The 52,594-nt window shown below is 37.8% G+C and overlaps 2 protein-coding genes across 2 annotated transcripts; both read right to left on the bottom strand.

Annotated features, from left to right (window-relative positions):
- Positions 1 to 26,758: 26,758 nt before the first annotated feature.
- LOC128048034 (olfactory receptor 5AC1-like) lies at positions 26,759 to 27,682 on the bottom strand. The gene has a single exon (XM_052640492.1). The coding sequence runs from the start codon at positions 27,680 to 27,682 to the stop codon at positions 26,759 to 26,761; it is 924 nt and encodes a 307-aa protein (XP_052496452.1).
- A 12,766-nt stretch (positions 27,683 to 40,448) lies between these two features.
- Positions 40,449 to 41,369, bottom strand: LOC128048063 (olfactory receptor 5AC1-like). Its single transcript, XM_052640526.1, has one exon. The coding sequence runs from the start codon at positions 41,367 to 41,369 to the stop codon at positions 40,449 to 40,451; it is 921 nt and encodes a 306-aa protein (XP_052496486.1).
- Between the last annotated feature and the right edge of the window lie 11,225 nt (positions 41,370 to 52,594).

The following is a 52,594-nucleotide window of genomic DNA, read 5'->3' as shown; positions in this document are numbered from 1 at the left end:
AACTATAAGCAAGGTGAAAAGACAACCCTCAGAATGGGAGAAAATAATAGCAAATGAAGCAACTGACAAAGGACTAATTTCCAAAATATACAAGCAGCTCATACAACTCAATACCAGAAAAACAAACAACCCAATCAAAAAGTGGGGAAAAGACCTAAACAGACATTTCTCCAAAGAAGATATAAAGATAACTAACAAACACATGAAAAGATGCTCAACATTATGCATTATTAGAGAAATGCAAATCAAAACTACAATGAGATATCACCTCACTCCAATCAGAATGACCATCATCAAAAAGTGTATAAACAATAAATGCTGGAGAGGGTGTAGAGAAAGGGGAATGCTCATGCACTGTTGGTGGGAATGTAAATTGATACAGTCACTATGGAAGATGGTATGGAGATTCCTTAAAAAAATTAGGAATAAAACTACCTATAACCCAGCAATCCCACTCCTAGGCATATAACCTGAGGAAACCAAAATTGAAAAAGACACATGTACCCCATTGTTTATTGCAGCACTATATACAATAGCTGGAGAAGGCAATGGCACCCCACTCCAGTACTCTTGCCTGGAAAATCCCATGGATGGAGGAACCTGGTAGGCTGCAGTCCACTGGGGTCGCTAAGAGTCAGACACGACTGAGCGACTTCCCTTTCTTTTTCACTTTCATGCATTGGAGAAGGAAATGGCAACCCACTCCAGTGTTCTTGCCTGGAGAATCCCGGGGATGGGGGAGCCTTGTGGGCTTCCATCTATGGGGTCGCACAGAGTCGAACATGACTGAAGCGACTTAGCCGCAGCAGCAGCAGCAGCATATACAATAGCTAGAACATGGAAGCAACCTAGATGTCCATCAACAGATGAATGGATAAAGAAGTTGTAGTACGTATACACAATGGAATATTACTCAGCCATAAAAAGGAACGGCTTTGAGTCAGTTCTAATGAGGTGGATGAACCTAGAACCTATTATACAGAGTGAAGTAAGTCAGAAAGAGAAAGATAAATATGGTATTTTAACACAAATATATGGAAGCTAGAAAAATGGTACTGAAGAATTTATTTACAGGGTAGCAATGGAGAAACAGACATAGAGAATAGACTTATGGGCATGGGGAGGGGGAAGAGAGGGTGAAATGTATGGAAAAAGTAACATGGAAACTTACATTACTGTGTGTAAAATAGATAGCCAATGGGAATTTGCTGTATGGCTCAGGAAACCCAAATAAGGGCTCTGTATCAACCTAGAGGGGTGGGATGGGGAGGGAGATGGGAGGATGGTTCAAAAGGGAGGGGATAATGTATACCAATGGCTGATTCATGTTGAGGTTTGATAGAAACTGGCAAAATTCTGTAAAGTAATTATACTTCAATAAAAAATAAATTACTTGTAGACTTTTGGATCACAGCCATTCTGACTGGTGTGAAATGGTACCTCATTGTGGTTTTGATTTGCATTTCTCTGGTAATGAGTGATGTTGAGCATCTTTTCATGTGTTTGTTAGCCATCTGTATGTCTTCTTTGGAGAAATGTCTATTTAGTTCTTTGGCCCATTTTTTGATTGGGTCGTTTATTTTTCTGGAATTGAGCTGCATATGTTGCTTGTATATTTTTGAGATTAGTTGTTTGACAGTTGCTTCATTTGCTATTATTTTCTCCCATTCAGAAGGCTGTCTTTTCACCTTGCTTGTAGTTTCCTTTGTTGTGCAGAAGCTTTTAAGTTTAATTAGATCCCATTTGTTTATTTTTGCTTTGATTTCCAGTATTCTGGGAGGTGGATCATAGAGGATCCTGCTGTGATTTATGTCGGAGAGTGTTTTGCCTATGTTCTCCTCTAGGAGTTTTATAGTTTCTGGTCTCACCTTTAGATCTTTAATCCATTTTATTTTTGTGTATGGTGTTAGAAAGTGTTCTAGTTTCATTATTTTACAAGTGGTTGATCAGTTTTCCCAGCACCACTTGTTAAAGAGATTGTCTTTTCTCCATTGTATATTCTTGCCTCCTTTGTCAAAGATAAGGTGTCCATAGGTGCCTGGATTTATCTCTGGGCTTTCTATTTTGTTCCATTGATCTATATTTCTGTCTTTGTGCCAGTACCATACTGTCTTGATGACTGTGGCTTTGTAGTAGAGCCTGAAGTCGGGCAAGTTGATTCCTCCAGTTCCATTCTTCTTTCTCAAGATTGCTTTGGCTATTCGAGGTTTTTTGTATTTCCATACAAATTGTGAAATTATTTGTTCTAACTCTGTGAAAAATACCATTGTAGCTTGATAGGGATTCCTTTGGGTAGTATACTCATTTTCACCATATTGATTCTTCCAATCCAGGAACATGGTATATTTCTCCATCTATTAGTGTCCTCTTTGATTTCTTTCACCAGTGTTTTATAGTTTTCTATATATAGGTCTTTACTTTCTTTAGGTAGATATATTCCTAAGTATTTTATTCTTTTCGTTGCAATGGTGAATGGAATTGTTTCCTTAATTTCTCTTTCTATTTTCTCATTATTAGTGTATAGGAATGCAAGGGATTTCTGTGTGTTGATTTTATATCCTGCAACTTTACTATATTCATTGATGAGCTCTAGTAATTTTCTGGTGGAGTCTTTAGGGTTTTCCATGTAGAGGATCATGTCATCTGCAAACAATGAGAATTTTACTTCTTCTTTTCCAATTTGGATTCCTTTTATTTCTTTTTCTGCTCTGATTGCTGTGGCCAAAACTTCCAGAACTATGTTGAATAGTAGCAGTGAAAGTGGGCACCCTTGTCTTGTTCCTGACTTTAGGGGAAATGCTTTCAATTTTTCACCGTTGAGGATAATGTTTACTGTGTGTTTGTCATATATAGCTTTTATTATGTTGAGGTATGTTCCTTCTATTCCTGCTTTCTGGAGGGTTTTTATCATAAATGGATGTTGAATTTTGTCAAAGGCTTTCTCTGCATCTATTGAGATAATCATATGGCTTTTATTAGCAATAAATGCTGGAGAGGGTGTGGAGAAAAGGGACTTCTCTTACACTGTTGGTGGGAATGCAAACTAGTACAGCCATTATGGAGAACGGTGTGGAGATTCCTTAAAAAACTGGAAATAGAACTGCCTTATGACCCAGCAATCCCACTGCTGGGCATACACACCGAGGAAAGCAGAATTGAAAGAGACACATGTACCCCAGTGTTCATCACAGCACTGTTTATAATAGCCAGGACATGGAAGCAACCTAGATGTCCATCAGCAGATGAATGGATAAGAAAGCTGTGGTACATATACACAATGGAATATTACTCAGCCATTAAAAAGAATACATTTGAATCAGTTCTAATGAGGTGGATGAAACTGGAGCCTATTATACAGAGTGAAGCAAGCCAGAAGGAAAAACACCAATACAGTATACTAACACAAATATATGGAATTTAGAAAGATGGTAACGATAACCCTGTATGCGAGACAGCAAAAGAGACACAGATGTATAGAACAGTCTTTTGGACTCTGTGGGAGAGGGTGAGGGTGGGATGATTTGGGAGAATGGCATTGAAACATGTATAATATCATATATGAAATGAATCACCAGTCCAGGTTCAATGCATGATACTGAATGCTTGGGGCTTGTGCACTGAGATGACCCAGAGGTATGGTACAAGGAGGGAGGAGGGGCGGGGGTTCAGGATGGGGAACACATGTATACCTGTGGCAGATTCATGTTGATGTATGGCAAAACCAATACAATACTGTAAAATAATTAACCTCCAATTAAAATAAATAAATTTATATTTTAAAAATAAATTAATTAATTTAAAATTTTTTTGTTTATAATAAATATAAATAAATATGAGTATGGACAAATGTGGAATAATAACCAAGTTGTTAACAGTGGTTTTCTGGTGCAGAAGTAGATGTAATGGTAGGAATAGCCAAAGCAGAGAAGAGATACTTCACTCCCCCACATACAGACAAAAAAGTTATGATTAAAAACATATATACCCTTTAATACACAATTTTCTCATATATGTATGCATGTATGTCTATGTTTATGCCTCTGTATCTGTCTGTATGCATGTATATGCCTAGAAAGATATAGAAAAGGATGGTCCATGGTATATTAATAGAAATAGAAAAAACAAAATGTTGTTACTATTAATAAGAAATATGTGACACTGAAAACTTTAACAAAAGTTGGGAATAAATAATCTGTAAATTTTTCTATGAATATATCTAGTAACAGTTTAATTATTAAAGATACTTTCCATTTAAATATTCAATAATAGACTACTGAGAGCAGGCATTAGTCTTTAAAATAATCAAAAGGCATTTGGAAATTATTTAAGATGGTGTCCAAGTATAGTAGTCACTTTCATAATTTTCTTCATATAATTTCAGTATTTTTCTTATTTATTCCTAAGTGGGTTATAGGTTTTACTGCTATTATGACTATAATATCAGATATTTAATGAAGTAATAAGATTGACTGGAGAAGGCAATGGCACCCCACTCCAGTACTCTTGCCTGGAAAATCCTAAGGATGAAGGAGATTGGTAGGCTGCAGTCCATGGGGTCGCTCAGAGTCATACATGACTGAGTGACTTCACTTTCACTTTTCACTTTCATGCATTGGAGAAGGAAATGACAACCCACTCCAGTGTTCTTGCCTGGAGAATCCCAGGGACAGGGGAGCCTGGTGGGCTGCCGTCTATGGGGTCACACAGAGTCAGACACGACTGAAGTGACTTAGCAGCAGCAATTAGATTGATTATCTTCTATACTTATACCCAAAAGAAATCTAGAATAGAATCTCCCAAATATTTTGCAGTGAGTGTAACCTCCTATGCTCTCTGAAAGGGAAACAAATAAACGTTTACCACAATAATAGCAGTTAAATGAAAATAGCATTTAAAAAATAAGTTTCATAATTTTATAGCAATACCTCTTGATGTTTATAATACATAAAGACATTGAATGAAAATGCATTTTTTTAAAAACTGTTTAACCAGTGGTGAAAACAAGTTATTATTCTCCATCTTTACTGAGCCAAAAAGAAACAAAAAAATAAAGATTCACATTGCTAAACACATAGCCACAGGGGTCCCTATTATAATATATACACCTAATAAGATTCACTGGAGTATATTTGCTGAAAATGGATTATGTGAATGTTAAGAAAATGTCATTTTCTTTCCAAAGTGGAGATTTTGTCCTAAATAAACTGACTGCTTTCTTTGTAATCCAAATCACCAAATAGTAGACATTTCTAATTTCACGTCATGAATTCCACATAATTAAGCCAAGAAGTAGAAATTTTTTTATTTGGGAATTTTTTAATTCAAAACTAATAGGAAAGAAGCACCTCCAGACTAAAGGAGACAGTTCTAGCTATATATTTTATATTTTATATTATGTGTGTGTTAGTCACTCAGTCTTGTCCGTCTCTTTGCGACCCCGCAGACTGTAGCCCACCAGGCTCCTCGGTCGATGGGATTCTCCAGGCAAGAATACTGGAATGGATTCCCATTCCCTTCTCCAGAGCATCTTTCTGACCCAAGGATGGTACCCTGGTTTCCTGCACTGCCGGCAGATTCTTTAGTCTTTGAGCTACAGGGAAGTCCTATTTTACAGTATAAAAGGCTGTATTACTTAGGCCCTTATTCTTATGATTCCATGAAACTTAAAAAGCTGTATATTATAGACAGCCACCAAATTTAAAGACTAGTGTTATCTTCATTCTGCAAAATTAAAAATAAGGTATATACAAGCTTCATGGCTGTTTTAGTTCAAGAAATTCTCTATATCATATTACAGTTAGTTTATTTTTTTTACTTACTTCATTCCTCTATTAAGGCTTATTAATTTCATGTCAAATATGTCTCCTTTACAGTGAGCCATGCTCTCCAATCCAGATTTTGATGACTGAGAAAAATCTCAGTGTCACACTGGAATTTTAATTTCTTACATAAATATCTTACATAGATATTTTGTTATCTTAAGACAAACTGCAAAACTCTTAAGTAATGGAAAATGTAGAAATCACTGAACTCTCACCTATTGCCTACAAAACATTAGAAAATTGGAAAATATGATAGTTTCCAAGGTAAAAAATGAAGAAATGAGACAGTGATTACCGGCACAGTGATTTTCATCAGTAACTTAAAAATGAATGGCAATAATATTTATTACCTCTATTTCCAAATTTGTTCTCTAAAAAACAAAGGAAAAAATATGAATATATTCCCTCAACACTTCCAAAGGATTCCCTGTAAGATGAAGTCAAATTCATTCACCACAGCAACTAGCTGTTATAATTAAAAACTGTATTTATAATCTGATCCCCTGGAGTGGGGAATGGCAACCCACTCCAATGTTCTTGCCTGGAAAATTCCATTTACAGAAGAGTCTGGTGGGCCACAGTCCATGGGGTTGCACAGAAACAGACATGGCTGAGTGACTGAGCACACACGTACAAACATACATTTATAATCCACAGGGATTACTGTGGATCATCTACACAGATCATCAGTGAACAAGTTTTAGGAAATATTTGTTTTCTTTTCTCTTTTGATGATGTCATCATCCAAAACCCTACTTGACATGTTCCTTTGAAAGTCTCAAAGGTACCTTAGAGTCATCAAGTCCAAATTTGAAATTAGGGTCTTCTGTAATTCCCACCTCCAGGTATAGTTACCCTCCAATGTTCTCTGTCTTGAAGAGTAACACCACTAAACAATCAGTTATGCAAACCATATAGCAGAAATCCTTGACACTGCACTCTCCCTCTGATTCTGTGCATCACCCATTGTTAAGTTGTACATTTCATCTCCTAAAGTCTCCCATATCCATCCACTCCTCACATTCTCTATAGACACAATTCAAATTTTGCATGAGTTACTAAAATAACCTCCTAAGGAATCCATCTTCATGCACTAATATTATCATCCAATTCATTCTCCACACTGCCCCAAGAACAATCTTATCAAATGTAAAGTTTGTAATGTCACTACCCATACTCATTCCTACCACTATCTTGTTCCTTAATTCTGCCTCTAAAAAAAATCATAAATAAAAATCCTCACCTTCAATACCTCAGAATATGACTCTGTTTAGAGACAGAGCTTGTTGAGAAGTAGTTAAGTTAAAATAAAGTCTTTGGGGTGAGTCCAAGACCAATCTGACTGGTGTCTTTATAAGAAGAGAAAATTTGGAGATACATAGAGATATCAGCTATGCCTGACTTTAGGAGAGAGACCATATGAGGACATAGAGATGGCAGCCACTGACAAGCCAAGGAGACGTGCCTCAGCAGGAACTAATCTCTCTTGACACCTTGATCTTGAACTTCCAGCCTCTAGAACTGTGAAAAGATAAATTACTGTTTTTTAAGCCATCTTGTCTGTGATATTACAGCAGTCATAGTAAACTAATACATCCATTCATTGCCATTTCCACTTAAAACTTGTAAATTTTTTCCGCCGCATTTAGGCCAAAGACCAAATATTTTAAGCCTAGTTGTCCTATATCCCATATCATAAAACAGACCCAATGTTTAATGACATACACTGTTCTTTTTATTTTCATTTGCATTGAGTAGATATATTTTTTGTAACAACCCTAACTGCTTTAAGAAATGGACATCAATATCAGTGAGTTAATACAATAATTACTACCTCAAATAAAAAACAAGTTTCTTAGTTGGTTCTGTTCTGATTGAATCCTCCCGTTTTGTCTGCCACTTGAACACATGACTTCTGTGTTTGCTATGCTTGTCTGGATCAATGATATTTAAAATATTGACTTGCTGAAGAGAATGGTCCAGAATGTCCTACAGTCTGGATTTGCCTTATTTTTCTTCATAATTGGTAAAATTGTATTTACATACTGAACTATATTTAGTAATGTACTTCCAAATATTCTGTATCAAATAGTGATCCAAAGAACAAGACAGATATGATTTCTTAAGTGTATAATGTTAGTATGTCTGTAGAGTTGTATAACCATCAACATAATCTAATTTTAGAGCATTTCCATCATCCTATGGGGCCTATTTACAGTCAAGCCCTATATCTTCCTCCCTCAGTCATGGAATACTACTAACAAATTTTTAATTTCATTAGATTAGCCTATTCTGTTGTTCTGATTATCATGGTTTTGAAATTTAGTCTGATGTCAGGGAGAATTACTCTTACTTTGTTTTTTTCTTTTTTTTCTCAAGATTGTTTTGGTTATTTGGAGTCTTTGTGGCTCTATGAAAAGGTTCATTTTTGAAACTTTAGAGGAAGTAATATTGGTGCTTCAAAAGACCAAGAAAGTTTCTGAAGTCAATAATAAGTGTTCAATAGCATGTGCATCAGAGAAGGCAATGGCACCCCACTCCCGTCCTCTTGCCTGGAAAATCCCATGGACGGAGGAGCCTGGAAGGCTGCAGTCCATGGGGTAGCTGAGGGTCGGACACGACTGAGCTACTTCGCTTTCACTTTTCACTTTCATGCATTGGGGAAGGAAATGGCAACCCACTCCAGTGTTCTTGCCTGGAGAATCCCAGGGACGGGGAGCCTGGTGGGCTGCCGTCTATGAGGTCACAGAGTCGGACATGACTGAAGTGACTTAGCAGCAGCAGCAGCATGTGCATATTAAAAATTGAGAACAGCTTGTTTCGAAGTATTTTTTGGGAATAAGTCAGCTATTGCTACCAATTCATATTATTAGTGAAGCTTAAAGAGCCAGGGATCCTGGCTTTTATGGGGCTTGCAAAGGAAGAAGCAATGAGAATCCCTAGCTGACAAGGCAGTGATTTGAATCAGATTTAATAATGGATGAATTAATTAATTAGTACCCTATATAATTTGAATCTTAAAGTCTCTCATTATTAACCTAGCACTCCTTTAGAGGAGATGTTTTAGGCACTGATGGAAACATCTACTCATAATGCCCATTTCTCCTCATAGGAGAATTAAAAAGTTACTTAGTGAAACTGTCATGTAATTTCCTGTCAACAAACCAAACTTTTGCTAATTTCCCTTGGGCAGTTTCTCATTATCTCAAATAATTACCATTCTCATGACACCTTGTTAGGTTTTTGTTTTGTTTTCCCGCATAAGAGCAAAGATGATCACTCCCAAGTCAAGTGTAACACAGGACTTGATACAGGGCATATTTCAGTCATCGTAGTTGGCTTGATCCTTGCTTTCTAAAAGCCCTAAATGAGTTTACATTGAAAGGAAAGCTCCCTTGTGTCACATCTCCTCAGTTAAGCGTGAAGAGACTTTTCCCTGGACCAGTCTCTTCTCACTTAATTACCCACCTTGGATATTGATCTAAAACTGCCTCTTAAGAGGAGAGCTCTGCTGTGTTGTGCTTAGTTGCTCAGTCATGTCCCACTCTTTGCGACCCCATGGAGTGTAGCCTGCCAGGCTCCTCTGTCCATCGAGATTCTCCAGGCAATAATACTGGAGTGGGTTGCCATTCCCTCCTCCAGGGGGCCTTCCAGCTATCCCCAAAGACTTGCTCCAGAATTCTCTGAGTCATTTAAAAATAAGCTTAAAACTCCACATGTATAACCCATTAAACTAGGAGACAGAAAGTTTTTATCTTCTTTATCCCCAATTTTTTTTTAATTTTTATTTTTACTTTATTTTACTTTACAATACTGTATTGGTTTTGACATACATTGACATGAATCCACCACGGGTGTACATGCGTTCCCCAATTTATTTCAATTTTCTTTATCAGAAACATGATAATTTACAGTCTTCAGTACTTCAAGAATTCATCAACAAAAATAAGGTCACATACAACTAAACTGGTAACTGTAAGGCATCTGGTCCCATCATTTCATGTGATATAGATGGAGAAACAGTGGAAACAGTGTCAGACTTTATTTTGGGGGGCTCCAAAATCACTGCAGATGGTGACTGCAGACATGAAATTAAAAGACGCTTACTCCTTGGAAGAAAAGTTATGACCAACCTAGATAGCATATTCAAAAGCAGAGACATTACTTTGCCCACTAAGGTCCATCTAGTCAAGGCTATGGTTTTTCCTGTGGTCAAGTATGGATATGAGAGTTGGACTGTGAAGAAGGCTGAGCGCTGAAGAATTGATGCTTTTGAACTGTGGTGTTGGAGAAGACTCTTGAGAGTCCCTTGGACTGCAAGGAGATCCAATCAGTCCATTCTGAAGGAGATCAGCCCTGGGATTTCTTTGGAAGGAATGATGCCAAAGCTGAAACTCCAGTACTTTGGTCACCTCATGCGAAGAGTTGACTCATTGGAAAAGACTCTGATGCTGGGAGGGATTAGGGGCAGAAGGAGAAGGGGACAACAGAGGACGAGATGGATGGATGGCATCACTGACTCGATGAACGTGAGTCTGAGTGAACTCCGGGAGTTGGTGACGGACAGGGAGGCCTGGCGTGCTGCAATTCATGGGGTCGCAAAGAGTGGGACACGACTGAGCGACTGAACTGAACTGAACTGAACTGATAGATGACATGGATCAACCTTGCTGTAGAATCCAAGTATTATACTGTTTGAAATTTCAATATTTATGGGTATAGAGATTAGCATGCTTGAGTTCTTTGGCCTTAGCTTGGACTTTAATGTCATACTGACACCAAGTTCTATCTACTATTATCCACTTTAATAAGAGGATAATTGCCATGTTGATTTAGTTCTATGATTCTTGGTTAACAGTGTCTGAGATATTTTACACGACATTGCATAAACATTATTATTACTGTGGATTTTTAAGCTAGATTCAGAAATAGTTGACAAGTGTTCAAAATTTTCTCATATAGCAACATAATTTCAACATCTCCTTAATCAAGCTTCAATTGATAAGAGGAACATTCTATAAAGGGTAAAGTAAATCCTGGCCATGGCCTTTGTGAATGGAATATCATAGTTGACACAGACATGAGAAATAATAAACCCAGGGCTTAACATAATTTCTGTTCAGATAATCAAGCATGCAAAGAAGTCCTTAAATTGCTGTGAAGAATATATATTAAACTATGGAGATCTGCAAAGGTCAAAATGTCCTAACCATCTTTCTCTTTCAGAAGAATATAGTGGTTTCTATCCTGATATCTTAAAGCGGATCTGACTCACTTCCATACTATCCTACTTATCTAGAGAATCTTGAAACATAGCAGAGACTATGAAGCATTGAGAGGAAGGGACCTGGAAGTATGCAGAGTAAAATAAGTAGTCTCAGTGAAAGCATCACCTCTGTGGAAGGAGGGACATGGAAAAAAAAAGGAACTCTTAGCAAGCTTAGTTGTAAAAAGAAAGGAAAGGCATTAAAGAGAAGGAAATTAGGGTCTTACAGAAGCAAAAGAGTGACTTCCCCAGTGGACCAGTGGCTAAGACTCTGTGTTCCTAGTGCAGGGGGCCTGGGTTTGAGCCCTCTTCAGGGAGCTGTTAAGAGATCCCACGTGCTGCAACTAAAAGATCCCACCTGCTAAGACCTGGCACAGCCAAATAGATAAAAATAAGTAAGTAAATAGTGAGAAAAAAAAGAGAGAGAGAGAAAGAAACAAAAGAGAATCACAAAATCAGAAGACACTTCAAATACTCCTCCAAGGAAGGTCCTAGAAATTTGAAACTTTCATTGCACTATAGACTAACAGAAGAAGGACATAGTGAACATACATATATATATATATATATATATATATATGTAAATTATTCATACTCCTCCTACTTGTCTTTGTATAACTGTAATTCATGGTCCTGGAAATTTTTAAATTTCAAATGACCAGAAAACGATTGCAAATATCCATAGTAAGCTATTATAAGAATAAAACAAAATGAAAACCAATGCATTTCTACATTTTCCCCCTAAAAACATTCAGAGAACAGGATATCATTGTAACATAGTATCATAGGGCACCAACTCAAATTTTTAAACAAGCACATATATTTATAAATTTTTAAAGTCTGAGACAAAAAGAACAGATATGGACTAAAATTAAAGTATGAGATAAGAGTTGACCAAACTCAGGAAAGAATCAAAGAAGACAAAATATTCTTTGAAAGAGATTTAACTATTAATATTTGGGGCTTCCTTGATGGGTCAGTGGTAAAGAATCCCCCTGCAATGCAGGAGACGCGAGTTCAATCCCTGGGTCAGGAAGATCCCCTGGAAGAGGAAGTGGCAACCTGTTCCAGTACTCTTTTTTGGAAAATGGCATGGACAGAGGAACCTGGTCAGCTACAACCCACAGGGCCACAGAGAGTCAGACACAACTGAGCAACTGAACACCCACATAGTAGATTTACAATATTGCGTGTGTTTCATGTGTACAGCAAAGTGACAGTGAAATAGTCTTTTTTTTTTAATTCTTTTCCATTGTGTTGTTGTTCAGTCACTAAGTTCTGTCCAGCTCTTCAACCCAGTGGACTGTAGCACACCAGACTCCTTTGTCCTCCATCATCTCCCAGAGTTCGCTCAAATTCACATCCATTGAATCAGTGATATTTGTCCATTATACTTTATTACAAAATATTGAATATATTTCCCTAGAACTAAAGAGCCTCTTGATGAGGGTGAAGGAGAGTGAAAAAGCCAGCTTAAGATGATTAAAAAAACTAAGATCATGGCATCCAACCCGGTTATGCAAGGCAAATAGAAGGGGAAAGGTGGAAGTAGTGACAGATTTCCTCTTCTTGGGCTCCAAAATCACGGCAGGCTGTGACTACAGCCATGAAATAAGACAACTGTTTCTTGGCAGGAAAGCGATGACAAACCTAGACAGTGTGTTGAAAAACAGAGACATTACTCTGCCAACAAAGGTCCATATGGTGAAGGCTGTGGTCTTCCCAGTGATCACATACAGTTGTGAGAGCTGGGCCATAGAGAAGGCAGAATGCCAATGAGTTGATGCCTTCAAACTGGGTGCTGGAGAAGATTCCTGAAAGTCCCTTGGGTAGCAAGGAGATCAAACCAGTCAATCTTAGGAGATCAACTCTGAATATTCACTGGAAGGACTAATGCTGAGGCTGAAGTTCCAGTATTTTGGTCATCTGATGTACACAGATGACTCATTGGAAAAGTCCCTGATGCTGGGAAATATTGAAGGCAGAAGGAGAAGAAGGCATCACCCATACAATGAACATGAACCTGGGCAAAATCTGGGAGATGATAAAGGACAGGGAGTCCTGGCATGCTGCAGTCCATGGGGTCACAAAGTGTGGGACACAACTGGGCAACTGAACAAAAACAACAACATTCTATACAGTAAAGTCTTCCTGCGTGGTGCTAGTGTTAAAGAACCCACCTGCCAATGCAGGAGACATAAAGAATTCAGTTCAGTTCAGTCGCTCAGTTGTGTCCGACTCTTTGTGACTCCATGAACCGCGGCATGCCAGGCCTCCCTGTCCATCACCAACAGCTGGGGTCAACCCAAACCCATGTCCATTGTGTTGGTGATGCTATCCAACCATCTCATCCTCTGTCGTCCCCTTCTCCTCCTGCCCTCAATCTTTATCAGCATCAGGGTCTTTTCAAATGAGTCAGCTATTTGCATCAGGTGGCCAAAGTATTGGAGTTTCAGCTTCAACATCAGTCCTTCCAATGAACACCCAGGACTGATATCCTTGAGCTTGGCTGGTTGGAACTCCTTGCAGTTCAAGGGACTCACAAGAGTCTTCTCCAAAGCCACACTTCAAAACCATCAATTCTTTGGTGCTCCACTTTCTTTATGGTCCAACTCTCACATCCATACATGACTACTGAAAAAATAATTGCCTTGATGAGATGGACCTTTGTTGGAAAAGTAATGTCTCTGTTTTTTAATATACTGTCTAGGTTGGTCATAACTTTCCTTCCAAGGAGTAAGTGTCTTTTAATTTCATGGCTACAATCACCATCCGCAGTGATTTTGGAGCTCAGAAAAATAAAGTCAGCCACTGTTTCCACTGTTTCCCCATCTATTTCCCATGAAGTGATGGGATCAGACGCCATGATCTTCGTTTTCTGAATGTTGAGCTTTAAGCTAACTTTTTCACTCTCCTCTTTCACTTTCATCGAAAGGCTTTTTAGTTCCTCTTCACTTTCTGCCATAAGGGTGGTGTCATCTGCATATCTGAGGTTTCTGATATTTCTCCCGGCAATCTTGACTCCAGCTTTCTCCCGGCAATCTTGACTCCAGCTTGTGCTTCTTCCAGCCCAGCGTTTCTCATGATGTACTCTGCATAGAAGTTAAATAAGCAGGGTACAATATACAGCCTTGATGTACTCCTTTTCCTATTTGGAACCAGTCTGTTGTTCCATGTCCAGTTTTAACTGTTGCTTCCTGACCTGCATACAGGTTTCTCAAGAGGCAGATCAGGTGGTCTGGTATTCCCATCTCTGTCAGAATTTTCCACAGTTTACTGTGATCCACACAGTCAAAGGCTTTGGCATAGTCAATAAAGCACAAATACATATTTTTCTGGAACTCTCTTGCTTTTTGGATGATCCAGCAGATATTGGCAACTTGATTTCTGGTTCCTCTGCCTTTCCTAAAACCAGCTTGAACATCAGGAATTTCACGGTTCACATATTGCTGAAGCCTGGCTTGGAGAATTTTGAGCATTACTTTACTAGCGTGTGAGATGAGTGCAATTGTGCAGTAGTTTGAGCATTCTTTGGCATTGCCTTTCTTTGGGATTGGAATGAAAACTGACTTTTTCCAGTCCTGTGACCACTGCTGAGTTTTCCAAATTTGCTGGCATATTGAGTGCAGCACTTTCACAGCATCATCTTTCAGGATTTGAAATAGCTCCACTGGAATTCCATTACCTCCACTAGCTTTGCTCATAGTGATGCTTCCTAAGGCCCACTTGACTTCACATTCCAGGATGTCTGGCTCTAGATGAGTGTGAGTGATCACACCATTGTGATTATCTGGGTCGTGAAGATCTTTTTTGTACAGTTCTTCTGTGTATTCTTGCCACCTCTTCTTAATATCCTCTGCTTCTGTTAGGTCCATATCATTTTTGTCCTTTATTGAGCCTATGTTTGCATGAAATGTTCCCTTGGTGTCTCTAATTTTCTTGAAGAGATATCTAGTCTTTCCCATTCTATTGTTTTCCTCTATTTCTTTCTATTGATTGCTGACAAAGGCTTTCTTATCTCTTTTTGCCATTCTTTGGACCTCTGCATTCAAATGGGTATATCTTTCCTTTTCTCCTTTGCTTTTCACTTCTCTTCTTTTCACAGCTATTTGTAAGCCTCCTCAGACAGCCATTTTGCTTTTTTACATTTCTTTATCTTGGGGATGGTCTTGATTCCTGTCTCCAGTACAGTGTCACGAACCTCTGTCCATAGTTCACCAGGCACTCAATGAAACTAAGCCATGTCGTGTGGGGCCACCCAGGACAGACGGCTCATGGTGGAGAGGTCTGACAGAATGTGGTCCACTAGAGAAAGGAATGGCAAATCACTTCAGTATTCGTGCCTTGAGAACCCCATGAACTGTATGAAAAGGCAAAAAGATAGAACACTGAAAGATGAACTCCTCAAGTCAGTAGGTGCCCAATATGCTACTGGAGATCAGTGGAGAAACAACTCCAGAAAGAATGAAGGGATGGAGCCAAAGCAAAAACAACACCCCATTGTGGATGGGACAGGTGATAGAAACAAGGTTCAATGCTGTAAAGAGCAATATTGCATAGGAACCTGGAATGTCAGGTCCATGAACCAAGGCAAATTAGAAGTGGTCAAACAGGAGATGGCAAGAGTGAACATCAATGTTCTAGGAATCAGGGAACTAAGATGGATTGGAATGGGTGAATTTAACTCAGATGACCATTGTATCTACTATTGTGGGCAGGAATCCCTTAGAAGAAATGGAGTAGCCATCATAGTCAACAAAAGAGTCCAAAATACAGTACTTGGATGCAATCTCAAAAACGACAGAATGATCTCTGTTCATTTCCATGGCAAACCATTCAATATCACAGTAATTCAAGTCTATGCCCCAACCAGTAACACTGAAGAAACTGAAGTTGAATGGTTCTATGAAGACCTACAAGACCTTTAAAACTAACACCCAAAAAAGATGTCCTTTTCATTTTAGGGGACTGGAATGAAAAAGTAGGTAGTCAAGAAACACCTGGAGTAACAGGCATATTTGGCCTTGGAGTACAGAATGAAGCAGGCCAAAGGCTAAGAGAGTTCTGCCAAGAGAATGCACTGGTCATAGCAAACACCCTCTTCCAAAAACACAAGAGAAGACTACACATGGACATCACCAGATGGTCGACACTGAAATCAGATTGATTATATTCTTTGCAGCCAAAGATGGAGAAGCTCTATATAGTCAGCAAAAACAAGACCAAGAGCTGACTGTGGCTCAAATCATGAACTCCTTATTGCCAAATTCAAACTGAAAGTGAAGAAAGTGGGGAAAACCACTAGACCATTCAAGTATGACCTAAATCAAATCCCTCATGACTATACAGTGGAAGTGAGAAATAGATTTAAGGGACTAGATCTGATAGAGTGCTTGATGAATTATGGGTGAAGGTTCATGACATTGTACAGTAGACAGGAATCAAGACCATCCCCAAGAAAAAGACATAAGAGATGTGGGTTCAATTCCTGGGTCAAGAAGATCTCCTGGAGGAGGAAATGGCAACCCACTCGTATCTGCCTGGTGGATCCCACGGACAGATGAGCCTGGCAGGCTACAGTCCATGGGGTCACAAAGAGTCGAACACGATTGAAGTGACTTAGCACTATGATACAGTAAATCTTTGTTGGTTATCTATTTTATAACCATTTTATTTGTTGGCTAGCATTTTTATAACCATTTTATTTTATTGAAGTATAGTTGATTTACACTATTTTGTTAATTTCTGCTATACAGCAAAGTGGTTCAGTTATACATACATTTATATTCTTTTTCATGTTCTTTTCCATTACGGTTTATCACAGGATATAGACTGTAATTCTCTGTGCTATATAATAGGACCTTGATGTTTATCCATCCTATTTATACAAGTTTGCATATGCTAATCCCAAAGTCCCAGTCCTTCCCACCACCAACCCCCTCCCCCTTGGCAATCACAAGTCTGTTCTCTATGTCTGTTAATCTATTTCACAGATATGTTCATTTGTATTACATTTTAGATTCCACATATAAGGTATATATTCTACTATTTGTCTTCTCTTTCTGGTTTACTTTGCTTTGCATGATAATCTCTAAGTCCATGCATGTTGCTACAAATGGCACTATTTTATTCTTTTTTAATGGCTGAGTATCCCATTGTGTACATATACCACATCTTATTTTTCCTTTCATCTGTTGATGGGCATTCAGGTTGTTTCCTTGTCTTGACTATTGTAAATAGTGCAGCTGTGAACATAGGTGAAGGGCAGGGAAGCCTGGGATGCTGAGTTCATGGGGTTGCAAAGAGTTGGACATGACCGAGCGACTGAACAACATGAACATAGGGGTGCATGTATCTTTTTGAATTATAGTTTCATCTGGACATATACCAAGGAGGGGGATTGCTGACCCATATGATAACTGACTCTAGTTTTAGTTTTTTGAGGAAACTCCACACTGTTTTCCATAGCAGCTGTGCCAATTTACATTCTTACCAACAATGTAAGAGGGCTCCCTTTTCGTTCCCTTTTCTCCATACCCCCTCTAACATTTATTATTTGTGGACTCTTTAATGATGTCCATTCTGACTAGGGTGAGGTAGTACCTCATTGTATTTTTGATTTGCATTTCTCTAATAATTAGCTTAATGGGCATCTTTTTCTGTGTTCATTGGCCATCTGTTTGCCTTCTTTAGAGAAATGTCTATTTAGATCTTCTCTCCATTCTTCAATTGGGTTATTTGATTTTTTTTGTCATTGAGTTGTATGAACTGTTTGTATATTTGAAAGTTAAGCTCCTGCTGGCTGCATAATATGCAATTTTCTCCAAGTCCATATGCTGTCTTTTCATTTTGTTTATGGTTTCCTTTGCTATGCAAAAATGTATATTCCTTTCATGGATCACAGCCTTGTTGTGACAAAAGGGCTTGCATAACTCAGTGAAGCTATGAGCCATGCCATGCAGGGCCACCCGAGACGGATGGATCGTAGTGAAGAGTTCTGACAAAATGTGGTCCACTGAAGGAGAGAATGGCAAATCACTCCAGTATTCTTGCTGTGAGAACCCTATGAACAGTATGAAAAGGCAAAAAGATATGACACTGGAAGATGAGCCCCCAGGTCAGAAAGTGTCCAGTATGCTACTGGGGAAGAGCAGAGGGCAAATACTAATAGCTCCAGAAAGAATGAAGCAGCTGGGCCAAAGTGGAAATGACACTCAGTTATGGATATCTCTGGTGATGAAAATAAAATCCAATGCTGTAAAGAACAGTATTGCGTAGGAACCTGGAATGTTAGGTCCATAAGTCAAGGCAAATTAGGTGTGGTCAAGCAGGAGATGGCAAGAGTGACCATCAACATCTTAGGAGTCAGTGAACTAAGGTGAACTGAAATGGGTGAATTTAATTCAGATGACCATTATATCTACTACTGTGGGCAAGAATCCCCTCGAAAAAATGGAGTAGCCCTTGTAATCAATAAAGGAGTCAGAAATGCAGTACTTGGGTACAATCTAAAAAAATAACAGAATGATCTAGGTTGTTTCCACAGCAAACCATTCAACATCACATTAATCCAAGTCTATTCCCCAAGCACTAATGCTGAAGAAGCTGAAGTTGAACAGTTCTATGAAGATCTACAAGAACTTCTAGAAATAACACCCCCCCAAAAATTTAAAAAGATATGCTTTTCACCATAGGGGATTGGAATGCAAAAGTAGGAAGTAAAGCAATACCTGGAGTAACAGGCAAGTTTGGCCTTGGAGTACAAAATGAAGCAGGGCAGTGAGAGCACATTGGTCATAGTAAACACCTTTTTCCAAACAACCCAAGACACAATTCTACACATGGACATCACCAGATGGTCAATACAGAAATCAGATTGACTATATTCTTTGCAGCTGAAGATGGAGAAGCTCTATACAGTCAGCAAAAATAAGACCTGGACCTGACTATGGCTCAGAAGCGAAGTGTGTGTGTGTGTGCTTAGATGTTCAGTCAGGTGCAACTCTTTGTGACCCCATGAACTGTAGCCCACCAGGCACCCATATCCATGGAATTCTCCAGGCAGGAATACTGGGATGGGTAGATGTTTCCTTATCCAGGGATCTACCCAATCCAGGGATCGAACCTGGGTCTCCTGCATTGCAGGTGGATTCTTTACCATCTGAGCCACCAGGGAAGCCCTATATGTCGGTTGTGCATGCATGCTAAGCTGCTTCAGTTGGGTCTGATTCTTTGCAACACTATGGACTATAGCCTGCCAGGCTGCTCTGGCCATGGGTCGCTCCAGACAAGAATACTGAAGTTGGTTGCCATGCCCTCCTCCAGGGGATCGTCCCAACCCAGGGATCAAGCCCACATCTCCTGTGTCTCCTGCATTGCAGGTGGATTCTTTACCACTTAGCCACCAAGGAAGCCTATATGTAAGTTGTTGTTGGTGGTGTAGGTGGTAGTCGCTCAGTCATGTCCGACTCATTGAGATCCCATGGAATTATATCTCAATTAAAAAGAAGATAGGCCTCAAGTTGCTTTTTTTTAAGTACAGAAATCTCCACTCCCTCACTACCATCTCTGTATCTGAAAATTGTGGTAGAGGTATCCCCACTTTACTAAACTTCTTATTCAGATGGAAATATTTATAGTGTCAAGCCAGCTAATCCTCTATACCATTATTACTGTTTATTTTTAATATCAGGTGTTTAAATAGTCTATTCCAGTTCTTAATTAAACCACTGCTTTCTGGATGATAAGTAATGTAAGTCCGTGGTGTTAAGCTTCCTAGCCAAAGTTGTTAACATTAGCTTCAGCTTGTGATCAAAGTTTTGATATATGTTGTTGTCACTGTTGTTCAGTCACCTGGTTGTGTCTAACTGTTTGCAACCCAATGGATTATAGCACACTAGGTCTCACTGTCCCTCACCATCTCCTGAAGTTTGCCCAAGTTCATTTCCATTGCATCAGTGATGCCATCCAGCCATCTCATCCTCTGATGCCCTCTTCTTCTGCCCTCAATCTTTCCCAGCATCAGGGACTTTTCCAATGAGTTGGCTATTTTCATCAGATGACCAAAATACTGGAGATTCAGCTTCAGCATCAGTCCTTCCAACAAGTATTCAGGGTTGATTTCCCTTAAGATTGACTGTTTTGATCTCCTTACTGTCCAAGTGGATATATGACCATTGATTTACTCCTCTATGACCTCAGCCACAGGGTAAACGAAGCCCAAAGTACAACACATAATTATTACTGTCAAAACTCATTTCAAGCCACCCAATAAGACTGGTGAGGATCCTGTATACTATCCTTTTCCTGCCATTGTGTATATTTACTCTTGCCTCCTTCAGTTAAGACTTTATCTGCAAGGTAAATGGCTACAGATTTCCAAAAGGCATCTTGTCTCAGTTCTGGACCTTCTGTTAATGAATCAGGTAGTTTGCTTTGCTTTATCAGGGGAAGAATCAAAATGTTCAGACTATTCTCCTAGCTCACTAAGAGCTAGGAGATGGTAGCTCCTTGGTGTGTCCTATATTCAGTCTCAGTGACAGAGTTATAGTTTGGTCATGAATACGAAAATAGGAGATACTTCCTGCAGAGCCACCACCAGTGGATATTACTGTATATATTCTTTTCATTTAGTCAATGACCTCTGCTGTGTTATCTATTTTACTGGAACATTTTTCTGGCATTCTTTACATGCACCAGTTATCTCAAGGTTTAAAATTATCTGCTTTTTCCCTGAGGGAAATTATTTCTACCAGAGCCTAATAACAGACCTGCATTTGGCTTTCCAAAAGGTTCTTCTTTGCTGCACACCAAGTAATTTACAAGCCTAAAATCCTCAATGAATGCCATTGTGTGATAGTGTTAATGTTTGCCAAAGACTGCAATCTTTCTGCAACTGTACAGCAGACACATTTGAAGTCATTTTTGACTTGGAATGATACAGTTCCAAAGAGACTGAGTTCAGTTTATGTTTCTAGAATTATTTTTCTTAACCCCGTTAAAATACAGATTTCTTTTGGGTAACAGTATAAGGTTTAATAAAATGCTCAAGTGCAGTAAACACACCCATTAATATGTAAATAGCCCTCTTCTTCTCTAAAGAGTCTACAAAGATAGCAATTCATTCCATACTATTTGTAGAGTGTCTGCTGGGGTTCAGTCCAAGTTATTTCTGCAACTTTTATGTATCAGGAAAGGCACTATATTTTAGCTGAATGAATTAGCCATTTTGTATTAGTCATATATGTCACCACAGTTCCTAATTCCTAGGTGTCTTCCTTCTCTAAAAGATAAAGTATCATAGTATTCTCAGTGTATCAATAATAAGCCCATGTCCTCTTTATAGGGATCAAATCTCTTAATCTAATGAAGATGTATGGCTACACAGGAGCAATTAACTATTCAAACATGTATTAGAGCCTTCATCAAATAAAATTGTTTGAACTTTCTTCTGAAATTAGAATAAAAATGTAATTCCTTGGCCAAATCTATATTAGTATACCAGCCACCATTAGTTCACTCTACTTCTTAAACTGTTTTCACCATACCTAGCACAGAGCAGGTGATCAGTAGAATCAGTTCACACAATTCTAAATCTTCTCATCTATATGTCAAAGTAGAAATGAGTGGAAGCTAATTAGACTAATACCTGATAGATACTAGCAAGCAATGGCAAAGCCCTCCATTCTCACAACATATCAAATCCAGTAAAACATTCAGATAGAGGTGACATTTCTACGGGCTGTCCTTACTTTCTTATATTCCAATTTGTAATTTAATATAATATTAGTACTTACTAACTGATGTTGAAGCTGAAACTCCAATACTTTGGCCACCTGATGCAAATAGCTGACTCATTTGAAAAGACCCTGATGCTGGGAAAGATTGAGGGCAGGAGGAGAAGGGGACGACAGAGGATGAGATGGTTGGATGGCATCACCAGCTCAATGGACATGGGTTTGGGTGGACTCCGGGAGTTAGTGATGGACAGGGAGGCCTGGCGTGCTGTGGTTCATGGGGTCACAAAGGGTCGGACACGACTGAGTGACTGAACTGAACTGAACTGAACTGAACTTACTAACACCATATCACATTACCTTCAAAGTATTATCTTTTAGTCCTTTAATGTTGCCCTCTTTGTCTCTAACTCATATCACTGTGTATTATGTTTCCATTTCTGGTAATCCCAGAAAACTCTGTTCACTACCCCAAAGCCATTTAACTTAGACCAGTCACACATGTTTGGGTTTTCCTGTTGAAACTTTGAAAGCAGATCTCAACCATCTTTTTATTCTTTTTCCTTAACAAAAGGAGTATCCCTTGTTACTCCAAAGGAATACCCTTTGACAAACCCCAAATAGGAGTAAATAGAACAAATTTGTTGAGACTATTTTGGCAAGGCAAATACAGTTGCCCTAACTACCAGTTTTCTACCTCCCAGCCGGTAATAGTTCACCACCAAATTTTATGTTGCACCCTCAGTAATTCATTTCTCTTGCTGATATCACCATCTTCTGCTCTACATACTTTATTTTACATGTTTGTTGCATCACTCAGTCTATTTCTTTTTTAATATTTAGTTAGTACTTATTTGACTATGCTGGGTCTTAATTGCAGCTGGCAGGCTCTTTCAGTTGCAGCATGTGAACCCTTAGTTGTGGCATATGGGTTCTAGTTACCTGATCAGGGATTGAACCTAGGCCCCCTGCTCAGAGTCTTAGCCAATGGACCACCAGAGAAGTCCCTCATTCAGTCTGCCTCTTTGTGTTCTGATATAATTTCCATTTTGTCAATGCTTTTAAAAAATAAACAAGCCATATTTCTAGATATATTCCCTTTTTTGCCCTTATTAACACATTCTGCTAAATCACAGAAATTTGAAGCTATATCATCTAAATTCCATTGATAAGATATGTCTCCCATGTATGCATTCATGTTAAGTTTCTTCAGTTGTGTCCAAGTCTAGGTGACGGACTGTAGCCCACCAGGCTCCTCTGTCCAGTGGGATTCTCCAGGCAGGAATACTGGAGTGAGTTGCCATGCCCTTCTCCCATGTCTCCCATAACTTGCCTCAAAAAACTTCCACTGTCTCAAACCAAAGATTAGTTTTCAGTTACCTTAGCACCAAAACCCCAAAAGACCCTCCTGACCCATCCTTCTGCACAAGGGTCATTTAATAAGACCACTGTAGATTTCAAATGTAGAATGATAACCAAATTCTTAAGATGGAATAGGCTTACCCATTGTTTATTTACTCAAATTATTACCCAAGTTCACCTAAATTTAAGCAAAAAATACCAAACAAGTGAAGTATCAGCACACATAACAGCAACATGACAGAGGTCTTAGATACCCAGATACAGCTTCCAAAGTCATTCTCTGAATGCAAATTGTTGCTGTGTGGCTTTTCCCTAGTTGCGGGGAGTGGAGGCTACTCTCTTTTGCAGTGTACAGGCTTCTCATTGTGATGGCTTTTCTTGTTGCAGAGCAGGGGCCCTAGCGTACCTGAGCTTCAGTAGTTGTGGTTCCTGGGCTCTAGAGCACAGGCTCAATAGTAGTGGCACACGAGCTTAGTTGGCAAGTGGGATCTTCCTGGACCAGGAATCGAACCCATGTCTCCTGCATAGTCCAGTGGATTATTTACCACTGAGCCACCCAGGGAAACCCTCACATCCACTTTTTAGTGCATCTGCATTCTACAAAACACAGACTGTACAATAAACAATTTTAAGATACTTGACATACAATATATTTAGGAACATTTCAGAGCAGCAATCAATTTGTTCCCACCCTGCTTAGAATTTAATTTATCCCAAGTTGATGCATCTCTTGAGTTGACATGACAAGGCTGTATAAATGTCAGTCCCTCAGGGGACCATCAAACTGGAGGAAAATGCTGCAGTTTAACTTAGCCTTTATTTCCAAGGTAATGTGTGGATTTTGTTGAAAACAATCCTGATAAAACCATGTATTACTTGTGCAATTGTGAAGATATTAAAAGATATTATAACATATACGGTAGTTCCCCCTTATCACAGTTTTGCTTTCTGCAGTTTCCATTACCCAAAGACAATGATGGTCTCAAGATATTAAATGGTTGCAGAAATAAATAATTCAGAAGTTTTAAATTGTACACAGTCTAAGTAGCATAATGAAATTTCACACCATCCTACTCCATCCTTCTGGGATGTGAACCATTCCATTTGCCTAGCATGCTGCTAAGTCACTTCAGTCGTGTCCGACTCTGTGAGACCCCATAGACGGCAGCCCACAAGGCTCCCCCATCCCTGGGTCTCCAGGCAAGAACACTGGAGTGGGTTGCCATTTCCTTCTCCAATGCATGAAAGTAAAAAGTGAAAGTGAAGTCGCTCAGTCCAACCCTCAGCGACCCCATGGACTGCAGCCTTTCAGGCTCCTCCCTCCATGGGATTTTCCAGACAAGAATACTGGAGTGGGGTGCCATTGCCTTCATAGACACTATCATACATGCTGTATACGTATACACTTCCCATCCCTAGTCACTTAATAGCTGTCTGGATTATCAGATTGGCTGTTGCAGTGCTTATGTTCAAGTAACCCTCATTTGACTTAATGTTGGCCCTTAAACACAAGAGTAGTGACATTGGCAATTTGGCAACGAAAAGCCATAAAGTGCTTCCTTTAAGTGAAAATATGAAAGTTCTCAATTTAATAGGAAAAAATCATATGCTGAGGTTGTTAAATTGTATGGTAAGAACATTCATGAAAGTGTAAAGAAAGAAAAAGAAACTCTTGTTGATTTTGCTGTTGTACCTCAAACTGCAAAAGTTACAGCCACAATGTATAATAAGTACTTAGTTAAGACTGAAAAGACATTAAAGTTGTGGTAGAAAAAAGGAAACAGAGTTCAAAACTAATAGCAGTTTCAAGCATCCACAGGGGATCTTGGACTGGATTCCCCACAGATGAGGGGTGACTACTGTAGTTGTTTTTGCAAATACCTCAAATAAAACATGTTGTACCAGGTACATTAAGAGATAAATGTATTTACCTGTACATAAATGAAAAGTATTTAAGATTTACTTTAAAAACACCAATAGTAAATACAGAAAAAATATTTTATTCAGAAAGAACTTAAAATGTTAAGGAAACCAATTTAGTTTATAAAATAAGTTTCAAAGACTGAAATTGCTACAAGTCACCTACAAGAATGGATAGCTTTTGAGGTTTTTTAATCATGTGGGATATTTTTAAAATAAGTTTTATTATTAGGGCTAATTTGAAATAATCTTGAGACTATACAAACAAGTTGACTTTTTAAAATAATATTTATATGATAAATTTAAATGATAAAAGAAATTTACCACATGCTTATATTTTTAGATAATATTTTTAGTATATTTATTGGAACTGTTGAGATCTAAAATGTTTTTAAAATAGTAGAACAACAAGCATATTTAGTCTTAAACAATTTAAACTTCATTCTCATTTTGTGTAACTATTGTTCCTAAATGTATGTGCTAAGAAAAAGCAGATTGTCCAAGGAACATTGTTTTGCTAACAGAGGATTTGAATTATTTATGTCTACTTAATACTTCTGAAATAAACTGAAATATATATATATATATTCCCCCCATCTGTGAAGAATCCATTCCAAGACCCCCTGTATATGCCTGAATACATATATGAACACATCCCAAATTGAAGTACATTAGTGGTAGAGAATTCACTGACACAAGTTTTCACCCATATCTTTACATACTAAAGTGAAAATGAAAGGGAAGTCGCTCAGTCATGTCCGACTCTTCGCGACCCCGTGGACTGCAGCCTATCAGGCTTCTCCGTCCATGGAATTTTCCAGGCAAGAGTACTAGAGTGAGGCCAGGTTCTTACCTCTGATCTAGGCTCCTTGCCTTCCTCCTACTAAAAACTTTCTTTACTACTTCCTTCTGCTAAAAACTGATAGGAATAGTAATGCAACCAAGGCTGATGTCTGAGATTGCTTTTTATTACACTCAAATATTCCTAAACTTATAAGTTATTGAATATCATGCTATATTATGCTACAGACAATATTCCTCATAAAAATAGTATGTAGAGTTACAAGTAGGAGCTGTGGTTAATTTTGATCCTCCATTCTTTAATTCATGCCTGCTTCCATTTTTCTTCCTAAGATCCACCAAATTTTTAGAACCTTTTACTTTATCCTAACTTTTATCACTAAACAATACATTTCTCCTCAGGAATGTATTCTGTCAAGAAGTAGACTTTTATCCATCTACTGTAGTTATTGTGCATGGAAGAGAACAGTGACACTTTATTACTGGCAGGGCCAGAGCAGTGAACTGGGGTAAGGAACTAAGTGCCTAACCCTATCTGCCAGTCTCTGAGCTGTTTCTAGGAAACTGTCAATTACTATCAGGAATTTTTTAAGTCTCAGGAAAATGGTTAATTTGCAAAAGCTTAGTGTCTAGATAAAGATGGAGCACAGTGTTTCTAAATGAGCTAGTTATAGGTAAGTTACCAAAATTTTACTGGCCCCATATCCAAGTAAAAAATAGTAGGAAGTTCACAGACCATGCTGATCTCTAGTTCTCTGATGAAATGGCAGAGCCATGGCAAATCTTTAGGAATTGGGGCATTTTTAGAAGACAGTAGAAAACAAATAGTTTGAAAATTGTCTAGCAACTATTCATTTCTTCATTATTCTTTTCAAAGCACTTATAACCTCTTTGTTTCTCAGGCTATAAATAAAAGGATTTAGTAGAGGAATTATTATTGTATAAAATAAAGAATATATTTTGTTGTGATCTTCAGAGGGACCAGACCCAGGACGCACATACATGAAGAAGAGAGTGCCATAGAACAAGGAAACAGATAGAAGGTGGGCACTGCACGTGGAGAAGGCTTTGCTCCTGCCCTTTTCAGACTTCTTTTTCAGAATGATAAACAGGATAAAGGTGTAAGAGACCATGATGGTCATAAAAGTGAAGACTTGTATAAAAGCTGAAAAGATAAACACCAGAAGTGTATTAAGTGTAGAATCAGTGCACGAAATTTTGAACAGTTGTAAAATTTCACAGTAGAAATAATGTATTACATTGGTCCTACAGAAAGTTAATCTGAATAACAAACCCACATGAATGGTTGAATGCAGAAAACCAATGAAATATGAAACACCTATAGACTGAATACAGAGTCTGTTGGACATGACTACTGAATAAAGCAAAGGGTTGTATATGGCTACATAGCGGTCATAGGCCATGACCACCAGGAGGAAACATTCTGTGGTGGCAGTAGACCCAAAAAAATAAAATTGGGTCAGACAGTCAAAGAGAGCTATTACATGATTCTTTGATAAAAAATTTGTAAACATTTTTGGAGTCACGGAAGATGAACAACAAGCATCTGCAAAGGCCAAGCTGCCCAGGAATGAGTACATGGGGGTGTGAAGATGGGGGTCCTTCCAGATGAGAAAAATCAGCCCAAGGTTGCCCACCATGGTGGTGAGGTAGATGCCCAGGAATACCAGGAACAGGGGGACCTGCAGCCCTGGGAGATCTGTGAGTCCTGTGAGAACAAACTCCGTCACCAGAGTCATATTTTCTTTTGCCATATCTGACCAGCTAATCACTAAAATGAAAGAATAAGTGAGGGAAAATTAACAAAAGGATCATAAAAACAGTGGATTGTTAAGTTACTGACATGGTAGACATGCTTCTCATTTAATTAGTAGTTCTTAATTTTTACCTTCACTTATCTACTTTTATATATATTCAAAGTTATCTGTAATAAAATGTTTTAAAATTAGATTCACTTAAATTGATAGGTAAATTTGCATTTACCAGATTCAAATGGAAATCCTTTTCAATCTAACATGGATAACTTACAGTTTTTAGAATTGCTTGAACTCATTGAAATTCATATGGAAGAAAATAACTTCTCTTTCTGCCCAAGAAAAATATAAATGTGGAGTAGTCTAGAATACCTTAATTGATGTTGAACAATAATGTAGAGACATGATAATCAAAACATTAAGATAGTGGCATAAGAAGAAGCCAGAGGATCAGTGAAACAGAAAAGAGAACTCAGAAGTGGGTTCCAATATATATGGGAATGTGGCATGAAACAAACATGATATTTCAGTTCAGTAGGAAAAGGACAGCTGATTTAATGGGTTATGCTGACACTCTTTGCTATCTGTGTGGAAGGATTAGTAAATAAGGTTAGTCTCCTACCCTACACCATAGATATTGTCTTAAGTAATTGAGAAGACAGTGATGTAACATAGGGAATAGAGAAATTGTTGTCCAAGAGAAGGAAGCCAGTAAAATAGATAGCTTGAATGCATAGCAAAACAATATCCAACAGAGTCAAAGGGTATATAATTAGTTTGGAAATATATCATCCATGTATATGAAAGACATAGATTTATGTCTATAATATAAAATAACTTAAGAATAGATTTAAAAAGCAAGCAATCTAATAGATGAATGAGTAAATGACAAGAATAAGCAAGTTTACAGATGAAGAAATCAAAATAACTAAAAATAAAATAAAAAGATGCCCAAATTTCTATGTCAAAAATGCACACATGTGAACAAGAACAAAAACAAAAATGGAAGGATACTTCCTTTCTCATATACCAGAATAGCAGAAATAAAAACAAATAAAAATACTCAACATTGACTAAAGTGAGAAAAGTGTTACTTTCATATGTTACTTGGGGAACTATGAATTGCAACAGCCTTTTCTTGAAAAGCAATTTTATGCAGTCCCATTTAAGTTTTTAAAATACATATATCTTTTCATCTATCATTTATATATATGTATATATATATCCTAGAAATAAAAGCACTGCTATGCAAAGGTAAATATACAAAGAATATTTACTGTATTATTGTTCAGAGTAGCAAAGACCATGCTGTTCACAGGGTTCTCAAAATTGGGAAAGGAGTACATCAAGGCTATATATTGTTATCTTGCTTATTTAATTTATATGCAGAGTACATCATATGAAATGCTGGGCTGGATGACTCACAAGTGGAATCAAGATTGCTGAAGCAATATCAACAACCTCAAATATGCAGATGATACCACCCTAATGGCAGAAAGTGAAGAGGAACTAAAGTGCCTCTTGAGGAGGGTGAAAGACGAGAGTCAAAAACCTGACTTAAGGTTCAGCATTCAAAAATGTTAAGATCATGGCATCCGGTCCCATCACTTCATGGCAAGTAGAGGGGGGAAAAGTGAAAACAGTGACAGCTTTTATTTTAATGGGATCCAAAATCACTGTAGGTAGTGACTGCAGCCACAAAATTAAAAGACACTTCCTCCTTGGAAGAAGAGCTATGACAAACCTAGATAGAATATTAAAAGCAAAAATATCACTATGCCAACAAAGGTCCATCTTGTCAAAGCTATGGTCTTTCCAGTAGTTATGTACAGATGTGAGAGTTGCCATAAAGAAGGCTGAACACCAAAGAACTGATGCTTTCAAATAGTGGTGCTGGGGAAGACTCTTGAGAGTCCCTTGGACTTCAAGGAGATATATTTCAAAGGAAATCACTCCTTGATGTCCATTGGAAGAACTGATGCTGAGGCTGAAGCTCCAATACTTTCTCTAATGAGAATAGCTGACTCACTGAGGAAGACCTTGATGCTGGGAAAGATTGAGAGCAAGAAGAGAAGGGGGTGACAGAGGATGAGATGGTTGGATGGCATCACCGACTCAATGGACATGAGTTTGAGCAAATTCTGGGAGACAGTGAAGGACAAGGAAGGCTGGCACGCTGCAGTCCATAGGATAGCAAAAAGCTGGACACAACAGCAAAGACAAGATGCGGCAACAGTGAAATGGGTAAATAAATCAGAGTACATTCATATTATGGGATATAGTTCAATCATGAAAAAAGAACTCTTCTACCTAATTTTAATTTTGGAATTTCTGCAATGTATAATTATTGCAGAAGAGCAAGATCCAAAAAAGTATAAAATGTGTGGTCTCATCATTGTAAAACTAGCAATGTATTTTTTAAATCTCTATTTTTCATTGAGAAACATGGATAATAAACACTAAATTTATAGCTCTGGTTTTTCTGGAGTGAGAGTAGAGATAGTAATAATTGAAGTAGAGGGGAGTGAAAGTCAGAATAACAGTTCCATTAGAAAAGCAGCAAATATATATAGAGAGAGATATATATCTGATATATATATAGAGAGATATATATCAGAAATATTAACTGGAAATTTAGAATCTTAAGAAATACTTACCCTGCATCAGTTGGCTCAACTCTTTTTAGAATCTGAAATAACCAAATCATTGCTATCCTGTAATGTATTAATATAATTTAATTAATATAATTTAGACAAAAGTAGTAACTTTTGTGAATTTTTTTTTCAAGAGTTACATAGCAGAGTCTTTTAAAGTTACCTTTAGACTTTAGCGTACATACTCATGATTCCATGAAATTAAATTTTTATTATATATAATAAGCCTGAAGCCAGAATTCCCATTCTGAAAATTACAAACAAGTTAACTTTAGGCTTCATAGCTTGTCTCTCAAATTTTAAAACTTCATATTTATAAAATAACCCCGGATTTTTTTTCTATTTTTCATTCTTCTGTTAAAGTTTCTTATTAAGAAATATCAACAAATGTGTTATCTACACAGCAAAAATTCTAACTGAAATATTCATGTTTAGACATAGATTAACTTGCTTGCCCAGATTTTGTTTGCTGACTTGAAAAAGGAAAAGACCTGTCTAGGGTTTTAATGTCTTATGTAGATATTTTCTTATCATACAGGCAAATTACAAAGCTATGATAATGAAAATATGAAAATGTCTGCATCCTCACCCAGCTCCTGTAAAATATGGGAAACTGAAAATGTGCTGCTTTTCTCAAAGTAATATAAAAGGTACAGAAATGAAGCACAATTATTTATGGATGGCTTTTTCTTGGAAATGCAAAACTGGAAGAATATAACATTTCTTTCTCTTATTTGAAAACCCATTCTTAAAAAGTTTTGAAATTTCTTTAATGTTTCCAAATTATTCCCAGTAGGTAGGATAAAGTCAAAGTTGTTCTACTGGGCATTGTAAGCTAATCATCAAATCATTATACACTTCTAGTTATAACAATTAAAACTATCCATTGTGTCCTCAAGGTTCACTTTGGGGACATGTTTAAAAATATCACTGAACAGGGTAGAGAATAAACTTGTTTGCCTTCCTCTTTTTTTTTTTTTTTTTTTTTTGATGCTTCCACTCCCCAACTACCTGACTTGCTTACTTGAAACTCCCAAAGGTACCTTAGAATTAACATGTCCAAATCTGAAATTATGATCTTCCTCTATTCCGCCCTCAAATCTGGTATTCTTCCAGTGTTTCCTGTGTCACAGAAAATAGGGTCACAAACCAAGAGTTCATCTGTCAGTGAAGTCTTAAATCCAATATTTCTTTTTATGCAGTCAGTACTAAAATCTAAAATACATTCATCTCTTGCCTGGCTTATTAAATAACCTCCTAACTATACGATATGCATCTCTTAACACAGTCATCCGATGTATTTTCCACACTGACACAGGACTGATTTTTATAAAATGTATACTGTTTCACTACCACACCATAATACATGCTTGCCCCTATTTAAATGTTATTAATAATTTTTCATTGCACATAAAATGACAGCTGAAGTTCTTTTTTTAGTTTTTTATTTTATATTGGAGTATTGTTGATTAACAATGTCATGTTAGTTTTGGATGTACAGAAAAGTGATTCAGTTATACATATACATGTATCTATTCTATGGACTCTGTGGTTGTGTAACTACACACTGTAACTACTGGCTCTGTAGTTGTGGTGCACGGACTCTGTAGTTGTGGTACATGGACTCTGTAGCTGTGGTGCAGGGACTCTGTAGCTGTGGTGCAGGGACTCTGTAGTTGTGGCACACAGACTCTGTATTTGCAGCACATGGGCTCGGTTGCACCCCAGCATGTGGGATCCCTGTTCCCTGACCAGGGATCAAACCCATGTCCCCCACACACACTGCAAGGCAGACTCTCAACCATTGGAACACCAGGGAATCTCCATTACCCATTTTAAATATAGTAGTGTGTACGTATCAATCCCAGACTCCTGATCTATCCCTCTCCCTGACCCTAACCCTCTGGTCACCATAAGTTCACTAAGTCTGTAGGACTGTTTCAGTCAACAACTGAAACTCTTAAGCTTCATATTCACATCCCTGTACTGAGAAATAAGCCCAATAATTAACTGGATGCAGTTAAGGAATTTTATTGCATTGTATGTGTGTATTTTTTTACAGAACGTTAACTGAACTTACAGATATTTTTCAATATCTAAGTAAACTGACAAAATAGAAGTTAATTTCTCATTCATGATAAATATAAATCACATGTTCCTAATTGTTAGACTATTCTATCCCAACTGATGATTCAAAGTTCTAGACTCCAGCTTATCATTCAGGCATTTTCCACAGAGAAGTTTCAGTACTGCTTCTGCTTTAAGCCTTGGCATTTTGGCCACGAGACATGTGGGATCGTGGCTCTCCAGCCAGGGATTGAACCTGCACCCCCTGCAGTGGCAGGCGAAGTCTTAACCACTGGACTGCCAGGGAAGTCCCCACATATAACTTTCTTCAGTGATTGTGTTCTCATCTGGATCAAGAGGAAGGAGAAATTTCACGGGGGATTCCGACTGTGAGGGGCTTATGAGCTAGAAATAGCATATCACTTTCAATCCTAAACTCAATCATAATACTACAGTGAACTGAAAAGGGAGACTGTGTATCTGGGAAGAAAAGAACATGGATTTGGTTATTGGCTAATTATTTCTTCTACTGTACTTCTTCTGATTATCATTTACCTTTTTTACCCTTCTTCTTGAAGCTTCCTCAATGGCTCAGTAAGTAAAGAATCTGCCTACAATGCAGGAAACACAGCAAACGTGGGTTGGATCCCTGGCTCCAGAAGATCCCCTGGAGGGGGAAATGGCAACCCACTCCAGTCTTCTTCCCTGAAAAATCCCAAGGACAGAGGAGGCTGGTGGGCTACAGTCCATGGGATCACAAATGTCGGACACAACTGAGTGACTAAGCACAATCACTGGGCAGCACTACACGACACTCCTGAAGGGAGGTACCTTGTCCGGCTTATGGACTCCACTAGATTAGACTAGACTAGACCCGCCTTCTTATGTATAGAATACTCTTGGCCTCTCAAGGCAGTCAAACCCAATTCCTATTTTGTCCCTAACTCAATAAAAAGCTGGGATTTCAAGCTGATACTTTGTTCTCTCCAGCAAACTCAGCTATGGCTCTTCCTTATGTAGATACCAATAATTTTAAAAAATATTATTTTGCATGTGTTATAATTACACACGGGCTTTCATGCATGGCTCAGTGGTGAAGATTCCACCTGCCAGTGCACAAGAGATGGGTTCTTTCCCTGGGCTGGAAGAATCCCCTGGAGGAGGGCATGGCAACCCATGCCAGTGCTCTTGCCTGGAGAATCCCATGGACAGAGGAGCCTGGTGGGCTATAGTCCATTGTGTTGCAAAAGACTGGAAAATGACTTAGCAACTAAACAACAACATAATTACACACTCCCAAAACATAATTTTGTAGTTTTTCTGTCATCCAATGGAGCACATGAACTTTAAAACGTATCCATGGAACTTATCAGTTTAAATTAACATTATCATCTTATAATGCACCAATCTGCTGTTTAACAAAATGTCCAGAAAATAAATGTTTCTTCAAATATAGAGCAAAAGAGCTAAGTTATTCCTAGAGCACGACCATCAATTTATAACATTACCCACCCCAGATAAATATAAAACACTTATAATCCTCATTTCCATGGACAGAGGAGTCTGGCAGGCTACAGTCCATGCGGTCGCAAGTGTCGGACACAACTTAGCAAGTAAACCACCACCATCAACCCTCATTCATGATTGGTATTGGAAGAATACATTTTTCACACATCAGTAGCCATATATCTCATACCAGATATTGTATTGAATTATTCTATTTAGTAAGAGCAGCATATTTGCAAAACAACGGTAGGCAATGCAACATGGCTAAGTTTTTGGTTTCTACCATTTTCATCCATCCTCTATACAGTTTTGCAAAGTCTAGGATGGTAAAATAAATAAGAATGTAATGAGGATCACACTGTCACAGGCTTTGAGTTTCTGAGAATCATACTAGTTGAACCAAAAATACCTGACATGCTTCTCTGAGATGCAAACTTTTCCATTGAGTGAAGCTGGACAGTTTGCATGGGGAAGATCCTAAATGACTAGTTGAACAGAACTGCTTGTTCTAAGGAAGTTTATGCTAAAGAAGGTCACAAGTATTTGCAAGTCCTTTAAATTCTAGAGGAAACCACAGTCTAGCACTGCCTTTATCTGAGGTGTTTTGAATGCCTGCAGGATTGAACTATTAGTATTTTTTAAATGTTAAATCACAGAATCTCTGGGGGAGTGGGGGGAATGTATATATTTATACAACAGACAATCTTGTGTTGCAAAAATTTCCACTGACAAACATTTAGGATATGGAAATCTTACATGAGGTTCCCTAAGAAAAAGAGCAAATTGCATTCACCGTGGACTATTATGGTTTGTTCATGCCTTTCAAACCAAACAATGATTCTCCTCCTTAGCTCCTTAGCTTAGCAGTAAAATCATCTCCAAGATATTATTTATGGGCCTAGAGGAAATTTTTAGGTAATGCTATATTTTGCTTTGCAATAGTGGAAACCAGGACTAGGGTTTTTATTTTTATTGTAGTATATCAGATTTACATTACTGTGTTAGTTTCAGGTACACAGCAGAGTGATTCAGTTATCTTTCTCAGATTATTTTCCACTATATGTTATTAGAAGATATTGAGTATAGTTTTCAATGATGTAGAATAAATCCTTGTTATTTACACCTATTTTATGTATAGTAGTTTGTATCAATTAATCCTATACTCCTAATTTTCCCTTTCCTCCTTTACTTTCCCATATGGTAACCATAAATTTGTTTTTTATTCCTATGAGTCTGTTTCTGTTTTGTATATAGATTCCTTTGTATTATGTCTTAGATTCCACTTATGAGTGATATATTTGTCTTTGTCTGAACCACCTTACTTAGTATAATATACTCTAGGTCCAATTGTTGCTGCAAATGGCAGTTTTTATTCTTTTCTATGGCTGAGTTATTTTCCTAAAATATCTTTAGTCAATCATATATTGACAGGCACTTTGGTAGTTATTTCTATGTCTGGGCTATTGTAAATAGTGCTGCTATGAACACCTTACCTGCCTCCTGAGAAATCTGTATGTAGGTCAAGAAGCAACAGTTAAAACTGGGCATGGAACAACAGACTGGTTCCAAATAGGGAAAGGAGTATGTCAAGCCTGTATATTGTCACCCTGCTTATTTACCTATATGCAGAATACATCATGTGAAATGCTGGCCTGGATGAAGCACAAGCTGGAATCAATATTGCCAGGAGAAATATCAATAACCTCAGATATGTGGATGACACCACCCTTATGACAAAAAGCAAAGAAGAACTAAAGAGCCTCTTGGTAAAAGAGGAGAGTGAAAAAGTTGGCTTAAAGCTCAATATTCAGAAAACTAAGATCATGGCATCTGGTCCCATCACTTCATGGGAAATAGATGGGGAAACAGTGGAAGGTGACAGACTTTATCTTTTTGGACTCCAAAATCACTGCATATGGTGACTGCAGCCATGAAATTAAAAGACTCTTGCTCCTTGGAAGAAAAGCTATGACCAAACTAGATAGCATAAAATAAGCAGAGACATTACTTTGCCAACAAAGGTCCATCTAGTCAAGGCTATGGCTTTTCCAGCAGTCATGTATGGATGTGAGAGTTGGACTATAAAGAAAGTTAAGCACAGAAGAATCGATGCTTTTGAACTGTGGTGTTGGAGAAGATTTTTCCCTGGTGGCTCAGACAGGCTTTACACTCAGGCTTTACCATCTGCCTGCAGTGCTGAAAACCTGTGTTAGATCCCTGGGTTGGGAAGATCCCCTGGAGAAGGAAATGGCAACCCACTCCAGTACTGTTGCCTAGAAAATTCCATGGATGGAGGAGCTTGGTGGGCTACAGTCCATGGGGTAACAAAGAGTCGGACACAACTGAGCAACTTCACTTCACTTTGGACTGCAAGGAAATCCAACCAGTCAATCCTAAAGGAAATCAGTCCGGAATATTCATTGGAAGGACTGATGTTGAAGCTGAAACTCCAATACTTTGGCCACCTGATGGGAAGAACTGACTCATTTGAAAAGATCCTGATACTGAGAAAGATTGAAGGCAGGAGGAGAAGAGGATGACAGAGAATGAGATAGTTGGATGGCATCACCAACTCAATGGACATGAGTTTGAGTAAGCTCCTGGAGTTGGTGACAGACAGGGAAGTCTGGTGTGCTGCAGTCCAGGGGGTCGCAAAGAGTCAGACACTACCGAGTGACTGAACTGAACTGATGAACACTGGGATGCATGTATGTTTTTTAATTGGAGCTTTCATCTTAAGCAGATATATCCAGGAGTGGGATTGCTGGATCATATGATACCTCTATTTTTAGTTTTTCAAGGAAACTCCATGCTTTTTTTCATAGCTGCTGCACCAATTTACATTCCTTTCAACAGTGTACAGGGATTCCTTTTCTCTATATCCTCTCCAGCATTTCCTGTTTGTAGACTTTTTGATGATAACCATTCTGACCAGTGTGAGGTAATATTGCATTGTGATTTTGATTTGCATTTCTCTAATAATTAATGATATTGTGCATCTTTTTATGTGCCTGTTGACCATCCTCTTTGGAGAAGTATCTATTCAGGAATTCTGTCCATTTTTTGATAGGGTTTTTTCAATATTGAGTGTTTGAGTTATTTGTATATTTTGGATATTAACCCCTTATTAGTCACATCATTTGCAAGTATTTTCTCCCTTTCTGTAGATTGTCCTTTTATTTTGTTAAAGGTTTCCTTGTTATGCAAAAGCTTTGAAGTTGAATTAGGTCCCATTTGCTTATTTTTGCTTTTATTTCTTTTGCCTTGCAGAAATGATCTAAGAAAATATTGCTATGATTTATGTCAGAGAAGGTTTTGCCTATGTTCTCTTCTAAGTTTTTGTTGGCTTCATGTCTTTTTAAAAAATTCTTTTGTTGAAGTCCAGTTTGGCTGTTTTTTAATTTGTTTATTTTGGCTATTGCATCTTAGTTGCCGTGCTAGCTTTTCTCTAGTTGTGGGGAGCATGGGCTACTCTCTAGACATGGTGTGCAGGCTTCTCATTGTGGTGACTGCTTTTGTTTCAGACCCTGGGCTCTAGGTTGTGTGGGCTTCATTAGTTTTGGCACGTGGGCTCAGTTGTTGCAGTTCCTGGGGTGTAGAGCACAGGCTCAATAGTTGTGATGCACTGGCTTCATTTCTTTGTGGCATGTGGGATCCTCCCAGACCAGAGATAGAAACTATCTCCTGCACTGGCAGGGGTTGGATTCTTCACCACTAGGGAAGCTGATTTCATGTCTCATTGTTAGGTCTTTAAACCATTTTGAGTTTATTTTTGTATATGGTGTGACAGTGTTCTAATTTCATGATTCACATGTAGCTGTCCAACTTTCCCAACACTACTTCTTGAAGAAGTTATCTTTTTTCTGTTGTACACTTTTGTCTCCTGTCAAAGATTGACTGTAGGTGTGTGATTCTGTACCATTGATCTATATGTCTATTTTTGTGCCAATACCATGCTGATTTGTAGATTTGTAGTATAGTGTGAAGAGTGGAGAGTTATGTTTCTACCTTTGTTCTTTTTTCTGAGTTGCTTTGGCAGTTCTGGGTCTTTTGTGGTTCTATATAATCTTTAGGATTATTTGTTCTAGTTCTGTGAAAATGTCACGAGTATTTTGATAGGGATCACATTAAATCCGTAGATTGCTTTCTGTGGTATGGTTGACAATATTCTTCCACCACAAGAGCATGGGCTATCTTTCCATTTCTTTGAATAGCTTCAGTTTCCTTTATCAATGTTTTATGGTTTTCAGCATATGTGTCTTTCACCCCATTGGTTAAGTTTTTTCCTAAGGTGTTTTTCTGATGCTCCTTAATGGGATTTTTTTCACTCTCTCTTTCTGATATACATATATATTTTTTTTTTACTCTTTTTCCAATATTTCATTGTTAGTGTAAAGAAATGCAAGCATTTATGTGTATTAATCTTATACCCTGCTACTTTGCTGAATTAATTTATTAGTTCTAATAGTTTTTGTGTGGAGATGTTAGGGTTCTCTACATAGCTTATCATGTCACCTGCAAATGGTGACAATTTTGATTTTTCCCTTCCAACCTGGATACCTTTTATTTATTTTTATTGTCTGATTACTATAGTTAGGACTTCTAATTCTATGTTGAATAGAAGCAGAAAAGAAAGGATCAGAGCCATATATGATTCCTTTTCAGGCCCTAATCTGTAATTTAGGCAAAAGTAGCTCTTTTCTAAAACTTCTTGGGATGAGAAAATAATGCCTCCACAAAGATGTGATCCTGCAAAAATGTGATGTTGCATAGCAAAAAGAGAGTTAGTACTGCAGCAGACCTTAAAATAAGGAGATTATCCTTGTTTATCTGGATGGGTCCACTGTAATCACAAGGGTGCTTAAAGTGGAAGAGGGAAACAGAAGAATCAGGGTCAAAAGAAAATGTAACTACAAAAGTCAGACACAGAGAGAAGCAACAGTGCTGGCTTTGATGATAGAGGAAGAGGTCGTTGAGCCAAAGAATGTAGACAGTCTCTAGAAGCTGGAAAAGGAAAGGAAACAATTATCTCCCACAGAATACAGAAAGCAATTCTGCCCTAGTGATACCTTGATTTTTATGTCAGGTTTCTGCACTACATGCAGCAGTATTTACAATAGCTAGGTCATGGAAGCAACCTAGATGTCCATCGACAGATGAATGAATAAAGAAGCTGTGGTACATATACAATGGAATATTACTCAGCCATATAAAGGAACACATTTGAGTCAATTCTAATGAGGTGGATGAACATAGAGCCTATTATACAGAAGGAAGTAAGTCAGTAAGAGAAAAATACTGTATATGGAATTTAGAAAGATGGTACTGATGAGCCTGTTTGCAGGGCAGTGGTGGAGATGCAGACACAGAAAACAGACTTGTGAACACAGTTGGGGAAGGAGAGGGTGGGACGAATTGAAGGAGTGGCATGGAAACATATATATTACCATATGTAAAATGGGTAGCCAGTGGGGATTTGCTATATGACACAGGGAGCTTAAACCAATGCTCTGTGACAACCTAGAGGGATGGTATGGGGTGGGAGGTGAAAGATAGGTTCAAGAGGGAAGGGACATATATATACTTACAGCTTATTCATGTTGCTGTATGGCAGAAACCAAAATAATATTGTAAAGCAATTGTCCTCCAATTTACAATAAATAAATTTTTAAAAAGATTTCTTCACTACAGAAATGCAATATGATAAATTTGTATTGTTTTAAGTCACTAAGCTTGCACTGGCTTGATTTTTTAAGCCACAATGCTAATTTGTTAAAACAGCAATAGATAACACACTACTCATACCCATCTAATTTTCCTCTTTACTTTTCAAATCTCCAGCCTCTCCAGATGGGGGATTAAAACCTGCATGTCTGAGTCCTCTCCTACCATTGCATCTTCTGTTTTCCCTCATCATCTCCTAAAGCCAGAAGAGGTAGACTTTTCCCCCAATTTTGAGGTGTCTTCCTTTTAACAGAGTAGCAAGGTTAAATCCTCTAGTCATATACAGAAAAATAACAGGAAAGGTCAATTCACCAAGCCTGGTATATCAACATATACCAAAGAAGGAAATAAATGGATTTAGAAACTCTACCCATAATAATTGTTGAAAAGCAATTGGTGGTTTTTTCCACCATGAAAAGAAACATGTTAAAAATGGAAAATTAAAATTTTATTGTTTAACTTACAAAAATATTATCCTATTCACTTTGGAACTTCCTATGACTGATTTTCTCCAAAGAGACTGTAAGATGGGAGTCCTGACATGTATCATCATGTACTGATTCAGTGTCAGTTTCATCCTTAAAGATGAGTTTAAAACAACAAGAAAAAGTCAGTGACGACTGTTCTTATTGTTCATTAATTATTTTGATGATTACATTAACATAACTGACAGTCATAGCTGGTGTAAATATTATTATTAATGCATTAACAACTATTCATTCAGTCCCTACTGTATGAAAACCCATGGCCAGTCATTATGCTTTATTTAAAAAGAGGAAAAAGTGAAGGATAATAAAAGATTTCCTGATAAATATTTATTTCTTTATCATTTTTCTACATGCAAGTAAAACTTCTTTGTTTCTTAGGCTATAAATAAAGGGGTTTAGCAGGGGAATTATAATCGTGTAGAACAGTGAATACATTTTATCCTGATATTGATCCTGGCCAGACCCCGGACGCACATACATGAAGAAGAGAGTGCCATAGAACAAGAAAACAGAAAGAAGGTGGGTGCTGCACGTGGAGAAGGCTTTGCTCTTTCCCTTTTCTGACTTCTTTCTCAGGATGGCAAAGAGGACACAGGTGTAAGAAATTATGATAGTCATAAAAGTAGAAGCTTGTATTAAAGAGGCAGAAATAAAAAGCACCAAGGCATTAATAGATGGATCAGTGCAAGAAATTGTAAAAAGTGGCAAGATTTCACAGAAGAAATGATCTATAATATGGGACCTACAGAAAGTTAATCTAAATAACAATCTTACATGAACTATAGGATGCAGAAAACCAATTGCATATGATGCACTTATCAACCAAGTGCAGAGTCTGTTGGACATCACCACTGGGTAAAGCAAGGGGTTGCATATGGCTACATAGCGGTCATAGGCCATCACTACCAGGAGGAAACTTTCTGTGGTGGCACTGAAAGCAAAAATGTAGAACTGGGTGATGCATTCAATGAGAGATATATGATCCTTAGATAAAAAATTCATAAGCATCTTGGGAGTCACAGAAGATGAAGAGCAAGCATCTGCAAAGGCCAGGCTGCCCAGGAATGAGTACATGGGGGTGTGAAGATGGGAGTCCTTCCAGATGAGAAAAATCAGTCCAAGATTGCCCACCATGGTGGTGAGGTAGATGACCAGGAACACCAGAAACAGGGGGACCTGCAGCCCTGGGAGATCTGTGAGTCCTGTGAAAACAAATTCTGTCACCAGAGTCTTGTTTGCCTCCATCATATCCACTCAGGTAGATCACTGCAATGAAGAATTGAAATCAAAAAATTTATCAATATTCATGAAAACAGGTATTGGATGGTAATGTCTTCCTCTGTTTCTGATGCTCTGACTGAAGTAGTGTCTCTCTTTTTTAAAACACACTTCAGAATATTAGGACTTGGACACGACTGAACAACTACATGATGTGATAAATATTATAAATAATTTTCAGAGGCAAAGTCTTTTTTAAAGGTATATATATATATGTGTGTGTGTATATATATATGTACTTAAAGGTTTATGGAGGAGGCTATAAACACCAGTTAACTTAGTCCATAACTTGTCACTCATAAATATCTTAAAACTGAATGTATTGTATTAACACTGAAACTTTGAACAGAATTAAGAGTAAGAAGTACATTATGCATTTTATACTAAAATCTCTAAACATTCAGACTGATTCAAAAAATTTTTCATTGTTTCAAACGAAACTCTTTCATGTATTTTCAACTGAACCAAAAAGTAGGCAATACCTTTATATAGCCTATATATCACATATATATGTTTTTTTATCCTAAGACATGAATAAGACAGAAAGTTATAGTACCATTTCTGCTGATTTCTATCCATTATCATTTTGTTGTTTGAGCATATATTAATGAAATTACCCCATATTCCTAATAGACTCCTTTGATGATATATTCATCAAAAACATTCAAATTTCAAATATATTCTTGTTAATTTTATTCAATAAACTCCCATATGTGATCATAATCATTCAGTCCATCATCAAACATTTTTATTGCTCCTAACCTAGAATATCATCATTCTTGGCTCAGTCAAATATAAAGCCTCTAACTCAGGTATTATACTAAGATGCTGAAATAACCCATCTTTTAAGAAGAAAGAGAAACCTGACACTAGCCACTCATCTGCAGATTTGAAAAGGATCTAAGAGACGTTGTTAAACATGCCAAGTAAACAATTATCATGAAGTTAACCGAGAATGTTTCTAATATATCAGAGGCTCATAATACTAAAACAATTGTAGCATTTTTTTTTCCTGCTGTGTTTGAGATAAGAACTAGAAATTTCAAAATCAGTGTGGATTAAAGCATTACAGAAGACACTATAGTCAAAAAGATTAGCCTGTGTTTTGGAGCTCTTTCAATTTAGGGTAGTAAAAATTATAAATGTTGTTTAAATGCAAATCAAAAAAGGAAAAAGATCAACAACATTAATTGGAAACCACTAACATGAAGTTTTATGTGAGTTTTATAATCCTGGGAAGCAAGTGAGAAGGCTGGATCCTGTGGAAACCCAGGGGGTAAATCTAAGTCTACATCATCACAATTCATTTCATCAATGACAAATTATGAAGAATTCTGAACATAAAATGTGTTTTGTGTACCCAAATCCCTGCTGCAGGGTCTACCCATTTAAAAACAGCTGATCTAAGTACATAACCCTGCAAGGGAGTGCTCACAATTATTGGTTTCACAACTCCCTGCTTTTCAATGACTCAGCCAAGTGGGAGTCATTCCAATGCAGATTTTTATTTCTCCAACCTAGTCACCAATTCTGTACAAGGTTGTTGAAGATTTCACTGCCAAGTCTCTCCTGGCCTAAAATGTTTTCTTAAAGTGCCTACTTTACAATTCAAAGAGAGGACACCATGTGGAAAATTTAAGAAATACAGATTTTGTGAAAACTTCAGTTCTGACACAATCTTTGAACCATAAGTATAGATAAGAATTGGGATATTTTCCACAGAAGGGAACCTAGAAGTTGTTTTTCCCTTTGAAAAGAGAGGCTATGTTGAGAAAAAATATCTTCACAGAGAATAGGAAAAGAGATGGTTGGGGATTAATATTAGACTTAAAAGTATAAACAGAGAGTTGGTTAAATTGGCAGTGATTATTAAGTAAGCACACTGCTGTTAAATCACTGAAAGGAGTATATTATCCTGATTTGCACTCTGCCTAGAATATAAGATGTGGTTCCGGGCAGATGTCAACTCCATCTTTCTTCCTATTTCCAGAGAAGTTCAAAGTAAACAAGAACCAGGATGAAGTCAAAGACATAGACTGTTCCAACAGCTCCATAACACTGTGATTCTTCACTGCTGGAAAATCTTCCAGATTCTGTGAAACTACAGTAAAGGCCAGAATGAATTCCACTTTTACAGATAAAAATATTAAATAGATTCATTCTATGGCTCATTATTCTGGAAAATGTTCACAAAAATGTAATCAATTTTCTGAAGCTAATTTTCTGCCTCTGAATTATTAAATGATTATTCACTGTATGATCTCATTTTAAGATTCTCATCTATAGTGCACTGAATTTTCTAAGGAAAATAGGCCCACAACTTAAGAAACTAAGAGTCCTCTTTTAGTAAGTAGCATAGCATAGTGGTTAAGAACTCTATATGTAATAGCATGAACTCAAGTCTTCATTCTCCAAGTATATAGCTTTTTATCCATAGGGTTTAGAGAATATAATGTATATTTATTCAGTTTAGGATTACTTTGTTCTATTTGGTAGATAAATCAGCTGAAAAGAATTTTAAATATTTTTGACAGCTGATGAGAGACTCTAGGTACTAAAAGTAAATTTGTTCTACACATTTTATGGAAAGAATAATGACAATAATAGCATTGTGTTTTCACCTAATTCTTATAAGAAGATACAAAGATACCAGGAAATATAGACTTTCATGAACAGCTCACTGTATAACAACAAATATATCGAAACAAATATTCATCTCCAATTAATTTCCTTTGAAAATGCACTTTGAAGAAAAAGGTATTTATATCTTCCATCTTCAAATCTGTTTGTGAAGGTAATATTGAAGTTCCCCCAAAGCCATCAAAAGATTCCCTATAGAATAAAGCCAGCCTACCAGACATTATACAAGTCAACAAATTGTTTCAAACATATTGTTCTTCAACTGTTACTTTTATAGCCCACTTCTTTCTTTTTAAAACAAAAGAATCACTGTTTAGTTGTAGAAAAAAATGGAAAATGTAGAAAGTACAAAGAAAAAAATTCTTCTGATTTCTCTAATCACTGATCACTGCAGCTATCTTTTGGGTTTTTATGTGCAATTATACACAGAAGCTATATATACATTTATATAAACATAACATATAAACATTTCTATATGCAAATAATATTATGATTGTGCTGCACATCACTTTTCAAAAATAACCAGTTGAATAATATATTACTCACATTTTCTATGTTATTAGTTTGAAAACTTTTGGGTTGTTTCCTTGGCTACATCATCATCAAAACCTGTAATTATGAATACACATAATAGTCACACAATCATATTTATTTATGTTAAGCTTGGCAAGATATATGCCAGACCTATATGTATTTGGGAAAAAATAGAAAACTACTGAGAGCTATAAAAACTTGTACTATAGTGTGTAGCATACAGTCAGGAAGGTTGATTCCTACAGCTCTGTTTTTCTTTCTCAATATTGCTTTGGTTATTTGGTATCTTCTGTGTTTCCTTACAAATTTTAAGATTTTTGCTCTAGTTCTATGAAAAATGCCATAGATATTTTGATAGAGATTGCAATGAATCTGTAGATTGCTTTGGGTAGTATAGTCATTTTCACAATATTGATTCTTCCAACCCAAGACCATGGTGTATCTCTACATTTGGGTCATCTTTGATTTATTTCATCAGTGTCCTATAGTTTTCTGCATATAGCCCTTTTGTCTCCTTAGGTAGGTTTATTCCTAGTACTCTATTCTTTTTTGTTGCAGTAGTGAATGGGATTCTTTCCCTAATTTATCTTTCCAATTTTTCATTATTAGTGTGTAGGGAAACAAGTGATTTCTCCGTATTGATTATGTATTCAGCAACTTCACTAAATCCGTTGATAAGCTCTAGTAGTTTTCTGATTGTATCTTTAGGATTTTCTATGTATAGAGTCATCACTGCTGCTGCTGCTGCTAAGTCACTTCAGTCGTGTCCAGCTCTGTGTGACCCCATAGACGGCAGCCCACCAGGCTCCCCTGTCCCTGGGATTTTCCAGGCCAAGAACACTGGAGTGGATTGCCATTTCACAAGTTCATATATTATACTCGTTGTACACATGAAGAAATTAAAACAGTGTCTACTGAGTTAGCCTCAAACATTTTTTCTTCACTGTTTGCACTAGCAAATTTAATGGAGGTTCTTATGATCACTTTTAGCCTCATTTGAGACTCAGGGAAAAAAAATAGGTCTTTTGATTTGACATCCTGTGCTTTTTCACTGCTCCAGGCTGCCTGATTTGTAAATGGAGGAAATACCACCTCATTATTAATTAAGATGATTCAGATGAACACACTTTGAAAGTCTTGAAGTAATAATTAAGTATGAGGTCATGTGTTAGTCCATTTGGGCTGCCGTAAAAGCATACTCACTAGACTGGATAGCTTATGAAAAACAGAAATTTATTTCTTACATTTCTGGAGGCTGGGAAGTCCAAATCAAGGTGCCAAAATGACCTAATTCTGGTGAAGACCCTTTCCCTGGTTCATCACCTACATGTTCTCACTGTGTCCTCACATGAAGAATAAAGGTAGGGATCTCTCTGAAACCCCTTTTATAAGACTCTCATCCCATTCATGAGACTCCACCACATGAGACTCCACTCATCCCATTCATATAGCTCCATTGCATGGATTAAGCAACTCCCCAAAGCTCTACCATCATCTTTGGTGAGTGAGCAGTGAAAGTCATTCAGTTGTGTCTGATTCTTTGTGACCCCATAGCCAATAGAAAAGGAAAAGGCCTGTCTAGGATTTTAATGTCTTATTTAGATATTTTTTATCATACAAATTGCAAGGCTATAATAATGAAAATTATGAAAATGTCTGCATCCTCACCCAGCTCCTGTAAGATATGGGAAACTGAAAATGTGCCGCTTTTCTCAAAGTAGCATAAAAGGTACAGAAATGAAGCACAACTATTTAAGCATTGCTTTTCCTTGGAAATACAAAACTGAAAGGATATAACATTTCTTTTTCCTATTTGCAAACCTATTCTTAAAAATTTTTGAAATTCCCTTAATGCTTCCAGAATATCCCCAGTAGGTAGGATGAAGTCAAAGTTGTTCTACTGGGCATTGTAAGCTAATCATCAAATCATCCATATACTTCTAGTTATAACAATTAAAACTACACATAGTGTCCTCAAAGTTCACTATAGGGACATATTTAAAAGATATCACTAAACAGAACTTAGAATAAGCTATTTTCCTTCCTCTTATTTTTTTCTAATGCTGCCACTCCCCAACTACCTACCTGACTTGTTCACTTGAAACTCCCAAAGGTACCTTAGAATTAACCTGTCCAAATCGGAAAGTATGGTCTTCCTCTATTCTGCCCTCAAGCCTGGTATTCTTCCAGTGTTTCCTGTGTCACAGAAAATAGGGTCACAAACCAAGAATTCATCTACCAAAGATGTCCTAAATCCAATATTTCTTTTTATGCACTCAGTACTAAAATCTGAAATACATTCATCTCTTGCCTGGCTTACTAAATAACCTCCTAACTATACTCTCAACGACTCCTAACACAGTCATCCAATCTATTTTCCACACTGACACCAGACTGATTTTTATAAAATGTATACTGTTCAACTACCACACCATAACACATGGTTACCCCCATGTAAATGTTATTAATAATTTCTCATTGCACATAAAATAATAACTGAAATTCTTTTTTAGCTTTTAATTTTATATTGGGGTATTGTTGATTAACAATGTTGTGTTAGTTTCGGGTGTACAGATAAGTGATTCAGTTATACATACACATGTATCTATTCTTTTTCAAATTCTTTCCCCATTTAGTTTGTTATATAATGCTGAGCAGAGTTTCCTGTGCTGTATGGTAGGTCATTGTTGGTTGTCTGTTTAAAAACATTTTTTAATGTATTTATATGACTGTGTCAGGTCTTAGTGGTGGCACACAGGATCCTCCTTGTGTCATGCGGGATCTTTTGTTGTGGCACAGGACTCTGAGTTGTGCACGGACTCTGTAGTTGTGACCCACAGACTCTGTAGGAGTGGTGCATGGACCCTGAGGTTGTGGCTCACAGACTCTGTAGTTGTGATGCACAGACTCTATAGTTGTGGTGCACAGACTCAGTTGCTACCCAGCATGTGGGATCCCTGTTACCTGACCAGGGATGAAACCCATGTCCTCCACACTGCAAGGTGGACTCTCAACCACTGGACCACCAGGGAAGCTCCATTACCCATTTTAAATGTAGCAATATGTACATATTAATCCCAGACTCCCTAACTATCCCTCCCCTCCACCCTAACCCCCTGGTAACCATAAGTTTGCTAAGTCTGTAGGTCTGTTTCTGTTAACAACTGAAGTTCTTAAGCCTCATATATATGTCCCTATACTGAGAAATAGGCCCAATAATTAACTGTATGCAGTTAAGGAATTTTATTGCATTGTATGTGTTTATCATTTACAGTAACATTAATTGAACTTATAATTTTTAATATCTAAGTAAGCTGACAAGATAGAAGTTAATTTCCCATTCATGGTGAGTATAAAACACATGTTCCTAACTGATAGACTATTCTACCCCAACTGATGATTCAGAGTCCTAGGCTCCATCTTATCATTCAGGCATTTTCCACATATAACATTCAGTATTGCTTCTGCTTTAAGCCTTGGCATTTTGGCCACGAGGCTTGTGGGATACTTGTTTTCCAGCCAGAGACTGAACCTGCACCCCTTGCAGTGAAAGGTGAAATCTTAACCACTGGACTGCCAGGGAAGTCCCCACACATAACTTTATTCAGTGACTGTGTTCTCATCTGGATCAAGCTGGAAGGGGAAAATTCACGGGGGATTCCAACTGTGAGGTGCTTATGAGCTAGTATGTCACTTGCAATCCTAACCTCAATCATAATACTGCAGTCAATTGAAAAGTGAGGCCATGTGTCTAGGAAGAGAAGAAAATGGTTATCTGGATTTGGTTATCAGCTAATGCTTTCTTCTTCTGTACTTTTTTTGTTTGTGATTTACCTGTTTTCTCCTCCTTTCCACTTGTAGAACACTCTCAGCCTCTCCCAACCAGACTCAAACTAATTAAAAATTAGTCAAACCCAATTCCAATCTAGTCCCTAGCTCAATAAAAAGCTATGATTTCAAAGTAATATTTTTTTCTTTCCAGCAAACCCAGCTGTGGCTCTTCTTTGTGTTGGTACCAACAACTTTTAATACATATTATCTTGCCACAGGTTACAATTACACACTCCCAAAATACAATTTTTAACTTATTTGTTTTTAATTGAAGGATAATTACAAAATTGTGTTGGTTTCTGCCATACATCAACATGGCTCAGCCATAGATATACATGTGTCTCCTCCGCCTTGAGACTCCCTTCTACCTCCTGCCCCATTCCACCCTGCTAGGTCATCACAGAGTCCCAGTTTGAGTTCCCTGAGTCACACAGCAAATTCCCACTGGCTCTCTGTTTTACATATGTCAGTGTTTATGTTTCCATGCTTACTCTCTCCATTTGTCCCACCCTCTTCTTCTTACTCCCCATTGGGTCCATAAGGCTATTCTCTATGTCTGCATCTCCACTGCTGCCCTGCAAATAAATTTATCAGTGCCATCTTTCTAGATTACATAAATATGCATAAATATATATTTGTTTTTCTCTTTCTGACTTACTTCATTCTGTATAATAGGCTCTAGGTTCATTGCTACTGACTCAAATGTGTTCCTTTTATGGCTGAGTAATATTCCATTGTATATAGGTACCACAGCTTCTTTATCCATTCATCTGTTGATAGACATCTACATTGCTTCCATGTCCTAGGTATTAAAAATAGTGCTGCAGAGAGCATTGAGATACATTTGTCTTTCTTCAGTTACGATTTTCTCAGGATACATGCCCAGTATTGGGATTGTTGGGTCATATGGTAGTTGTATTCCTAGGTTTTTTTAATATAAATTTATTTTAATTGGAGGTTAATTACTTTAAAATATTGTATTGACTTTGCCATACATCAACATGAATCCGCCACAGGTATACATGTGTTCCCCATCCTGAAACCCCCTCCCTAGTCCCTCCCCGTACCATCCCTCTGGGTCGTCCCAGTGCACCAGCCCCAAGCATCCAGTATCGTGCATTATACAGAGTGAAGTAAGTCAGAAAGGAAAACACCAATACAGTATACTAAGGTGCCGGGAGCCAGCATGGGAGATCCCACCCATGACAAGGTCATGCAGAAGATAAGCAAGGCCTCAGGACTTGACGGACCCCCTGGACCTGCTCTAACATCTACCCCAAAACCAGAATCTGTCTGTCTGTCTTACTATTTTATGTCTTTCACCCACTCTTCTGACATTAACAAGGGGCTGTCCCCGACCACATTTCTCTGGAAAAAGTTAACTTAGGGCTTTAGTTTATAAATCTCCTGGGCATGAAAGGAGGGTTTCAAACCCCCTGTTAGCATTCTAGCTTACTTGGAAGGTTTATTCAGACTCTTGCAACATTGTTGAGCCAATGCTTGCTGCCAAGTTCTCACATCCCTTATCCATTGTGTTCCTGGGAGTGCATATAGTTAGGATATAGAAGAAACAAGTAATAGCCTTAGCATTAGCAACATTAGACTTTGAGTTAATAAGTTCTTTCTTTGCTGTAACCCGCTGAAACTTTGCTCCATAAAAATGTAACTCTGTACTTTAAGGGTGATGCAGGCTAGGAATTTAAGAAGAAACACTTTAAGGGAAAATTATTGTTCTGGCTGACCAACCTTTATCAAAAAGAGGTCATAAAATATCAACAGGCCTCTGGGCCAGAAGATAATGTACAAAAAATAAGACTCTTGCAGGAAGGAACCTGGTATCGATAAAAGTTAATACTGATGGAATGTTGAGTTGACTCTGCATTTTTCACCTTGCTGTATGTACAACTAAGGGTATAAAAGCCCTCTCTGAAAATAAAGTAACGGGCCTTGCTCACCGAAGAAGCTTGGTCACCCCGTGTCATTCTTTCCTTATCTCTTTCTCTATCTTTCTTCATTCACCAACGTCGTCCATCCTGAGGATATCCCTGGACTCTGCTGAGTCTGGACCTCGGTACTAAAGCATATATATGGAATTTAGAAAGATGGTGACAATAACTCTGTATGCGAGACAGCAAAAGAGACACAGATGTATAGTACAGTCTTTTGGACTCTGTGGGACAGGGAGAGGGTGGGATAATTTGGGAGAATGGCATTGAAACATGTATAATATTCTTAGTTTTTTAAGGAATCTTCAGGCTGTCTTCCATACTGGCTGTATCACTTTATATTCCCACCAACAGGGCTAGACAGTTCCCTTTTCTCCACCCAAAATGCAATTCTTATAGGATTTTTCTGGCATCCTGTGGAGCACGTGAACTTTACAAAGGTGTCCATAGTACTTATAAGGTTCAATTAACATATTGTCATCAACATAATGAACCAACCTGCTGTTCAAAAAATATCTGTAAATAAAGTTTTCTCCATATATCCCTGGGGCAAGACCTTCAGTTTATACTGTTACCCTTCCCAGATGAATATAAAATACTTCTAATCCTCATTCATGATTGGTATTGGCAGGATACATGTTCCACATATCAGTAACATATATCTCATGTCAGATATTGTATTGAAAGTTTCTATGGGGCTGTTTCTGGTTTCTACCATTATCTGCCACGCCCTATACAGTTTTTGCAAAATTAGGATAGTAAAACAAATAAGGATGTAATGAGGATCATGACCATTGCAGCCTTTGAGTTTCTGAGATTCACACTGCTGCTACTGCTGCTAAGTCACTTCAGTCGTGTCTGACTCTGTGCAACCCCATAGACGGCAGCCCACCAGGCTTCGCCGTCCCTGGGATTCTCCAGGCAAGAACACTGGCGTGGATTGCCACTTCCTTCTCCAATGCATGAAAGTGAAAAGTGAAAGTGAAGTCGCTCAGTCGTGTCCGACCCTCAGCGATCCAATGGACTGCAGCCTTCCAGGCTTCTCTGTCCATGGGATATTCCAGGCAAGAGTACTTGAGTGGGGTGCCATTGCCTTCTCCGGAGAATCACATTAGTTACACCAAAAATGCCTGATACACTGCTCTGAGATGGAAACTTTTCCACTGAATGAAGCTGGCAGACCCTACCATTTGCATGGGGAAGCCCCTAAAGGACTAGTTGAACTGCTTGGCTGCTTGTTCTGAGGAAGTCTGTTCTAAAGAAGGTCACAGGCAATTGCAAATCCTTTAACTGCTAGAGGAAACCATGGTCTAGCACTGTCTTTATCTGAGATGCTTTGAATACCTGCAAGAATAGAATATTAAAAAAATGTTAAATCACAGAATCTCCAGAAATAAATATATCTATTTATGCAACAACCCTCTCAAGTTGCTAAGATTTCCTCTGACAAACATTTAGAATATGGAAATCTTGCATGAGGTGGCCTCAGGAAAGGGGCAACTTTCATTCTCTCTGAATTATGGTTTATTCATGTCTTTTCACACCAAAAGATGTTCCTGCCCCTTAGCATAGCAATAACTTGAAAATCATCTCCAAATATACCACTTATGAGTATGGAGGAAATTTTATATAGTGTTATATTTGCTTTGCAATAGTGAAACCCAGGACTAGGATTTTTCTTTTATTGAAATATATTTGATTTACATTATAGGTGTACAGCAGATTGACTCAATTACTTTTACTGATTATTTTCCATTATAAATTATTAGAAGATATTGAATACAGTTAGTTCCCAGTGCTACACAGTAAATCCTCTGTGTATCTGTGTACCTATTTTGCAGAGTCAGACATGACTGAAGCGACTTAGCACCAGCAGCAGTAGTTTGTATCTAGGCTTCGCTGGTGGTTCAGATGGTAAAGAATCTGCAGGCAATGCAGGATACCTGGGCTCGATCCCTGGGTCTGGAAGATCATCTGGAGAAGGAAATTCCATACCTCTGATTTTCCTCTTCCCCCTTTACTTTCTCTATTTGGTAACCATGTATCAGTTTTTTATGTCTATGAATCTGTTTCTATTTTGTACACAGATTCATTTGTACTGGGCTTCCATAGTGGCTCAGACAGTAAAGAATCTGCCTGCAGTGCAGGAGACTCAGGTTCGATCCCTGAGTCAAGAAGATCCCTTGGAGAAGGGAATGGCTACCTACTCCAGTATTCTTGCCTGGAGGATTCCAAAGACAAAGG

Source organism: Budorcas taxicolor, chromosome 1 (genome assembly GCF_023091745.1).
Source record: "Budorcas taxicolor isolate Tak-1 chromosome 1, Takin1.1, whole genome shotgun sequence".
Taxonomy (NCBI): Eukaryota; Metazoa; Chordata; class Mammalia; order Artiodactyla; family Bovidae; genus Budorcas; species Budorcas taxicolor.
This window is presented reverse-complemented; position numbering and strand designations above follow the sequence as displayed.

Bases quoted from the DNA above. Each gene is read 5' to 3' on its own strand.
- LOC128048034 (XM_052640492.1), bottom strand. From the start codon at position 27,682: ATGGCAAAAGAAAATATGACTCTGGTGACGGAGTTTGTTCTCACAGGA.
- LOC128048063 (XM_052640526.1), bottom strand. From the start codon at position 41,369: ATGATGGAGGCAAACAAGACTCTGGTGACAGAATTTGTTTTCACAGGA.